This window comes from Cornus florida, unplaced genomic scaffold, assembly GCF_030987335.1.
Source record: "Cornus florida cultivar Cherokee Brave unplaced genomic scaffold, ASM3098733v1 CherokeeBrave_3.0.0_Hap2_Chr04, whole genome shotgun sequence".
Classification (NCBI taxonomy): domain Eukaryota; kingdom Viridiplantae; phylum Streptophyta; class Magnoliopsida; order Cornales; family Cornaceae; genus Cornus; species Cornus florida.
Genome location: NW_026775574.1, coordinates 16,022,682 through 16,094,770, shown reverse-complemented (window position 1 = coordinate 16,094,770; position 72,089 = coordinate 16,022,682). Strand labels below are relative to the sequence as shown.

Sequence of the window (72,089 nt, the reverse complement as noted above, 5' to 3'; positions counted from 1 at the left end):
AAAACTAATATTCTGGAATTTAACACAATTTTTGAAATAACAGTACTATTTTCCATAATTTTCTAATGTAAAACTAATTAAATAATAATAATAATAGTTAAATGCATTATTTCAATTCAATACAACAGCACACTGTTCCACACCCACTGTCGCCGAGAATGGTTGAATCATAAAAGACACCAAAGTGGGTCTTCCTGCCCACAATCATATCTGTATCATTTTTCTCAACTATCTAGTCTGTTTTAGTTGATTCCCAACATTCACTATATATTATAGTGTCATAGGACTTTGTTTTGAAATATTACAGTGAATCTAAAACTTAAACTATACATTAATTTATGTATAAAATATATATATTCTAACAGCCTCTAATTCTCATTCAAAAAAGAAATATAATCACACCAAATCAGATTCTTATATATTCATTTATATATATATACATACATATACACATATATATATATATATATATATATATAATATATTATACAATATATACTCATATAAGAAATCAGTTTCACCAACTAGTGTATATAAGAAATCAGTTTCACCAACTAGTGTATATAAGAAATCAGTTTCACCAACTAGTGTATTCAATTACACCTTGTATATATATATATATATATATATATATCCGTACATATGCATTATTTCCACCAAGATGATTTCACATTCAATCATACACAAATAACTAATAGGTAACAATAACTTTAATATTATAAATGTTTAATTCCATACAATTTATTATTCATAATGCTGCCATCCTAAACTAACATGACCTTGATATACTGTAACCCATTAACACATGCTATAATGATTTATAAGTAATACACATAGATCAAGTCACAAATATATATAAGTGTACAAAGCAAGATTAACTTGCCTCAAATATCGTTTCACCTTCCTTTTCAGACTCGACTATTGAAATATAATTTCTCCTTCTTCTCTAGGAAATTTCTCAGTCACCGTCTACCTTCTGGCTACCACAGACGTCAACTTTAAATATCACTCTCAATATCTCACGCTTCTCTCTTCTTTTCTTTCTTTTTTTTTTTTTTTTTTTTTTTTGTTTTACAAATAATATCTCTATAGAACTGATACGGCATGAGTTATAAAAGATAATTATAACTGTGGTTGAGATAGTTTAGAATTCTTTTTTTTTTTTTTTTTAAATTTAAATTTTAAAAACTCTAATATCTTTAATTTAACATTCAAATAATAAATAATAAATAATAAAATATAATATACAAAATTTAAGGGTTTTACATTCTACCCACCTAAAAAGAAATTTCATCCTCGAAATTTGCATACCTTATTCGAAGAGTTGTGGGTACTTTTCCTTCATTTCTGACTCTAGCTCCCAAGTAGCCTCTCTCTCGTCCTGATGATTCCACTGCACCTTCACCAAAGGTATCTCTGCCCGCCTCAACTGTTTCACCATACTGTCAACAATGCGAATAGGCATCTCAACATAGGTTGCATTAAGACGAATCTGGACCTCTGTGCAGTCAATGGCCTGAGTTTCATCCCTCAAGCACCTCCTCAACATGGAGACATGGAAAACATCATGAACAGTAGATAGTCTGGGTGGTAAAGCTAATCTATACGCCACCTCCCCAATCCTCTCTGTGATCTCAAAAGGTCCAATGAATCGAGGAGCTAACTTCCCTTTCTTCCTGCTAAATCTCGTAACCCCCTTCATTGGTGATACTTTCAAGAACACCAAGTCACCCATACTAAACTCCAAAGCACGACGGCGTCGATCTGCATAGCTCTTCTGTCGACTCTGAGTTGTGCGAAGTCGATCTCGAATGATGGCAACCTTCTCCGTAGTCTCTTGCACCAACTCTGGCCCCAAAAAACTACCATCACCAACCTCAACCCAACATACAGGTGAACGACAAGGTCTACCATAAAGTGCCTCATATGGTGCCATGCCGATACTAGCCTGATAGCTATTATTATAAGCGAACTCAACCAATGGAATGTGATCCTCCCAACTGCCCCGAAAATCTAGCACACAAGCACGAAGCATATCCTCCAACACCTGAATGACCCTCTCGGACTGGCCATCGGTCTGAGGATGAAAAGCAGTACTCAAACTCAAAGGAGTACCAAAAGCTGCTTGGAAACTACTCCAAAATCGAGATGAAAAACGAGGATCACAATCTGAGACAATAGACACCGGCACTCCATGAAGCTTAACTATGTCTCTAATGTAGATCTTACACAATTCCTTTACAGTATCAGTAGCTCGAATGGGTAGAAAATGAGCTGATTTAGTCAATCGGTCTACTATCACCCACACTGTATCATGGTTATGTATCGACCTCGGTAACCCCACAACAAAATCCATCGTCATATGTTCCCATTTCCACTCCGGCATAGGCAAAGGCTATAATAGTCCTGTTGGCCTCTGGTGCTCAGCTTTCACTCGCTGACAAGTGAGACATCTAGATACAAACTCTGCCACATCACGTTTCATGCCTTCCCACCAGAACTGCCTCTTAAGATCATGATACATCTTAGTGCCACCTGGGTGCACTGTGTACCTAGAGTGACGTGCCTCCTCTAAAATCTCTCCCTTGAGATCTGCTAAGTCTGGAACACATAGCCTACCTCGAAATCTCATACCACCATCAGCTCCATACGCCCAGTCAACATTACCTTCAGCATTAACAGACTCAACTGCTTTGGTCTGTAACCTGTCATCCTGAGTCTGAAAATGAATGATCCGGCTGATCAAAGTAGGTTGTACAGTCAAACTACAAAGAATAGCCTCTGTACTCTGAGAACTCGGCATGATAGAAAACTCTGCCAATGCCTCTAACATCATCCACTCCTGAATCATCATAAAGGCAACTAATCCTCTCGGTTTCCGACTCAAGGCATCTGCTACCACATTCGCCTTTCCAGGATGATATTGAAGAGTCATATCAAAATCCTTCATCTTCTCCATCCACCTCCGTTGCCTCATATTCAACTCCTTCTGAGTGTAGAGGTATTTGAGGCTCTTGTGATCAGAGAATAACTCAAATTCCTCGCCATACAAATAATGCCTCCACACCTTCAATGCAAGAATCACTGCTGCCAACTCCAAATCATGTGTAGGGTAATTCTGCTCATGTGGCTTAAGCTGCCTAGAGGCATACGCTACTACCTTATCATCTTGCATCAAAACACAGCCAAGACCCTGAATTGATACATCTGTGTAGATCACAAATCTCTCACCATTAACAAGAATGGTAAGAACTGGTGCCGAAGTCAATCTCGTCTTCAGCTCCTCAAATGCCTGCTCACAGCGGTGATCCCAAACAAATTTCACATCCTTTCGAGTCAAACGGGTCAAAGGTGCAGCAATCTTGGAGAAACCCTCAATGAAGCGCCTGTAGTATCCTGCCAGTCCCAAGAAGTTACGAATCTCAGTGACAGTAGTAGGCCGTTTCCAACTCATCACAGCCTCCACCTTGGCAGAATCTACTGAAACTCCATCCTTAGAGATCACATGCCCCAAAAACTGAATTTGCTCCTGCCAAAAGTCACACTTCTCAAACTTAGCATAAAGCTGATGCTCACGCAAAGTCTGAAGTGTAATGCTCAAGTGTCTCTCATGCTCCTCTTTAGTCTTGGAATATATCAGGATGTCATCAACAAATATCACAACAAACTGATCCAAGTAAGGTCGAAACACTCTGTTCATCAAATCCATAAAAGCTGCCGGAGCGTTAGTCAACCCAAAAGGCATGACTAAGAACTCATAGAGGCCATAACGAGTCCTGAAGGCAGTCTTATGAATATCATCCTCCCTAATCCTCAGCTGATGGTACCCAGTCCTCAAGTCAATCTTAGAAAACAACTGCGCCCCTCTGAGTTGATCAAACAAATCATTAATGCGTGGCAATGGATACTTATTCTTAATAGTGACCTTATTCAGCGCACGATAGTCAACACATAAGCGGAGTGACCCATCCTTCTTCTTGACAAATAAAACAGGTACTCCCCAAGGTGATGTGCTAGGTCGAATAAACCCCCGATCTTGCAACTCTTGAGTTTGTTTCTTCAACTCACTCAATTCAACTGGCGCCATTCTGTAGGGTGCCCTAGAGATAGTTGAAATACCAGGAGTGAGGTCGATGCAGAAATCCACTGCCCTCCTAGGAGGCAAACCCGGAATATCCCGAAACACATCTGCATACTCTGACACTGTAGGCAACTGCTCTATAGTCACGCATTGCTCAACCACCTCGATGTGGGCCAGAAATCCCATGGTCATGGTGCCCTCAAACTCCCCACACTTATATCGAGAAGGTAACTGTCCCAGAACTGAGAATACAATAATCCTCTCATGGCAGTCCAACTGAGCATGATATCTAGCCAACCAATCCATACCCAGTATAGCATCAAATTCTCTCATACGTAATACTATTAAATCAATAGGATACTCCAACTCCCCAATTGTAACAGGGCAAGCACGACATATTCTATTAAGTGTCGTCGCGCTCCCGAGTGGAGTTGTAATAGATAAGGTATTACTTATATGTCCAGGTTCTAATCCCAGTGTATCCACAAATGATAGTGCAATAAAAGAATATGAAGAACCTGAATCAAATAGTACTCTAGCTATACTGCCATAAATAGTAAGTGTACTTTCCACTGTTGGTGATGCACGATCCTGTCTCCCATCTGGAACAACTGCATAAACCCTTGCACCTCCTTGTTGCTGTGGTGCCTGACCTTTCTGCTGGTTATTCTTGTGAGGCTTGGGACAATTACGAGCCAAATGTCCTTGCTCACGACAATTGTAGCAATGCCCGCTGAACTGATATGGCTGTGCATCATGAGGTGTGGCTGGTACTAAAGCGGTGGATTGCTCACCTTCACCAACTCTCTGCCGTTTCCCTGCTCGCCAATCTTGTCTACCTCTCTGCCAAGACTGACCCTGCCAGTTTCTCTGAGTCTGCTGCTGCTGGCCCCTCTGATTCTGTTGAGAGCTACTCTGATTCTGTTGAGTGCTGCTAGCCCCCTTACCTTTCTGTTCTGCCCTACGCTCCTTCTGTTTCTGAAAGGCAATGTTATTATTCTCCTCTATTGCCATAGCACATTCCACCACTCTAGCATAAGTGTCAAAACGATGACCCACCGCAAACTTCTTCACATAAGAGACCAATCCTCGCTCAAACTTTCTAACCTTGTGTAACTCATTCGCAACAATGTGAGGAGCGAATCGGGATAGCTCTGTAAACTTCCTCTCGTACTCACTAACTGACATCTCATTATTCTGTTCCAACTGCGTGAACTCTGCTGCCTTCTTCTCCTTCACTGATTGTGGAAAGTATTTGTCATTGAACCGAGTTTTAAAATCATCCCAGGTCATAGTTGTAATGTCTACAACCATCCTGGTCTCTGACTGCCACCACTGGCGCGCCTCACCAGATAAAAGAAATGCACCAATCTTCCTTTTCTGCACCTCAGTGCAGTCCATCATCTCAAAATACTTTTCCATATCTTCAATCCACTTCTCAGCATCAAGTGGATCGGTAGCTCTAGCAAATTCAACAGCCCCCAATTTGCGGATATCTCTGATAAATCCAATCATAGGATTCGGCACATGAGGTGCATCCTCCAACTGAACATCGTCATGGTTAACACCACCACGACCAACACCTCCCTGACCTCTGCCTCTAGCAGGTCGTCCTCTGCCTCTTCCAGCTCCTGACATCCTATTTTCAGTAAAGAATGTCAATGATAAGTCTCACAAGTAATTTATACTTAAACTGGAGCATGGTAAGAGAGCAATAATTTGTATAAGTATATGCTCCTATTCTTACTGTCACTTTTCTTAGCCAGGTAATTCTTAACCTAGGCTCTGATACCAAATTGTCATGCCCCAAAAAAAAAATCTTAAATACATGAACTCCTGTCTTGTATTAAAGTCTGGCATGACTTTCATTACAGAACCACAACATTACAAAAAATAAAATAAAATAAAAAATAATCAAATAAAGAGGTAGATTCAAACCACCCTCTAATTATTAAATTGATACAACCATAGTATCAAACAACCTTGTCAAAAATAATCCACGATAACTGGACCAAAATGAACTAACTCAAAAGAAAAATATCGCCATTCTTATTACAATGCGAAAATTAACTAAACCAAAAAAATACATAAAGCTGGCCAAAATCCATCACCATCATGTGATCCCATCACGTTCCTACTCAACGTGTACCTGAAGTGTGATAATAGGGTGAGCTCACAAGCTCAGCAATAAATGCTAAACACAATCATCGTTCAGCAAATTAATCTCACCTTGTATTCTTATATATATAAGCAGCTCAAATAAGTGCTTTAATCATATATGTAAATCCCACTTAATTATAAACTCAATAAATATCTATTATTTATTCATTAATAAATCCACATCTCTCGCATGAGCCCCTGGCTCCCGTCCAATAAAGTGGTGTGAATCGTATAGTCCCTGACTACCAAAAACACACGTGTGGCTGGATTGTACGTCTACTCTCCAGATGATCCCTGATCACGTCCACACAATAAGGGCTCATTAGACCCATGGCCATAACAAAAGGGTAGTGCACTCCTAAATAGGTAGGTCCCTGACCATACCCAAAAGTCATCATAGGATAAGTCCCTGACTACCCCTCCGACTAATCCAAACTCATCCATTAATTAATAATTTTAGTGAATTATGAAAGGTATTATTAATTAATAATTCAGATTAATAATTAATACACCCAAATACCATTTCAAATAAAAAAAACAGAACCTTAAAGACCCAACTAGTGAGAGTACAAAATTCCTAGACATAGCCTAACATTAGATATAATAAACCGCAAAAATTTAGAATCTAACTCTTAATAATTTTTCTGTACTCTCCCTTTTGGTGCTGAAAAATAATACTTTTTCATGTTTAAATTTCGTAAAACTAACAAATAGTCAATTAAAAATCTAGATTTCAGCACAAATAAGATCATTATACCTAAAACTAATATTCTGGAATTTAACACAATTTTTGAAATAACAGTACTATTTTCCATAATTTTCTAATGTAAAACTAATTAAATAATAATAATAATAGTTAAATGCATTATTTCAATTCAATACAACAGCACACTGTTCCACACCCACTGTCGCCGAGAATGGTTGAATCATAAAAGACACCAAAGTGGGTCTTCCTGCCCACAATCATATCTGTATCATTTTTCTCAACTATCTAGTCTGTTTTAGTTGATTCCCAACATTCACTATATATTATAGTGTCATAGGACTTTGTTTTGAAATATTACAGTGAATCTAAAACTTAAACTATACATTAATTTATGTATAAAATATATATATTCTAACAGCCTCTAATTCTCATTCAAAAAAGAAATATAATCACACCAAATCAGATTCTTATATATTCATTTATATATATATACATACATATACATATATATATATATATATATATATAATATATTATACAATATATACTCATATAAGAAATCAGTTTCACCAACTAGTGTATATAAGAAATCAGTTTCACCAACTAGTGTATTCAATTACACCTTGTATATATATATATATATATATATATCCGTACATATGCATTATTTCCACCAAGATGATTTCACATTCAATCATACACAAATAACTAATAGGTAACAATAACTTTAATATTATAAATGTTTAATTCCATACAATTTATTATTCATAATGCTGCCATCCTAAACTAACATGACCTTGATATACTGTAACCCATTAACACATGCTATAATGATTTATAAGTAATACACATAGATCAAGTCACAAATATATATAAGTGTACAAAGCAAGATTAACTTGCCTCAAATATCGTTTCACCTTCCTTTTCAGACTCGACTATTGAAATATAATTTCTCCTTCTTCTCTAGGAAATTTCTCAGTCACCGTCTACCTTCTGGCTACCACAGACGTCAACTTTAAATATCACTCTCAATATCTCACGCTTCTCTCTTCTTTTCTTTCTTTTTTTTTTTTTTTTTTTTTTTTTGTTTTACAAATAATATCTCTATAGAACTGATACGGCATGAGTTATAAAAGATAATTATAACTGTGGTTGAGATAGTTTAGAATTCTTTTTTTTTTTTTTTTTAAATTTAAATTTTAAAAACTCTAATATCTTTAATTTAACATTCAAATAATAAATAATAAATAATAAAATATAATATACAAAATTTAAGGGTTTTACACTAATTTTGGGGATCTTACTGATTTAAACAGTAGGTCATTAATGTTATTTATTTATTATTATTCTTACGAAATTTGTTTGCTCTAATAAAAAATGGTTTAGGCTTTCTGGTTCTAAGGAGGAAAGACTTTTTGGTTCTAAGGAGGGTAGAGGTCTGTGTTAGGGATTCTTGTTTGCAAGTGTCAAAGATTATTGTGAAACTTTTTGGTTCTAAGGAGGGAAAAGGTTTGTGTTAGAGATTCTTATTTGCGAGTGTCAAAGATTATTGTGAAATATTAGTGGGAGGCTAAGAATGTGGTGGTTAAGTTGTTTCTTTGTTTCAAAAAAGGCTTATATTAGGGACTTATCAGAAAAAAAAAAAAAAGGCTTATATTAGGGATAGAATGATTTTTGGCCCAGTGCTAATACAAGTGGAAATTTGGGTTTCCTTTGTGAACGAGAGAGAGGAAAATCATGTTAGAAAAAAGGGAAATTTATTGAAAAAGGCCTGTAAGCCATGGTACTTGATGAGGTTGCTTTCTTAACATGGATGGTTGGAGTAGATAAATGTTCCTTCTATGTTGGATGGATTTGGAGCTGTAGCTCCCTCAGCGGCTCTCTTTCGTTGGAAGTTGTTGCCTTGAATAAGGTTTGAGTTGCTTTCAGGACTGTGGATTAATGCTGGAAATAAGAATGATCGTGGTATTTTTTTTTCCTAATGATCAAGGTATTTGAAGGGGAAGTTGGGTTGCTAGTTGGTACTTAGAGAGAGAAACATGATGGTATTTTAATTTGTTGAACTCCCTGTGTTATGTATTTATCGAGGTATTACAAACATATTAGAATTCCACTTTTTGTCGATATTAGCATGTATTCTTTGACATAATGAGTATTGCATTTTTTCAGGGGTTGTGGTCGGGTCAAGCTGCCACACTTCTTCTGTTGCAGTGGGGATAGAGGAAACACAGGAGGACAGAATGCTTCAACGAGGTGATCCAGTTCATTGCTAAATGGCTGGCCGATATATTTCCAACATCGCACAAAAGATGCAGGTTTCATGACCTCTTTTGTAGAATTCAAATGGCAGTGTTGGTGGGAAATGTAGATTTTAAAAAAAAAAAAATTTGGGCGTGGAAGCTCATTTTTATTATTAAGTTCTCTGCTTAAGTGGTTTTCAATTGTGACGCTGAGTGCTGAAACAGAAGGATTTTAACTTTAAACAGGTTATGGATATAGTTTGGGAATGAAGCTCCAACCTATACTTTAGGAGCTAAATGCAGCCCTCCCCTTCTTTCTTTTTTCTTTTCTCTGGTGAGAAAAATGTCCGAACTTTCTTAGTACCAATCAGACTTGTCCATCTGTCACACAAATGTTGGAAAAAAAAAAAGACAACACGATTGCTGCCTAAAGCTATTGCCAAAAATGGCAAACTTTTTGGCCAGCCGTTGAGGGCTTGTTCTCACCCTTAATTGTCTAGATTGGAGTTCATATTCTTCCCACTATCATAATGGGGGAAAATATAACATATTTTTGAAAAAAAAAAATGAAAAAAGAAGAAGAAAAGAAGCAGCTATATCCTATGCCCAGATAAGGACAACAATGCTAGTCCAATATGTTTTTTCTAGGCCCAAATTGACCTTCATTTATGCACATCTATTCTCTTTGGGCCTCAAAACTCCCACAAAAGGGCCATCACAGCCCCACCAAAATATACAAAATGTGTGAATTGCAACGACAATGGAAAACACCCTGAAGATGGAAATTAATGCTATGTTTGGTTCGAGGGATGGATGAGAGGGAATAAAAGAAGTTTTTTTTTGTTCGGTTGAAGGGAAGGGAAAAGAGAGAGGAAGCAAGGAACTAATGCTATGTTTGGTTCGATGGATGGATTGAGGGGATGGATGAGAGAGGGAATAAAAGAAGTTTTTTATGTTCGGTTGAAGGGAAAGGAAAAGAGAGAGGAAGCTGGGAGGGATGTTCCTTCCTTTGTACTTTTTAATCCGCCCAAAGTTCTAGGGAAGTGGAGAGAGAAAATAAGATAATAACAAACAAGTTTTTAATTTCCATTTTTCACCTTCTTGTTGCATAATCTGGAATGGATATATATATATATATATATATTTTTTTATTTTTATTTTTTTGTAATTTTATATAATGAGGGTATATTAGTAAAAACAATATAAAAACTATTTTTTCCTTCCTTTCAACTAAACAAAAAAAATGTGTCACTACATCCATCCGTTTTACTATTCATTCCAACCAACCAAACAAAAAATGAAATAGACACCTTTCCTTCTCTACGGATGCTTCATTCATCATTTTCCTACGGATGCCTCATCCATCCCTTCCACTCTTTAACCAAATGAAACATAAAAAGTACTGTTAATGGAGAAAGTTCTTACTGGAAAAATGGGGAGAAAAGTAAGTAAAAAGAGGAGGGAAGTTAGGGCCTTGTTTTATGCGGACAAAGATCTTCTATGGACAAACCTTTTGTTGGAGCTTTCATCAGACAATAATACACGCTAAATCGTTTGAGGATATGACATTTTTATACTACCTCCGTCCCATAATAGAGTGGAGTTTTTAAGAGGATATGTAATTAATGCATTGTCCCCTTTTAAAATTACTAAATTTTTCTTTCTAATTTAAATATATATAATTATATAGTAATTTTTTAAAAAGATAAAGGACAATGATGGAAATATAAATGAAAGATGCTTTGATTTTTCAAAGAGTACAACTAATTTGGGATATGTAAAAATGAAATAATGAACTACTAATATGGAATGGAGAGAGCACTAAATTATTTGATGATGTGAGTTAGATAAACGGAGGATATATATATAAGGGTAAAAGAGCATTTTGGAAAGGAAGGCTAGAGAAAAAGATTTTTGTACTTTTCTATTTTCATAAAAAAAATTTAGTAATTATTTACCTAAAAAAAACTTTTAATAATTGGGTTATCAAGGAACTTTAATAAAAAATAAAAAAAATCAGTAAATTACTTTAGTCTAAATTTTGGTACGGCTAGCTTTAACGAAAGACATAGAATTGATTGAATTAGAGTTGATATAACGGAATTGAGTGGTTTAATTGGTGATAGGACAAGGTGAGGATAAAAACTTGTGCAACACATTACACAGGAAAAAAAATTATTATACCAGGATGTAGTTGTTGTATAAGTAATATGAATTATTGATGTGATGATTCAAGACATGACTCAAGATGTTGTGAGTCGGGCTGTCATTTGATTGGAATGTTTAACAAATGAAAATACACCACATAATGAAATTTGTCTTGCCATCTAATAAAAATTATACTGTAACAGTTAATTTGTTACTAATATACTTTTATTGGCCGAGTAATAATATCCTATATAACTCACCTTATATTAAAAAATTATTATATAATTCTGACTAAAAATTTCCGTACTCGTATAAATGATATTCAATACGCTGAATGCATCATGCACGGAACACATCATGATATGCACAATTTGTGCTGTAGATATTAATGATTGTTATGACCGGGACACGGGACGCATCGAATATCTTCACATTCGAGAATTAGGAAGAGCAACTATTTGTTTATGAGTGATATAAAACGTTAGTGGGCGTTACGTGTAAATATATAGATTGTATATTGCATGATGAAAGAATATGTATGGTGCCCTCGGGACTATCACATTATCATCACACATTAAATGAAACGACACGTGTTAATCAGAAGTGAACTCCACCGTCTCTTCGATGCATCTGAAAGAAAGATGTCATTGATTGGATAAAGCTGCACTTCTTCGGTGGTCTCGTGAGCACCCGATTCTGAACCTCACTAACTGAATTCCAGTATACAGAGGAGAGATTTCTGGACTACAAATTAAAACCTCACTACTCGTTACTCCCTATTTCACAACCAATTTTAGCTCAATTACTCTCTCTCTTTCTCTCTCTACACTCCTCGCCGAACTAGGTATTTCTTCTCTCTCTATATATATACATAAATACACGTATATGTATATCTGTATATATAAATATATATGTATATCTGTGTGTATGTTCAGTGTCTGTATATGTATTTGTTTCAGTAATGGAGTTCTTGTGATACATTCCTAAATTGTGTGTTTACATTTTAGGTTTTTTTTTTTTTTTTTTTTCATTGTTGTGTTCGGTTGAGTATGTATATGATATAATGTCTGTTACATATTTCTAGAGTTATCGCCACACAAAATTGCAATGTTTTACGTTGATGATGGATATTCAGTTGAATAGCTTTGATTCTCATTCTTATTTGTATACCGAGGGTTTAGTTTTAAAAAAGTAATTTTATTTAATTTTTAATTTTAATATATATATATATATATATATATATATATATATATATATATATATATATATATATATATATATATATAACATGGCGTTTGGGAAAATGTAGAGTAGAACTTGATTATAACTTTCCTTAATTTGAAGGCCCCTGTTAGACTATGCATTTTCACTTCAATTGCCATACCGGAGTCCGGACACTGGAATTTAAGGGGACAACCAAATGTAGCTTAGGATGCATTAATTTGGACATGCCCTTGAATTTGAATGTCTGCATTGCACTTTCTGTTAGACTGAAATTGTTTCAAAGTGGTTGACAGTCAATCGCATTGGTATTATTTGTAAAGGCTTGTCAAATAGGAGAAAGTATGCACTACCTGACTCTATGTTGTTTAATGTTTCAAAATTCTTCACTGACTTGCACATTTCGGTGAATATTAAATAACAGTGGATAGTGAAGTTCTAGGTTCCTGTACTTGCTGTTGTTCTAGCGATTTGTGACTTCAATAAAAAGATTATATGTGAACCTGCTTGCATAATTTTGTTAGAATAAGAAAATTTCCCCCTTTTTGTTACCAGAAAGTAACAAAAGGAATTAAGACTATGTTAACTTATAATTTGGTGCCAACAATTTGATTATAGCGATAAAGCAGTCATTTCATACTGAACGATTTATTTTATTTTTAATCATCTTTCTTAGCTTAAACTTCTCCTGTTTTCTTAGGAGAGACATACAAAGTCATTGTAAAGGAGAATTTAAGTAGAATGAAGTTTGGGAAAGAATTTAAAAAACAAATGGTGCCTGAGTGGACAGAAGCCTATATGGACTACAACGGACTCAAAAGAATACTACGTGAGATCTGGCACTTCAAACAGAGCAATCAACCCCCGACACCTTTGAGAACGTCACAGCAGAGATTAACAATGTACAGGGCTTTCAGTGGTCTAAATCTACCATCTATCAATCTTCAGACCGAGGGAGATATTGAGGACCAGGTGATTGCTGTTAACATGATGCAACAAGAGGATTCTAGAAAGGTTTACAACACTGAGATCCTCATGTCACCTGAAGAAGGAGCTGAGAACGAGATTATGTTCTTTAAAAAACTTGATGGTGAGCTCAACAAGGTCAATAGATTTTACAGGGATAAGGTGGAAGAAGTGATGAGTGAAGCAGCCTTGCTGAATAAGCAAATGGATGCTTTGATTGCACTGCGTATCAAGGTGGAGAAGCCTGATTTTGATGGCTCTAGTTCTCTGAGACGACTTTCTATGGATATTGCTAATACGGCACCCATAAGGATTACTTCGCCAAGCAGAGCTAGGACTCCAGGTAAGTGCATAACCACCTACCTTCTACATTGCTCATTACATAATTATAAATGATAGAGTTGAAGGTCTGTAAAGATTATATAAGATGTGAGCGTCCATAAAAGGGAAAATTAAATGGTGAAGAGATAGGAACAAGAAGTAAAAAATTTCCCCAAAAGTATCTTTTTCTGCTTAAAAAGGACTTTCAGTACTGGAATTGATCCATACATTTAGAATCTTGATTTGATGATCATTCTTGTTAGCATGTCTTTCTTTAGAGCATTAATGAGGATTAACCATGCAAAATCGATATAAATGGAATTATAATTTTTCAATAACCAACTGTTTAATGATTTTTGTTCTGGGTGTAGAATAAGAAATGAATTGCTTGTCGGGGTGAAGAAGTTGTACTACACTAGAAGACCATTATGAGGAGCATAGTAAAATAGCCTAAAAAACTTCTTGATCGTTTTCCACCAGGTCTCACCAAACTTGGTGATGATGTTCTGATCTGGACTCCGGAGTCATGATAGCCCATTCATGTAAAGATACTATCTTTATATTCTAGAATTCCATGCCATATGCAGGAATGGAGCATATGGATTTGAGTCTCGAAGTTGAGATGAACCATAAATGTTAGCTAGAATTGTACTTACCCTCCAAGTGGTGGTGCAGCTCTGATTCGTAATCATAATAATACAATTCTTCCACTTAGAAAGATTATTTTGGTTTCAAATTTCACTATTTCGTGCCATATGTGCAGGAAGAGAGCATATAAATTTGGAGCATCAAGTAGACATAAGTGGTAGTTGTCAACTAGAAGAGTGTGAAGGACAGATTGTAAATATCAGTCAATATAAACCAGCTCCCCTGGAAATCCTCGATCACGTGAAGATTAAAAATACACTTGAAAGTCCAATATCAACTATAAAGGGTGTTCTGAAGGATTCCAAGGAAAGAGATTTGAGTTTTAAAAAAGAGGAGCTAAGGCAAGTTGAAGAAAGGCTGAAACTTGTGTTTATTGAATTCTATCAGAAGATCCAACTTCTAAAGCACTACAGGTAGTAACCAGAAAATAATGCATCACTTCTATTCCAGAAATATATTCTTGGGTCTTTTCATACTTTATTTTCTTTTGCCCTTGACTTATCGATTATTCCATGTTTATTGTTTTGCAAATGAATGAACCAGTTTTATGAACCTCTCAGCATTTTCCAAGATCATGAAAAAGTATGAAAAGGTCAGACATTCTTTTAATGATCCAAATTCTTCTTTAGCTTCTTTAGTTTCACTTACATTGAATTGATTAGACAAGGAAAATCTTGAGTCTGAAAGTTGTCTTGGAACTTGTTACAGTTAATAGCTATAGACTTATGAAAAATGCTCCATCTAAAATTATATATTTGCATTTATGCAGATAACGTCAAGAAGTGCATCAAGATCATACATTAAAATAGTGGACAACTCTTACCTTGGCAGCTCGGAAGAGGTTCGTTTACACATTTCATTCACAAGTAGAAGGATAACATGGGTATGCCATATTTCTCCAATCTTAAATGAATATCATAAGAAAATACAGAAGAGGATATATTTATTCTCCAATCTTAAATGAATATCATAAGTAAATACAGAAGAGGATATATTTATTCTCCACTCTTAAATGAATATCATAAGAAAATACAGAAGAGGATATATTTACACTAAGGCAATGAAAAGCCAGAATTTTCCCTTCTTGTTTTCCTCTTAATATTTATAATAATATATACTTATGTTGTTTTATTGACATTCGAAATTAGGTTGTTGCCAATTTGTTGCGTATGTTGATGTAAGACAGACTACCATTTTTTCCATATCCTCCTTTTGCTTTGAGCAGAGGCGTAGCCAAGAATTCAGTCTAGAGGGGGCGACCTTAAATAATAATAGGATAAAGAACAATCAGCAAAATGAAAAATACAGAGACTTAGGGCCTGTTTGGCAACCGTTTTTGTTTCGTGTTGTGTTGCGGGTGTGTGCTATAGCAAAGCAGAACACCGCAACGCGTTTGGTAACTTTTGTTGCGATTTGAATAGTACCGCGTTTGTTGCCGAAAAGAGACCCAAATCGGGGAAAAAAAAATTGTTGTTTTTCTAATTTTTTGCACTGTAGCAAAACACTGTAGTGGTGAACAGTACCTTAAAAAAAACAAAAATAAAAAAAAAAAAAAAAAAACTGTAGGTGGCCTTTTTTAACTAGCCATTTCTTTCTCTATCTTGCAACACTTTTTTACCAAACATGTTTCATGTTTTTGCTTCTAAATTATTTTGCAACAAATTTTACTGTACCAAACATGCTTCAAATCACTATTAAACACACACCACAACAAAAATGTTGTCTCTGTTTCGGATGGAAACAGAAACGCAAAACAAAAAACGGTTGCCAAACAGGCTCTTAAATATTGATTGAAATATTCTCATCTAACAGTGTTACGGTAGTTAAATGAACGATATCAAAGAGTAGCAAATTACAGCATATGTAACTGCAGACAAAGGTTGATGTCTCCCCACGGCAGTATAGAGGGAAACAAGGAAGTATGAAAAATTACTTTTTAAATAAAATGTGTCTTGACCTTGGAAGACTGGGATGATGGAAGAACTTTTTGGTTTCGCAGACCCTTGTAGTTGAACAAGTTACTTGAAATGATGACTTTAAAAGAATCTTGAAACCAAAGATCATCTTCCCTCTGGGAGATAGGCACTTCTTGGGTTGCTGCCCATATTGTAGACTATAATTTGCCCCTCCTACCCAATTTATTAATTTATATCTCGTCAGCACCCAGAAAGCTATATGTTATTTGACCTGCAAAGATGTCTCCATAAATCTCAGTTGAACGATATATATAGCAATAGCTCATATGTTTCCTGGGTCCATGGATGTGTGAAGAAACTTACACAAAAGACCACATTCATTTAGAAAAGAAAATTATATTATTCAACATAACATATCTTATCGTGATATAATTTGTTTACCGCCATCTTAGGTTACTGGTCTCTTGGAGAGGGTGGAAGCTACCTTTATTAAGCACTTCTCAAACTCTAACCGCAGAGAAGGCATGAAGTTACTGAGGCCAAAACAAAAAAGAGAAAAGCACAGCATAACATTCTTTTCGGGTAAGTAATGTCAGTAATGACATATAACTCATAGTAATTAATTATAACATAATTCAGGAAAAATAATAATTGTAATATATCTTTTAATTTTAAATGTATTTTTGGGTTTGAATATCTGTATCTTTGCATATCTGTATCTTTGTCACTTTTTTAAGAACTGGGACTCCAAAAATAAATAAGTAAATAAATAGAAGGAAAAAGACGACTTTTTCTCATGGTTCAGAAGCATCCTTTAATTAACTTCTGTTCCCTTTATTTATTTTGTTATTTTGGGTAAGTAATTAACTTCTACTCCATTCTTAATATTTTTCAGGTTTCTTTTCTGGTTGCTCAATTGCTCTAGTAGTTGCTGTTGTGCTTCTAATAGAAGCTAGAAATATAATGGACATGGAGGAGGGCACTGTGTACATGGAAAACATTTTCCCCCTTTACAGGTAATAAGGACTTCTATAAACCTTCTCTTGTTTGAACACAAAGTACTTGAAAGAATATCTCTTCCATTTCATTTATTTGGCCTGTGCATTTTGCTGAAGAGATAGTTCATACTTTCTTACAGTTTATATGCATATATCGTCCTACATATGCTCTTGTACGCTGCAAACATATACTTCTGGAGGCGCTATCGAATCAACTATCCATTTATATTTGGTTTCAAGCAGGGAACTGAGTTAGGTTACCGGGAAGTCTTTCTCCTGAGCACTGGTCTTGCAGTACTTGCACTTGCCACATTCTTAACACACTTGCACATGAAAATGGACTCGAGAATTCATAATTATGCGACATATATTGAGCTGGTGCCTTTGGGCTTAGTTACTGTAAGATTTTAAACCTAGTTGAATTCTTCCCTTCTATTGCCTTGTATGGTCATTAAAATAGATCGCTGATATTTAAGACTCCATCCTTTCCTCATATATTTTCTATATGCAGGTTGTTCTTGTCATAACCATCTGGCCTTTTAACATTTTATACCGCTCGAGTCGCTACTTCTTAATCCAAAGTATTTTTCACTGTATATGTGCTCCTCTCTACAAGGTAATTAAATGAGAAGGGTTGCAACCTAAACAATGAGATGATTGTGTTTTGTTAAATAGTTATATTTCTTGATGTTCTTTCATTGCAGGTTACACTTCCAGACTTTTTCTTGGCAGACCAGCTTACTAGCCAGGTTTTACATTGGCCGAATGCAGTTGGTGGATTGTAAAGTACTAATAATCTATAGTTTTGGGTTTTGATAATGAGTGTTTCCTGCTGTTTAAATTAGGTCCAAGCCATAAGGAGTTTCGAGTTTTACATTTGCTACTATGGTTTAGGAGAATTCTCTCGGAGACGAAACAAGTGCCACAGTCATGATGCTTACAATGTTTTCTATTTCATAGTAGCTGTTATACCATACTGGATTCGATTCCTCCAGGTTTTGCCACATCTCTTCTTTTCCCTTCTTGCTAAGGCTGTCTTCTCTTGTCAATATATAATAGCACTGTACAAGGAGAACAATAAGGCTTATAATTATGCTCCTGACAGAATGGACCATCAAAGGAAAAATACATCACTAGCAATATTTATTGTAACTTTCTATTCATAACAATATGTATCAGTTGCAAGTTTATCATATTGTTGGAGTATAATGGAGTATAGCACTATGCTAACGTCTCTCTATGACTTGTACCACTGAAAACAGACCACAAAATCCATATTATTTGTTCCTAGTTGCTATTATAGACCATGCACTCAAGATGAGCGGCTTTCTTGTTTTGCCTTTATCATGGGTTTATGTTCACCAGCGATGACCTCTAACCTTAATCTTACTGTAAAACTCAATCTATTTACCAAAAAAGAAAAACTTATTAACTCAATATGTTGGACATGCATCCTTTTCGCTTTCTCTTCATAGCTTGCGTATTTTGATAATAATTTTGCACTCAATCCTCAATTTTCAATGTTGACCGACTTAAAAAAAAAAAAAAGGCACCTCATGTTAAGATTTATACTTGTGTTGAGTGTGGATCACTGTGGAGCATCTCAATCTGCCCATATTTTACTGCCCTGTGCCCATGCGACCACTTGCATACACAATGAAAGCATACCCAATGAACCTCCCTTGTATGTGCCCCAGCAAAAGCTAAGGGCAATGTGGCACTGCCATTCTTACCAAAAAGAAGTATGTAGCATTGCTGTGCACTCAAGTCTCTCTGTTTTATAGTTTTAGGATTATATCAAGGGAACTTTTTTTCAACAAAGCAAAGGATCCTTTCCACTTCTAGAATTTATTTGCATATTATAAAAGTTTCTGAAAGATTGTATATGTTTGTGTTGAAGTGCCTCCGCCGATTGTTTGAAGACAAAGATATGATGCATGGATACAATGGTTTGAGATACTTCTTGACAATCGTTGCCGTTATCATCAGAACGGCTTTCGAACAAAGAAAAGGGTTGACTTGGATGGTGTTAGCTTTGGTCAGTTCAGCTGTTGCAACAATAATGAATACTTATTGGGATATCATAGTTGACTGGGGGCTGCTACAACGGCAATCGAGAAACTTTCTCCTGAGAGATAAACTCTTAGTTTCGCAAAGAACTGTATACTTTGCAGCTATGGTATGTCAAGTGACTAACATCTGAGCATAATATGATTTCCAGCTGCCAATGCTGTCTATTTAATATATTCTGGGATCTTCTTACAGGTTTTGGATATTATACTGAGATTTGCTTGGCTGCAATTGATGGTGAAATTTAATGTGCGTTCCTTGCATGGAAAGGCGGTGTCAAGCATATTTTCCTTTCTAGAAATCCTCCGTCGTGGCATGTGGAACTTCTTCAGGTATTTTACCAAATTTACATAATGCATTCGTATTGCAGAGCCATTTTTGTTTCTTCAACACCTTCCCGACTGCAGCTATCCAATGAGCTTCTATGATTTGACAAGAAAGGAACAAAATAGTTTTACCTTTTTGAGTTTTGCTATTTTCTGATTATTCCCATTGCTAACCTATCCTTAGACAGTGTGCCCCACAAAATGGCAGTGGATGATACGGTTGTCGTTTCACCTTTGGAAGAAAATGGCAATTCCATGATCTACCTATTTTATTTTTTATGAAATGGCTATAAGGTTTGGTTGTATCATCAGATATAGCAGCTAATGATGGGTGACTTATCAACAATTGCAAATGTTATAGGGAGCTACACCAATGTACTTGTTTAGTTTTGTGTAACGAAATATATAGTGTTTGATCAGGTTGGAGAATGAGCACTTGAATAACGTTGGAAAGTACCGAGCATTCAAGTCAGTGCCATTTCCTTTCAATTACTATGATGAGGAGATCGACAAAGATGATTAGGGGTTGGTGCTCTCTTCTTCCAATCATACGGTAAAGCTATGAGAAAACTCCGGCCGCTTCAAGAATGATCTGCACTCTCAACGGTCATTATGAATTTCTGGTATCTGGTCTTTATACAAATTGCCATCTGCAGAGCCAAGAAGTTCTAAAAGTCTGGTGTCAAGGCATTCGACTGAGCATCTCTGGAATGGAGTGATAACGAAGCACGCGAAGTGACTGACTAACAGACAGAAAAGCCGATTTGATCTGAACTTTTAAGCCATCCAATTGTAGCACAAATTCTGATAAAGCTCAGATTTTTATTGCTTCATTCTTTTTTGATATAGAGAATCTGTAAAACAAAAACAAAAAACAAAAAAGGATAATGGAAAAAAATAGTTTTGATTTGGTTTTCTCAAGGATTGATTTGATTTGTTTTAGCCCACTCGTAAGTAAAAACTTGCACTCATGCTATGCTTAAACTTGGCCAAAAGTGACAAGGCACCAAACCCACCCAAGATCTTTTGAGCTTCAGAGGTTTAAGTAGCTGTTCATTTGATACTCAAAACTATTTTTTTTTCAATTTTTGTTGATTTTGATCCTTCCCATTTCCTTTCATTTCCCTCAATCTCAATTCGAGATAATGACCAATTTGGTAGAGGAATGGAAAGTGAATGGAATTGGAAAGGAAAGGAGAAAAAATGGGAGGATAATTTGCAGAGGTGGGTAGGGATGGCAACGGGGCGGGTTTGGAGCGGGTTTTTCTAAATCCTGCCCCGCCCCTTTTAATTTTTGTCAAGTCTATGCCCGCCCTGAGACCCGCGATGGGTTGGATTTTCATGTCCAACCCCGCCCCGTTGGGGAATATTGTGCCCCCGTGCCCGCCCCGCTAACAAATTTTTTTCTCCCATTTTTTGGAACTTAAGCTCCTGCTATTTAAATGTGGAAAGCCTGGGAATGACACAACATAAATGAAATTATGTATCCCAACAAAAATAAAAAAATAACATGCACATAACATAATTTAGAGAACATAATAAACAAAAATAAAAGTTTAATACAACCAAATCACAAGAAGTTCTAAGTTACAACTTCCACCATAACCAAAACAAAAGCAAATTTAATACCAAATTTACATCCCAAATTAGGATTCTAAGAGAGGAGTAACTGGGTAAGTCGCTAAAATAAGTTATTAATATTATATATATATATATATATAGTTATATGCTTAGCAGAGCGGGGCGGGGCCCCTAAGATATGTATACTGAACCCTTACCTGCCCTGTGATCCGCAACGGGTACAAAATTTGTATCTATACCCGCCTCAACGGTATAAAAAGTATTCTCATATTCTTTATTAAAGGGGCGGGAAGGGGCGGGGCGGTAAAAATTGACATCCCTAGAGGTGGGGATATCTTGTATTTATTACTCTTTCCATTTTGACAAGAGTGTCCTGCTTTGGAAATTGATTGTGAGTCACAGTTTCAGGAAGCTCTTGTTGGGACTTATTTTTGGAATAGAGGTGTATTTATTTAGTTGAGTGGAAGAAAAGAAATGTGTGACCCTACAATCTACTAGTAGATTTTGAATTTATTACTACACCACTCATTGTATAAATTAATTTATTTAGATTAAATATAATGTGCTACAAAAAATTTTAAACAAATAAAGATAATAAGTTTATCCCCTTAGTCACACATTGTTGTGCGAGAGTAAGAGCGACAAAATTTAAAATTTGATTACAGCAGTAGTGCTCCGACTCTTTTTGTCCGTATGACTCTTTAAGAGTGATTGTATCCTTATATGCTATTATTTGTCCGTATGTTAAAGACCATTCCATACATTGTATAATAATAAAAAAAGGAATTTTATAAGTACTAGAAAATGTTTCTTCTCATGTTTGGAATTGCATGATATTAGTAATAATTAAACTACAAAATTTATACTATATTTTTATTTTTAAATAAACGGGATAAATCTGTATATTTATTTTAGATTTGAAAGAGAGATTAAATTTTCGTCCATGACACGATTACTGATGGTACAGGAAATGAACCGGGCCACGTTCCTGCCGGTCCGCCAGGCCCAGAGCTTAGTTGGGCCATTGGTCCACATGCAGATCGACCAACCAGGCCCAGATCTCTATTGGACCATCTCAAGGCCTAATCTCGTCAGCATTATGAGAGGGTCTTCCATCCATTACGGCCCCAAGGGAAGACCCATCTAAGAGAGGCCCAGGCTTGAGAGTTGAGAGATAGATTTTAGGGCAAATGTACACTTCTATAAATATAAATTAAAGAGAAAAAGACGCATATTGTTTGGAGTGTAAAAAGAGACTTTCCCTAATAAAAAGAAAGGTTTCTTGCATCTTCAATTACTTTAAAGAATTATAAAATAATAAACTTCTTAGTTAAATAAAGTAAAATTAAAAAAGTATTTATATAATTAGTATGTAAATATTTATGTATACACGCACATTTAAATTTTTTTTAGTCATAAGTAATGAAACAAAAGTAATCAATATAAAATAGACATGACAAAGATTTATTGTTCTTCTTTAATATTGTGGGTTTATTCTTGGTTTGTATATTTTTAATTGTTTTTCTACTATATTAGTCTTATTCGTACATTTTGATAATTACCAATCATTAAGTTCGATGATTTACAAATTATTTAAGAATTAACGAACGAATTTATGCGCGAAGCCTAAGAGTGATAAGTGACAACGATAAATTTGTGACACTAATTCTTTATAAACTCATGTTTCTTTCTTCAAACAAATCATTCTTTATTAGAAAAGTGTTTATTTATTTATTTATTTTTAAAAAAGCATATATATATATATATATATTTTTTTTAAAAGCATATATTTTATTTTTGGTAAAATAGGTGTCTTATCTTCCAAGTTTTTTTTTTTTGTTTTTGGAAAGCAAGCCTCATATATATATATTCCAAGTTGCTTCAAAGAAATTTGTCAAAACTTGAAACATTAAAAAAGCGGAAGAATAGTCAGAGTCTCGCAGAGGGTTTAAGGAGGGGTTTAAGAGAGTCGGCCATGGGAGACCTTTTGTCCAAGCCTTCAACAAACCCTAGCGATTCAAATCTGAGCATCGACATGTCTGCCTCCCAGCCTTCGCAAACCCAAAAATCAAAACCAGATGAAGGAAACCCTAAACCCAAATCCCCAGAAACCCAAACCCCAATTCACGCTTCAGATCAACCAGCAGTGCAAGAAAAGGAAACCCTAGAATCCCAAACCCCCATTCATGCTTCAGATCAACCAGCAGTGCAAGAAAAGGAAACCCTAGAAGAAAGTCAAGGACAAAACGATTCAAAAAAGGATCAGGAAGGTGAATACGAAGAAGAAGGAGAGTGTGGGTTCTGCTTGTTCATGAAAGAAGGTGGATGCAGAGAAAGCTTCACTACTTGGGAAAACTGCGTCCAAGATGCCGAGAAGAAGAAAGAAGACATTATCGAGAAGTGTTCCGAGATGACTAGGATGTTGCATCAGTGTATGGAGGCTCATCAGGACTACTACGGGCCGCTTCTGGCGGCGGAGAAGGCGGCTGTTAAGGAATTGGAGAGAGAGAAAGGGAAAGAGGCGGATAAGAATGCGGAGGAGGAGGCTGTTAAGGAATTGGAGAGAGAGAAAGGGAAAGTGGCCTCTGCATCGTCGTCAGGTCAGCCGGAGCAGAATTCAGCTGACAAGGGTTCGGGATAGCAAATTTTTGAGGGGTCTTAATTTTGGGTTATGGGAAAAAATTGTTGTTTTGCTTTTCATGGTGATTCAAAGGTGGGGATGGAGGAAATTACTGAGCTTTTCTTAGGAAGACAGACTAACACAATTAGAATTGAATACGAAATACTTGCAATAACTATTCAATGACACATTGATCTTTTGACTAATTGAATGATTATCTCATTATATGTTTATTTGATTTGGCTTGGGAAATTTGGGTATCTATATGATGATGTGTGAATTGTGATGAATGTGAAAGGATTTTATGCTTTTGCAAGTTGAATTATGATGCATGATGCGAATCCTTTTTGAACCTAAATGGTGCATACAATGCGTGATTAGTTTTTTTTCTTAGGGAATATGGGAATGATTTCATTTTATGATTGTTATGGCAATATTGCTGGTTCTAGAAGCAGATTTAATAGTTAAATGGGGATTTGGTCTTTCATATGGGATTGTAAATTACGTATTGGACAATCTCTATTGTGTGCTCCATGACCGGAGATCACAGGGGTTCAATCAATTGGGAGCTTGGGTACATGTTAAAATAGATTGATTCGGCTATAAAAAATGCTGATTTTTATTATTATCCACTTTTGGTTGGTTAACAATTTCATTGGGCTGTTTGATCACCATTCTGTTTTCTATTTCCCTTGTCTGATAGCCTTTACCCTTCTTTAACCCGTAGGCACTGATACCCTCAATGAAAAAAGTAGTATGATCTTCGGAGCAAGAGGAAGCTTATCTTTTTAGTAATATTGTGTTAGTTTTCAATTTTTTCCCTGCTGGTTAAAGAGACTTTAGTTTGTTAAAATATAGTTAAGTATTGTTCCTTCATGACCGGATCAATTCAATCAGGCACTTACCATCTATGTTCATTGTTCAACTCCTTGACAACATATATTCTCGTTGTTCAACTCCTTGGCAACAAGAAATAATCATCTTTCAACGCTTTGACTACATGAAAGACCCCAAAGCTCTACCCTCCCTCTCCAAGGGATGGAAAGGCAAAGGCCTTTGGGATTAATTCATCTCTAAGTATATCAGGTTGATAAATGAAATGGTCTTATCCTTATTTTCTTGAAACACTGGTCCAAGGTCAGAAGCCCGTTTCTTGGTAAACCTCTTAAGGATCTTAGAAAAACCCATTTCTGAAGTGTTTCCGTGTGATTTAAAAAGGGCAATTGAAGAGGTGGAAACACATACTGTTGCCTTTTTTTTTTTAAAGGTATCATGCCCATTTCTCTTTCTCAAATAGTAACTGGGGTTTTATCTATCTTGCTTGTTAAGGGTTTCGGTTACTATTTGGTGCCGGGATTGAATTGCCTTAATAGAAAGGGCAATTGAAGAGGTGGAAGGGGGGTGGAAATAGAACTAGCAAAGGTGGAACTGTAACGACCCTAACTGATGCCAAGAATTTTTTTTTTTTTAAAAAAAATTCGGCATAATCTCCCCTAAAAATGGACCTACCGCAACCTGTTTAAATGCATATTTAATCTGTCATGCAACTAATTTCCGAATTCACGGCTACAAAAGATAATGATACAACCTACTAATCTAGACAATGCTTCAAGCTAGGATTATCCTTCCATTCATCAACAAGTTACATATCATCAAGTTCGCATCCCATATGTCATCAAGTATCATAAGTGTATTACATGATCATGGTTCTTCAAAAGAAATTTACATCATTACACCTTTGGAATTTTACAAAAATGAGGGATGAACAAAGGAGTGATCTATTACAAAATAACAAGGAAAATGCTCCTCTAGCAACTTTCAAAGTTGGGGTGGATTGTCGTCCACCGGTTCTTTTCCAAGATCTGAAAAAAAATATATAGATATAGGGGTGAGCATATAGCTCAGCAGAGACACTTAAGACACAATTCTTGTGTCCTAGTGAATCCAATCAAAGCATAGGCCAATGGGAGATAGGGGTCATACAACATAGGGGATCAAATACAACATACAAGTCAATTCCAAGTATAAACAATGCAATGCAATGAAATGAAATGCAATGCATGTCAATGACACTCCCCATTCTCATTCTCAAAATCATCACTTTCAAACGTTAATACAGCCCGCCCTTTGGTAACCCCGCCGCGACACGAGAGGAGGATTGGCTAGTGTCCCTGACCCTTGGTAACCCCGCGACGTCATTATGGGGCCCAGCTAGCTCAACCACGCTAGGGCGACTCCTTAGTCCCCTCTAGGCTATATTAACCTCCGACCCGTTGGTAACCCCGCAGCGACCGGGTTTATCAAAACCAATTTTTCCAAACACATCACCCAAAATTCCCATTTTTCTTTTCAAACACCAACATCCCTTCCTATGCAACCCAATAAAATGTATGTATCTTACATGATGTCAATACAATGATAAATGGGAATTTAACACTCTACAACAAGTACCATTTCATATAACATTATAGTATGCTTGTAAAATAATAATCATGATAGAAACTCACTATATGAACATGCTATCCATTCAATCAAGTAACACATATTCACATAACATGGCATATTCTCAAATATCTCAGTTTAAACAAGAATCAAAGCAATCAAACATGCTGTAACACAATTAGAAGAGCATGATTCAATATGGAACAAGATTTCATGGCTTAAGATGTCCCTACCTCAAGATTGCACCAAAACCCTAGAAAATGGGTCCTCAAATTCGAGCTCCCAAAGAGGACCAAAAGCTGAAATTTCTGATATTGGCATGTAGGGCTCGTCGTGCTCGTCGTTTTGCCTCAAACGGCACCTAAATCCGGCAAGGATTGAGAGAGTAATCAAGGGTTAAAGCTTGAAGTGAAAAAAAAGAAAAAAGAAAAAAGAGAAGGAGCCGAGAGACAAATAGAGAGATGGACGTGAGAGAGAGAAGATGAGGTTACAGTGAAAAAAAAAAAAAACATGGTCTTAACATTTGTGGGTTCCACTTTTTTTTTTTAACTTTTCTTAATACACACCGCACACACAGACATATATATATATAAAGGCACAAACATTACACTCTCCCCAACTTTAAAAGATTTCGTTCCCGAAATCAAGACATACTTGAGGAAGAAAACAATTCTGGATACTTGGAGCGAACCTCCTGTTCAAGCTCCCAAGTAGCTTCCTCGACTCCGTGGTGTCTCCAAAGGACTTTCACCATTGGTATCGTCTTGTTCCTCAACACCTTCTGTTGTGTGTCAAGAATCTGAACTGGTCCTTCCTCGTAGGAAACATCCTCATCAATGTCCACATCTACCCAACTCAAAATGTGAGATGGATCCGGTTCGTACTTTCGTAACATCGATACATGAAAAATATTGTGGACCTTATCCAACTGTGGTGGCAAAGCAAGCCTGTAGGTAACCTCTCCTACTCGGTCCAAAATCTCAAACGGTCCAATAAATCGTGGCGACAACTTGCCACTTTTCCCGAATCTCATCAATCCTTTCCGTGGAGAAACCTGTAGAAAAACATGGTCTCCCACCTCAAAGGATAACGGCCGTCTCCGCTTATCCGCATAACTCTTCTATCGGCTCTGAGCTGTAAGTAACCTCTGTCTTATCAACTTAATCTTCTCAGTAGTCTCGAGTACAATGTCGGGTCCTAAGGCGGCTGTCTCACCTACCTCAGTCCAACAAACAGGAGACCTATAAGGTCTACCATACAACGCCTCAAATGGAGCCATCTGGATGCTCGCCTGATAACTGTTGTTGTAGGCAAACTCAATAAGTGGAAGGTGATCCTCCCAACTACCTCCCAAATCAAGTACACATGCTCGAAGCATATCCTCCAAAATCTGGATAGCACGCTCTGACTGACCATCTGTTTGTAGATGGAATGCGGTACTAAGATGCAACGCTGAACCAAACACTGCTTGAAGTCCTTCCCAGAACTTCGAAGTGAACTTGGCATCCCTATCTGAAACAATGGTTACTGGAACTCCATGCAACCTTACAATCTCTTTCACATAAAGTACACCAAGCTTCTCTGCATCGTCTGTTGCCTTAATAGGCAAAAAGTGAGCCGTCTTGGTCAATCTGTCAATGATGACCCATACGGCCTCATTGCCCCTCCGTGACCTTAGAAAACCTGTCACAAAATCCATAGCAATATGCTCCCATTTCCATTGCGCTACAGGTAATGGTGCAACAAACCTGCTGGCCTCTGATGCTCGGCCTTCACCTGTTGACAGGTAAGGCATCTAGCCATAAACTGTGCAACATCATTCTTCATCCCGCTCCACCAATACTGACATCTCAAATTGTGATACATTTTAGTACCACCTGGATGAACTGCAAAACGGGAAGTGTGAAACTCCCGTAGGACATCCTCACGACAAACTGTGGGAACCACCAACAAACCCCTGAACCGTAGACCCCCATCTGCATACAAGGCCCAATCTTTCATTGTCTCACCACTGGAGATCAAAGCGTGAATGGCATCTAAATCCGGGTCCTGTCTCTGTGACTTAATCACTTGTACAACAAGAGTAGGCTGAGCCACAAAACTAAATAAAAATGCCGACTCACTGCAACCATCATCATCAAAACACTGTAATCCCATCTCTGCCAGGTCTTCAAGCATCTTCCACTTCCGAATAGCTAAACTGGCCAAAGTTCCACGAGATTTCCGGCTTAAGGCATCCGCTACCACATTCGCCTTGCCCGGATGATACTGTAAGTCAAAATTGTAGTCCTCCAAGAATTCGACCCATCGCCTCTATCTGTTGTTCAAGTCCTTTTGGGAGAAAAGGTACTTGAGACTTTTGTGATCTGAAAATACCTCGAATCTCTCACCATACAAGTAATGTCTCCAATACTTCAAGGCAAATACAACTGCCGCTAACTCCAGGTCATGAGTAGGGTAGTTGTACTCGTGAGTCTTCAACTGTCGAGACCCATAAGGCACTACTCTACCATCCTGCATCAACACACATCCCAACCCGTCACGTGAAGCATCACAATAAATCACATAACCCAAGCCACGCTCAGGTATCACCAACACTGGAGCTGTAGTCAATCTCGTCTTCAACTCCTGAAAAGATGAATCACAGGCCTCATTCCAGACAAACTTGACCCCTTTCCGGGTCAAACGGGTCATAGGAGCTGCCAAACGGGAGAAATCCTTCACAAATCTCCGATAGTAACCCGCTAAACCAAGGAAACTGCGGATCTCAAACACATTCTTGGGTCGCTCCCAAGTCAAAACTACTTCAACCTTTGATGGATCAACTGATACTCCACCTTCTGAAACAACATGCCCCAAAAACTTCACCTCCTGTAGCCAAAACTCACATTTCTCGTATTTGGCATACAATCGGTGCTCCCGCAAAATCTGTAAAACAATACTCAAATGGACCTCGTGATCTTCCCGAGTCCGTGAGTACACAAGAATGTCATCCACGAAAACTACCACAAACTGGTCCAAGTAATCGTGAAAGACGCGGTTCATCAAGTCCATGAATGCCGCTGGCGCATTAGTCAAGCCAAAAGGCATAACAAGGAACTCATAGTGTCCATACCGTGTACGGAATGCTGTCTTCAGGATATCCTCATCCCTAACCCGCAACTGATAATAGCCAGACCTCAAGTCAATCTTCGAGAAACAACTGGCTCCTCTCAACTGATCAAATAAATCATCTATTCTTGGCAAATGATACTTGTTCTTGATGGTGGCATGATTCAACTTTCGATAATCAATGCACAACCTCAACGAACCATCTTTCTTTTTAGCAAACAAGACCGGTGCGCCCCACGGTGACACACTCGGTCGGATGAAACCTTTCATCCTCAAATCATCAAGCTACCTCTTCAATTCTTCCAATTCAACTGGTGCCATACGATACGGTGCCATAGAAATTGGCGCAGTACCATGCATCAAATCAATAGTGAACTCCACTTCTCGGTGTGGAGGCAACTCTGTCAAATCTTCTGGAAAAACATCCAAGAAGTCACAAACAATCGCCGGATAAACTTCTCCCACAACATCATCTTCTTTGGCTAGAAGACTAGCTAAGAAATAATCACCATGACTTCGTCCACGAACTCCATAAAACGATGAAATGTGGGAATCACTCCGATCTCCCACGAAAAAGAAACAGTCTCCCTCGGAAGTGCAAACTGTAACCCTTCCTCTGTAACAGTCGATCGTGGCATGAAATGAAGCCAACCAATCCATCCCGAGAATGACATCAAAGCTAGTCATCTCCAGGAGGATAAGGTCAAACACGAAAGTCCGCCCGACTATCACAATGGGACACTCCCGCACAATTCGGCTCAAAGACACTGAAACCCCAACTGGCGTATCAACACATAACGCCCGATCCATGAAACTAACCTCTAACCCCGATGCAAGTGCAAATGATGATGAAATGAAAGAATGAGATACACCAGAGTCAAACAAAACACGGGCCCAACAACCAAACACTGGAAATATACCTCGAAGAACTGACGGTCCAGGAGATGCATCGGTCTGTGCCAGTGCAAAAACACGTCCTTGTGGTACCTGTGCCTGAGGACTGCCAACCTGAACACCTGACTGCTGCACTGACATAGTAGGAGTATCCCTCCTAACTGATCGTGAACCCTGTGAAGACATAGAAGGCTGTAGTGGTGGTGGTCTGAAACTTGACTGAACTGTAGCCGACTGTGACGGCCTCTGCTGTGACCCTTTGCCACTAATGGTGCCTGCTCTCTGACTCGGACAATCACGAATCAAGTGACCCTGCTGGCCACACCCATAACAAGCCTTCGGAGCTGACGAAACTGAAGACGATCTCATCGGACAACTGGACTTGTAATGTCCGGGCTGCTGACACTGATAACAAACAACTGCACTCCTGTCAGATCCAGCTGGCATAGGAGTGGTAGGAGCAGATCTTGTAGACTGTTGCCCCTGAAACTGAGATGGATTGCCTCTGTTCCTTTTCCAAGAAGATCCCTCTGAGGATGGCCCTGCACCCCTCTTTTGCTTCAATTGCTCTCTTCTTGCATCATTCTCTCTATTGTCAGCCTCCAGCATCAAAGCCCTTTCCACTGCTTCAGAGTAAACCTTAATAAACTGTGCCGTGATCAACGGCCTCATTCGATCATTAAGACCCGAGACAAACTTCCGAGTCTTGTTAGCTTCATCTCTCACCACTTCTGGAGCAAAACGGGAGAGTGAGGTGAACTTGTTCTCATACTTCGCCACTGACATGTTCCCTTGAATAAGATTATGAAACTGCTCTTGTAACTCCCATCTTTTGGAAAGCGGAAAGTACTTCTCATAAAACAGTTCCTTGAACCTGTCCCAACTCATCTCTTCAATCTTGTACTGGTTAGTGATCGACTTCCACCAAACCTTGGCATCCATAGCAAACTTGTAAGTTGCTAGGATGATCTTCAAGTGATCCTCTGTCACATCCATTGAGGTCAACTGAGTTTCGACTTGATCCATGTAGTTGTCGGCTACCATTGGATCCGCACTGCCCTCAAACATTACTGGCATCAACTGAGAAAACCCCTTAATGATCTTGAGACGCTTCTGAGCTGGAGTCTCCTCAACTCAAACTGTAGGTTGTGGTACCAACTACGGATTAGCAACAATCGTTGCCCTCACGACATTTTGCAACAAACGATTAAACTCCAGTGCCATAGAACCTTCACCCACTTCTACGGGTACGGGTGTTTCAACATTCTCTCTTCTTGGGGGAACAGCTCTTGGGAGAATCAAGTCCCGAAGAAGCATGTTCTCATCAACTGGCTCCGCCGGATTGGAGCTAGAGCTCTCACCAACATCGCCCCTTGTTGGCCTAGGGCCAACTTCTCTAGGTTCCTCACGCCGTGACATCGTGCTATAAAACGAGAAAACGATTCAGAAACATGACACTAAGGTCCACTGTGGACGACTCAACAAGAATTAATACCGTACAACACTTAGCATGCAAGACTATGCAAGAAACATTTTAACATAAACAAGTAAGCAAGTAAGCACATAGGCAGTTAAGCATGCTCATTTAAATAAGATACCACGTAGCAAGTAGTCAAGTAAGCAACACAAACAACATTCCATGCGACTCTATGTAGGCCTCTACCCGTCATCCTAAAGGTTTTCGAACCTTGGCTCTGATACCAAATTTGTAACGACCCTAACTGATGCCAAGAATTTTTTTTTTTTTTTAAAAAAAAATTCGGCATAACCTCCCCTAAAAATGGACCTACCGCAACCTGTTTAAATGCATATTTAACCTGTCATGCAACTAATTTCCGAATTCACGGCTACAAAAGATAATGATACAACCTACTAATCTAGACAATGCTTCAAGCTAGGATTATCCTTCCATTCATCAACAAGTTACATATCATCAAGTTCGCATCCCATATGTCATCAAGTATCATAAGTGTATTACATGATCATGGTTCTTCAAAAGAAATTTACATCATTACACCTTTGGAATTTTACAAAAATGAGGGATGAACAAAGGAGTGATCTATTACAAAATAACAAGGAAAATGCTCCTCTAGCAACTTTCAAAGTTAGGGTGGATTGTCGTCCACCGGTTCTTTTCCAAGACCTGAAAAAAAATATATAGATATAGGGGTGAGCATATAGCTCAGCAGAGACACTTAAGACACAATTCTTGTGTCCTAGTGAATCCAATCAAAGCATAGGCCAATGGGAGATAGGGATCATACAACATAGGGGATCAAATACAACATACAAGTCAATTCCAAGTATAAACAATGCAATGCAATGAAATGAAATGCAATGCATGTCAATGACACTCCCCATTCTCATTCTCAAAATCATCACTTTCAAACGTTAATACAGCCCGCCCTTTGGTAACCCCGCCGCGACACGAGAGGAGGATTGGCTAGTGTCCCTGACCCTTGGTAACCCCGCGGCGTCATTATGGGGCCCAGCTAGCTCAACCATGCTAGGGCGACTCCGTAGTCCCCTCTAGGCTATATTAACCTCCGGCCCGTTAGTAACCCCGCAGCGACCGGGTTTATCAAAACCAATTTTTCCAAACACATCACCCAAAATTCCCATTTTTCTTTTCAAACACCAACATCCCTTCCTATGCAACCCAATAAAATGTATGTATCTTACATGATGTCAATACAATGATAAATGGGAATTTAACACTCTACAACAAGTACCATTTCATATAACATTATAGCATGCTTGTAGAATAATAATCATGATAGAAACTCACTATATGAACATGCTATCCATTCAATCAAGTAACACATATTCACATAACATGGCATATTCTCAAATATCTCAGTTTAAACAAGAATCAAAGCAATCAAACATGCTGTAACACAATTAGAAGAGCATGATTCAATATGGAACAAGATTTCATGGCTTAAGATGTCCCTACCTCAAGATTGCACCAAAACCCTAGAAAATGGGTCCTCAAATTCGAGCTCCCAAAGAGGACCAAAAGCTAGAATTTCTGATACTGGCACATAGGGCTCGTCGTGCTCGTCGTTTTACCTCAAACGGCACCTAAATCCGGCAAGGATTGAGAGAGTAATCAAGGGTTAAAGCTTGAAGTGAAAAAAAAGAAAAAAGAAAAAAGAGAAGGAGCCGAGAGACAAACAGAGAGATGGACGCGAGAGAGAGAAGATGAGGTTACAGTGAAAAAAAAAAAAAAAACAAGGTCTTAACATTTGTGGGTTCCACTTTTTTTTTTTAACATTTCTTTTCTCTTTTTCTTTTTTTTCTTAATACACACCACACACACAGACATATATATATATATAAAGGCACAAACATTACAGGAACTTTGTCTCTGAGATGTCGATATGATCTCTAATTTATATAGCATACCACAAGGGAATAAGATGAGTAGTTCAGGGTAGAAACTGGTACTCTTTGGCTTAGGGTTGGCAGAATCTATGCTGAGCCTGTGGACCTCCTTGGTCTAACTTGGTATGCAGTACATCCCAAAGCCAAGTGTGTCTGTGCGACTCAAGGTTATAATCATAAAGCTAAATCAGTGGGGTAGGCTTAAAATATATATTAAGACAGCTTTGGGAACTTGTCGTTGCTGACGAGTGCAATAGTTACCAGTTTAATTATGACATAGCTGAACTTGGCATCCAATGCTAGTTTCTTGATGATAAATTCTCCTGCATTTATGTAGAGATCTTGACAGGAGAAACTAAAGAGTTAATGTTTTTCACTCTTTCCAGTGGGACAAGATGAAGTAATGTGCTAGTCTTCCTACACAGCTTTTAGTCAAGTCACCCAACCCACCCTTCTTGTCGACCATAAACAGCTCATTTTCATGTGTACATATATGTATGCATTCCCGCATGGCCCCTTTCTGGTTTCAACCCTTCCATCTCCCTTTTGGCCACCACGATGTTTGATACGCTCTGATTCACATCATATAAAGAACGTGTTATAGCAAAATTCTAAATTGATGGTAAACAAGTGGTAAAACCAAAAAAACAAAAAAAAAAAAAAAATTGGGTGAGCCTATACAACCCAAACACACGCATACACACACACACGCACTCACACAAGGAATAATGGGGAATTGAATTCACTTCTTCTCACTATCAGGTTCTAAATTTGAAAGAATCCACTCAAACAATTGGAAAAAGAATGGCTACATTCACAGACATGCTTATTTAGCATTGCTTGACTTTCTTCTTCATCTTTTCTTTGTACACTCCTCTATTTGGTGGGTTCTTTGACACTACTCTGAAACTCTACTCATCTTTGTTCTCATCTTCATCATAGTTGAAAGGTAGCAGTACTGACTTGAATGCGCGATACTTGCCAACATTATTTAGATGTTCATATTCCAATCTGATTGATCAACCAAATGAAACAATCATCAATAAAAAGAGAATCAATTAGGGCTAGGCACTCTGCATCAAGTCCTGTTAGACTGTCAGTCTCTGGTTCATTGGAAAAAAAATTGGGAAGTCTTATAAACCAAAATAATCAAAATCATGGTTTTAGCATTAAATTACCTGAAGAAGTTCCACATGCCACGACGAAAGATCTCAAGGACAGCAACAAGTGCGAGTAAGGTTTCTCTATGCAGAAAAGGAACTCTGAAATTTAACACCGTTTGCAGCCAGGCAAATCTCAACAGTACATTCAAGACCTGCATATTTCAACAACTATGTTAGAATTTTCATTTTTCACTGAACTTGGTTCTTTCGTTGACACACCAAACAGTGAATCTCATTGTTAATTCTTCTGCTCACCATGGCTCCGAAATACACACTTTTATGGGGGATAAGGAGCTTGTCTCTCAACCAACGGTTCTCAGAATTCGGTTGTAAAAGCCCCCAATCCTTAACGAGGTCCCAATATGTACCGAAGATTGCTGCAGTGGCTGAGAAAATCCAGGCTGCTATCTTCCAACTCATGCCTTTGTCAAGAGTGTATGCTGTTCTTGTACTTACGGCTAGAATTGTTGAGAAATATTTTAACCCATTGAGTCCTTGCATAGCATCTTTCTCTTCATAAAAGCGCCTGAGGCACTGAAAAGAAAACAAACTGTTTCAGGCACCTTTGATAGCATGTAGACTACAATAGACAACTTCCTAGTTACAATGCTTAGTAGTTCGTACTTGAAATTGTATAACAAACTTGCAGTTAATTTGGCAAGAACAGATCAAGTTTGATTGTTTCTAGTCATCTTCAGAAGTAACCCGCATACACACCTTCAGGTTGGAATGAAATAAGTAATGGGGGACGTACCTGAAGTAGACGCGACCAATATGGAATGGCAGCAACTATGAAATAGAAAGCTTTGAAAACATCATTTGTTTTGCAACTGTTTTCTCTGAGTTTGTAGTCTCCCCAACCATAGTAGCAAACATAGAACTCCAGACTTCTGAATGCTTGCACCTGCAGTGACACAAGAATTGACACTTGGAACTATTTCAAACAAGAGGTCGCGTGCAATTGAAGCTTAGCAGAACATAGGCCATTTACACACCTGACTAGTTAGTTGATCCGCCAAGAAAAAATCAGGAAGTGACACCTGCAGAGGAAAGGAAATCACTGCTTAGAAATTGGCTCGGAATCTTGAACCTTTTGCTGAAAAGACTGCCACCATCTTTTTACCTTGTAGAGAGGGGCACAGATGCAGTGAAACACACATGTTAGTAAGAAGAAGCGACTTGATCGGTATATGATATTGAAGGGGCAAAGCAATATGATGATTACGAGCTGCAGGAAATGAGAAAAGTTCAGTTTAGCACAGTTTTTAAGTGGGACAATGTGAAAAGTCGAGTGAATTTAGTTAATTACTTAGTACTTACCATCACTAATCCCAGAGGGACGAGTTCTGTGATTGCTTTGTAATCGAGTGTTTGTGGATCCATTTCCATATCAAGGTTTGCGAGCACACTGGCAAGTGCTAGTACTGAAAAACCGGAACTCAGGAGGAGAACTTCTCGATAGCCCAAGTCAGTTCCTTCCTTGAAACCAAATATGAATGAATAATTGACTCGGTAACGCCTCCAGAAGTATATGTTTGCAGCATACATAACCATGTGAAGTATAATGAATCCAAACAAGCTGCAAAAGTAGTTGAGGATTGTATTATTAGTGTTGGTAATGGAGAAGTGGCTAATAAGAACACAGGAAAAAAGGTCAATAATTACCTGTAAAGGGGAAACATAGTTTCCATGTATTGGGTTCTTCCTTCCTTGTCAAGAATATCGCGTGCACGTATAATCAGAGCAAGCGCCAGTATGAGGGCTACTGTGCAGCCAGCAAAGAAGCCTGAAAATTTTCCGACGTACAAAGATTCAAGGGAAGGTAGATAACAGAGAGAATTTTCCTATACAAACCATATAAGAATTGTGGATCCTTTTAGAGTAGAAATCTTACCCAAGGAAAATGTTACTCCATGTCTTTCTTTCTTTGCTCTTGGTCTTAAGATACTCATTCCTTCAGTGCGATTTGAGTTGGTGAAATGTTTGATGAATGCAGTTTCAGCCCTCTCCATAAGCATAGCGACCTATAATGGCACAAAACAGATCATGAAAGTTAGTCATTTGAACTGCGAGGCACTGGACTAATTGATTCTTATGTAACACACACACACACACAGAGTAACCTATAGTGGAGTACTATAGCTTGAAGACTAGTCTTCGTTTATATTGATGGAATTGGAAGGAAAAGAAACAGAGGAATAACTATTGTTATATAGCCTGAACTAATGAATGATTAAACTTTCTTTTCTTTTCTTTCCTTTCTTTTCTTTTCTATCCTACTTATCCAAACGAAAGTTTGAACCTCTTTGGTGTAGAGGCCTATCCTTTACTTAATAAATAATTTACCTCGTCAGAGCTTCCGAGGTAGGAGTTGTCCACCATCTTCAAGTATTGCTTTGATGCATTTCTTGAACTTATCTGCAATAGAGAATACATAGGATCATTTCAACAAAACTTGCTATAACTAGAGCAAATGTAAGGATTGTTGAGATGGAATGAAACATCTGAGTTTTCGATCAGCAATGTATACCTTATCATATTTCTTCGTGATCTTCGAACATGCCAACATATTCAAGAAGCTGTTTATTGATTAGCAGAAGAATCAAATATATAATTAGTCCAGAGAGGGTGGCAAAAAAAAACTAATTAACCGAACTTTATGATTGAAAAATCTGTTACCTGAAGCTCTTAAGAAGCCGAAGCTTTTGATAGAATTCGATGAAAGCCTGCTTAAGTTGTTCTTCCGCTTTCTTTAGATTTTCCCTATTGAAATTCAGTTTTGTCTGATGAGGAACATTGAGGAAAGCTTTGAGGGTGGAACGCGGAGTCTCAAGAGTGTTGTTAATTTTCACATTGTTAAGTATTTCTAATGGAGCTAGTCTATTGACCCTGTTGATGTTTGGCTTCTGTTCTTCAACATTTTGGTCGACTCTTTTCACCTCTACTTCTTTATCGTCACCGGATTCGTCTGATTGCCCTTGCCTGCTCAACTTATCTTCTTCTAATATATCCATGAAAGTTCTTCCTGCACATTAAGTATATCCATGAATTTTTGAAAGGCTAATATTTTGGTTAATTCTAGATCACCTTTTTGTGTAAAGCAAGCACTTGGTCAAGAAAGAGAAAATTATTAGCAACAAGAAAGGAGAAGGTCTGCATTTGAGCAGAGCAGAGCCAAAAGATCGGGCTATTCGAGCTCAGCTCAAGGGAGAATGGATCCCCAGCTCATTCTCGAGCTAAAAAAGGGCTAGTCCAGAGGATTCCGCCATGTGAAATTTGAAAAAGGTTTGACGTGCATAGTCTTATCTTTGCATGCGGAAAGGCTTTTTCTTGATTAGCACCCGTGACATCCAGCCAGCTCGTTTTGGAGCTGGAATACAAATTCTAGCTTTATTGATTAGAAAATAAATGGTTAACTACAAGTCCAAACAAGATATGAGTTCTAACTAGTAAATTCTGGCACAAACATGTTCGCGAGTGTAACAAGTCAAGTCAAGCATTATTCGAACATAAGTTACACAATTATTCTCAATGGATGCCGCTCTCATGCTCAGAGCATGCTCCCGCTCTCATGCCCTGCGGCCAAGCACAGACCCAACATAGGACCAACTCCCACTGGATTTTTTCTATTTTTATTTTGTAACTCAATTTTTTTGAAATTTATTAAGATGCCTCCACTAAAATTATAATTTGCCCCCACTGGAAATTTATTTTATTTTCATTTTTTTTTTTCATTTTATACTTCAATTTTTTTAGAATTTTTGAAGATGCCCCAACTAAAATTACAATTCACCCTCACTGAATTTTTTTTTTTTTCATTTTATACTTTAAATTTTTAAAAATTTATGAAAAAACTCATTGAAATTACAAAAATAAACCCACTATATAAATTTGCCCCCCACAAATTAAAAGATCGCCTTTCTCACAAATTTTTTTGGGTCCGTCATTGTCCACGGCGCTCTCGCTCTCATTCTCTGTGTGACTTATATTTTGTGACTTTGGCTTTCTCGCTCTTGAATTCGCTTTCTCTCCCACTCCATGTTACTTAGATTCAGACTAGACTTGTTTATTTAACAAATAAATGCGAACCTGTGTTTTCAGGTTAATAAGTTTAAATTATGAAATTAAATCTGCATTATATTGACAAGAAACACTTACTGCTTGTTCTAACCGCATGTGGTGATAGTGCAGCAGTTGAAGCAGCAACATCCGAAGCAAGACGAGCCATCTCCGCGGAGCTATCGAACCATCTCTGAGGTCTGTCCACTTTGATCCGGAAAGCTATCAGACTATCCATCTGCTTGTTCAACATCTCAGCCTCCTTCACTATCTCTTCCACCTTACACTTGTAGAACTTCAAAACCTTATCGAACTCATCGTCGAGCCTTCTGAAGAACACCAGCTCGAATTCGCCTCCTTTTTCTGCGGCCCGGAGGAACACCGTCTCGTGTCTTCCGGCCACCGAACTGACCTGAATGGCTTGGTGTTCGATGTCTGGTTGTGCTGTTGGGCTTGTGGGAGCACTACTGTTGTTTGGTCTTGGTGTTAGGCCACTGAAAGCTCTGTAAAGTGTGAGCCTTCGCTTTAGGCCTTTGGGTTTCGATGGTGCTCTGTTTCTTTGGTTGCAAAGTTGGATTTGTTTCAAAATGGTCTTTAGTTTGTCATAATCCATGTATGCTTCTTGCCATTCTGGCACCATTTGTGACACAAATTCCTTGCCAAACTTCATCTTTGGCTTTTGGGTTGAACTATGAATGAAAATGTGTGTGTATATATATATATATATATATATATATATATAATATATGTCTATATATGGAATGGTACAGGATTGGTTAGTGTCTTTGCAGATGATTAAGCAAGAAGAGTTATGGGGACTGAATTGAAAGCCACATATCAAGGATGACAAGACCCCGCCATCAGTTTTCGACCAATCAAAACAACCGAAGGCCTATCACTAGCACTCCTCTGGTCCTCTTCACTCTTTTTCAATCTTTTGCTATCGTACGACACTATAATCACTAGCGTCTAACAAACACTTTTACATGTCAAAGTGATTAACACACATGTAAAATATATATTTTTAAAAAATATATATATTTTTAAGTAAAATATTTTTTTGACAAAAATTTACATTGAGATTGAGGTCGAGTTCAGCGGACGAGACATGTAAAATAACTTGTCGAAAATTGATGAATATATTATTTTTGTTAAATTTTAATATTTTTTTTCTTCATAAATATTTTACTGATAACTAAACAACAAAAAATAAAAAAAAATACTTTTTAAAAAATATTTTACATTCAAACAAACGGAGCCTAAATCACACATTCACAATGAATACTTCGGTTTTTTGTTATTTTTATATGATTTAATAAAAAAGCAATATAAAATTAAATGAATTAACTAAACCTCATACCCACTACATTTCTTACTTACTTAAATAAATACAGTAAGTGTTTGAGACTTATGTGGTTCATTGGGTCATGACAATTTTAAAGTTGGCATGTTTTGGTCATTTTCATATTATATTTTCTTTAATTTTATATGCACAACTAATTCAATGGTCTATTTCCACTAAAATACTAGAAGAATAGACAAGTCAAAAAAATTTATTAATACTTGCAAAAATAAAAAAAAGTAAAGTTTCAAAATGAATAGATCAGAGCAGTTGAGCATGCGCATTTCAATCATTCTCACTGGCTAGTGGCCACTCGTGACTATTTTGTTTGGATTTGTGTGGATCTCACCTACTATTCATTTGGGTCGGTTTGATTTAACCATTAGTGTCGGTGAAACCGACTGTCTGGGATCTAGCATGACTCTTATATATATATATATATATATATTACTTCAGACTCATTTTAAAAGATTAACAAAAATTGACTGCCTTTTGTCGAATGGGCTTCCATTCGATTACAAATTAAATAGAAACACAATTTTGTTAGTGAAAAATATCATTTTAAAAAATAAAAAGAAAGAAAGAAAGAAATAGTTCAATGTATTAACGAACTTCTTTACTCATACCATTAAATGATATATTTAAAGGTAAAGTGAAAGAAACTTCCTTATACTTTCAGCAAAAAACACAAAACTCTCTTGAACTAAGTAATGGCCCCTAAACTCAAAATTTGTAATTTAAGAACAAATTTTAAAATCATCGGTACGGTAGCTCACCGGAAATATTAAATTACCAAATTGGCCTTAAATGAACCGACACCGTTTGGAATGTTTATTGTAGTTTGTCAAATAGCAATCTTAAAAACCAATGATATGGCGACAACGCAGCACCTTATCAACAAGCTTCACCTTCCCTTCAACGTTTTAGCACCAAACAACTTCCATGCAGACTCCAATCTTAGAAGTTGACTCTGAAACTCAATTTGGAAACCATATCTCATTCCATACAGATTTACACTACTCACTTTAGCAGCCAAACACCAGCACTTGCACCAGACCCACCTATATACAAGCCACACACGCATGTATATATATATATATATAGAAGGAGTGAGAAAGGGATATGCACGGATCCACCTTGTCAATCCCTTCACCGAATTCAAATACGGTCGACTTTCATCTGCACCTTCGATCGCAATATTGAGAATTTCTTTCCTGATTTTTCAAAATTGCCAATTTGTTTCCTCAATTGTCTCCAAAATTTCTCTCTTTGGCAATCTCAACCGCCGCCGCCGCCGCAATATCGCCTCCCCTCGCCACCAGTCAACGGAGGAAACTTTTCATAGCCCGCCGTCGCAATATATATATATATATATATATATATATATATAGTTGAACAGAGGCCATGGATCTTGTATACTGTTGATTTGTTAGTTCCAATAAAACAATGTTAAGCCAGAACCCAAATAAAAAGGATTTTACAAATTTAATTGTGTATAAGGAGTAGTTCAGATTGGGGTTTGTTTGTTTGTTGCGCGAATGGTACAAGTGCGGTGATTGATTTATCAAACAACTTAAGACACCAGTGGTGAAGAAGATGAACGTGACCGGCGTGACTTGTCTTGCTGTGGTAATTGAAAGATGGAGTACATGTAGTTGGAGTTGGAGGGTCTCTTTCTTCCATTGGAGTTTTGCCGGCACCTGAGCTAACGCCGGCGAGCTTGAGCACGCACTTGACTGGTTGTTGTTGATGGCAATGGCGAAAATTAGGATTAAACAAAGACGTTTTAATTTGGAATTTTTATTTATTTATTTTTTAAATAGTAATAAGGGTAACTCAGTCATTTTAAAATTATATATTAGGTCAGGTAATGAATAGGAGCCGAAGTAGTATCCCATGGTGTTTTTTTTTTTTGTAGGAAAGGAAATAGTTTAGGGGGTTTATTATAAAAATAAAAATTTGAAAAATTTTTTAGGAGAGAGAGTAAAGTTATGGGGGTTTATTGTCCTTTATCCTATATTTAATTTATCTCAGGTGTAGGGTCACTGAGTTTGGTGAGTCTTGGTTCATTTGGAATGCATGTCAAGCTTGAACCAAATAAAAAATCAATGTTAATTTTTGGCCAAGGTAATTTACACCGATCTTCTATAATTTGTCATAAGTCGTGATACTTGGCAGAAACCTCTGACCTATTTGCTAGGTAGAAAGTAGAAACGATGTAGTGGTCTAGCTGGCAAAAATTAATTATATTTTGGCTTAGTGCGTGGACATCATCACAAAAACGATGTGGTGATCTTAACTGTTATCATCGGAAGAGGGCTTCGACGACCACCGGTCTTCTTCAATCATCTCGCCGTCATCCTCTTTAATCTTTATCAACAGCTGCTGGCCGAGGCGGCCCAATCATCTCGCCGCCATGCGCCCGACAATCATTCCTGCTTCAGCCGAAAATTTCAAATGATCGCCGTGAGTCTTTTCATCCAGCCACCCGCTGGAACTCTTCGTCGGAACTGGAACATTCATCCCACCGGCCAAATGGTCATCATCGGCATGCATACAAACTCATCGTCGAACAGAACAACTGTCACTGGTCCACGCCTTGCGAGAACAGCGTTCTTTGCCATCGGCAAAAGCATTCGTGCTCACTATGGCTAAGCATTTCGTCCTAGCCGTTTAGACCTTGTTATTTGGAATCATCTTCGCTTCTCGCCGGATCTCCGTGAACAAACTCAACGCCGGTGACATCATCCACCCTTCGTCACCATTGTCGGCGACCTGTTATTCTTCTCTGCCGGTTCTCTGTTGAATCCTTGCTTGCCATTAGGTCTAGTCTATGCTCACCACAGGACGGCCGGCGAAAAAAAAAAATTTGCTTTGCATCAGCAACAGTATCTTCGTCGACCCATTGTTTTAAACTTTTGAACGAACCCATAGGCCAACAACATCGCCTCTTGTTCATCTCGAGCTTGAACTTTACTGGTCTGCAAAACAAACTAACGTCGTATAACTTGCACCTCACGAGCCAACGCTCTTGCGAGTATATCTAACTCGCGCAGAACGCACCCACGCGCTCCTTCTTCAGCAATGTATTTTCGGTGCTGTTAATCCCTTCGCAGATCATCACCGCTGCTCCGCTGCAGCGACGCCATACCTTGTTGGTCGTTGCACATCGTCAGCCTTTGTTGGATCAGACCAACGCTATGGTGAAACTGGCTCTTGAGAGAGAGAAGAGATGGGAAGATGGATTGCAGGCATTTTTTTTTTTTTTACGGAGGAATTTTTTTAATTTTATTTGCCAGCTAGACTCCACCTATGATTCTGCCCAGCAAATCGGCCAAATCCATCGGTGTAAATCTCATTTTCCTTTGTCATGGGCATCTTCTATATATGGTTTGAAAAATTATTAGAATTTTTCCTAAAAATGAAATAAACTTACACGGCCCTCCCTTCTATTACGGTTAACGAATTCACAACAAATTTGGTTAATGTCATATACTGAATAAATTAAAATTTCCATATTAGCCTCTGTCCATCTCCTCTCTCACACACATACATATTGGTAGAGATTTTCTCATCTAATCAAGGGCTGTTTATCGATCTGTAGGTTTGTTTGCTATTTCAGAGATAAGAAAGAATGGAGAAGTTGAATTAATTGAATGTTATGGACAAATTGAATTCACTTCTTCTCACTATCAGGATCTAAAATCCAAAGAATTTCTCAAAAAAAATTGGACAAAGAATGGCTGCATTCACAGACATGCCTATCTAGTATTTACTTGACTTTCTTCTCCTCTTTTTGGTGGCTTCATTTTCAGTGTTGTGAAAACTCTACTCTTCTTTGTTCTCATCGTCGTCATAGTTGAAAGGTAGTGGTACTGACTTGAATGCGCGATACTTGCCAACATTATTCAGATGTTCGTTTTCCAACTTGATTCATCAACCAAATGAAACAATCATCACTAAAAAGAGAATTAAAAGTTTGAAGGATTATAAACCGAAATAATCGAAAATGTGGTATTAGCACCAATTTACCTGAAGAAGTTCCACATGCCACGACGAAAGATCTCAAGGACAGCAACAAGTGCTATCATGGTTTCTATATGCAGAAAAGGAACTCTCAAATTTAACACTGTTTGCAGCCAGACAAATTTCAACAGTACATTCAAGACCTGCATATTTCAACAACTTTGTTAGAATTTGTTAGAATTTTCATTGAATGTGCGTTGACACAACAAACAGTAAATCTACCAAAGGGCATCTGGTCCAATGGTATGATATCTCTGTCCCAAAGGGGGAGGTTGAGAGTAAGGCTCTTACTAGGGACGTATTGTGAATAATGGTGTGTGTGTGTGTTTGTTTTAAAAAAAAGAAGAGTAAATCTCATTGTTAATTATTCTACTTTGTAACGATCCGGTCATTTGCCTCCCTTTCCTTTTTCCTGAAATTTTACGAATGAAATTTTTTCGTTTAATTTTCCTTTCTGAGCTTTGTTTCGTATCGCTTAGTGTCATCTTGAGTGCTCGAAATTGGTTTCTGAGACTCTTTCATGTGAATTGACAACTTCCTTTGAGGACCGAGTCATTTTCGCATTTTTCGTTTTTGGACACTATGCGCTATTTCGTCTTTTCCCTATTATGTCATTTTCCTTATTTCGTCTCATCTCCGTTTGTCAGTTTTTGGCACAACCTCACTTCTCATGCTCGGAGTTGGTTATTGAATTCACGTGCCTTCATCTTGAGTGATTTTCTCGAAATACGTATCTTTACTTTTGCAAGAAAATATTCTGGTTACTCCCGGTGTCCATAGGGGCATGGATGCAAAGTTCTTTGAAATTATTTTCTTTTCTTGGGATGCTTTTCGTAAATATCTTTTGAAGATATTTTATTTCAGGGGTTTTTAAGAAAATATTTTTGGAAAATATTTTCATTCTGGGCCATAAGTGCAGTTTTCACTTTTTGGAGGGGCCATTGTGCAATTAATGAAAGTTATTGCAAAATGTCTTGTTTTGAGCCTGGATCCTCGTACAAGATTCATTTTCACATTTCGTCGAGTTGTGTACTCTTGGAATTTCCTCCTGGACGATATTTTCCAGTTTCAGGGTTTCTGGCCCCGGTTAGCGCCAAACTTGTTTCGGGCATAACTTTATGCTCGGGACTCGGTTTTTGACGCCGTTTCTTCCGTTGTTCATATTTTATCATTTTGAATCTTTTTCATTCACAAAGTTTTGCCATTTGAGCGCGTCTGCTCAAATTTTACTTTTTCGGACCTGGCGGGGCCCGTTCGGGGCACTTTTTGAGATTTCTATAAAAGGGGGGTGAGATATTTCATTTTTCATCTTCTCCCCTCTTCATGCACGACCTGGAGCTTCCATGGCAGCCCAAGGGGTGCTGCCATCTTCTCTCTCCTCTTTTGGTTCACTTTTTCTTGTTGGAAAGTCTTCGGCCTTAACGTTTGTTGTTCCCCTCACCGTGCTCTACCTTTCCCCCTTATTAGAATTCAGTTTTGACCATTTCTTGAGTTTGGTTTTGAGGTCAAGTTATGATTTTGATGGGGCTTTGATGGGGGTTATGGTCACGGTGTTGTCCCCGACAAAACCTAGTAGTTTCGTCGGATTCGGAGCCGTTCCATTTTGATGGCTTTTGAGATTTTCACCTCAAATTGAGGTAGGGGATGTTCTAGGTTTAAATTCTTGTTATATAGCATGCTTGTGATGCTTATACTACTTGTTTGCATGATTAAATATAAAATCTAGAGATTTTATTATTTATTTTTCTTGTACAGAATCTAATTTTTCCGGTTGCTCATGACTTGGTTTAAACATGTAGCATGATTTTATATTGCCCCTTGATATGCTCATTGTCGTGTATTAAAATTGGAACATTTGAATAAGTATTAAAGATTTTATTTAATATTTATCTTAGGTGAAAGATCAATTCACATGGCCTTAACTAATTTGAAATTAATATGTGTTAGCATATTATATTAGGCCTTAGCATGCTCTTCAACATAGTTGAATTTGAAAGTAATTGGAGGTGTTTTAAAAATTAGTAATTATTAATTAATTTGATTAATTAATTTGCCCCGAGTGCACTATTCACTCCATTTGAATTCCGACTTGATATTCTTGATCTATATACCATATAGCTTCACATATATTTGATTTAGAATATTCGGTTAGGTTTTGAAACCTTTCATTTAATTAATTTCCTTGTTTAAGATTTAATCCTCATGGTGATATACAACTTGGAAATTGAATTGTGGCATGCTAGAAAATTAAGCTTAGGTATAGTTGTTCACATATATTAAATTGGGATTAATTGCATGAGAATTGCAACTTTTAATTTATATTTAACTTTAGTGAAAGTTTAATTTACATGGTCTTAAATTGAATGAAATAAACTTGTAATGTGATATTACAGTAGTTTTTGGCATGCTTTCCAACATAGGTTAATTTGAGAGCATTTGGTTAAGTTTGAAAATCTAGAGATTTTAATTAAAAGAATTAATTAAAATCTATTTTGTGGTCCCATTAGCTTAAGGTTTTAACTTGATGTTTGTATTGGCCATGACTTGTTTACTAGTATTTATTAATTGTGGACCATTTGAAGTTGCTTTAGAACCTTGGTAATTAAATTAACATGATTTAATTAGAGTTCTACTTTGTTGTTCCAATAACCTAATTGAGTTTTAGAATGGATATAGGTGATGACCATGCCATGTTCTTTAATATGTATTAATTTGAGGTTATTTGGAATTGAATTAGAATATAGGGAATTTAATTATTTTTATATAATTAAATTCTATCGAATTGAGTCATGGATTTAATTGTGTTTGAAAGTTGTTTCTATATCAAAATCCTGGACATGGACTTGTTGTATATTCATTTGGTTATGTTTTGAGTATTGGATAACATAGTTGCTATGTTTATACTCATGAGAATATGTTTTCCTTATTGAATATACTGTTGCCTTGTGTAATGATTTGCACATTTTGTATTTAACATCATTCATGCATAGCGTGTAACGAATCGCACACTGAAGATTCGACATTCATCACATCATATTAGTTGTGGACTTAGAGCATGTACTGTATAGGTTTCCAAATTTGGTTGTGCTTGGTAGATAGTTGATTATCTTACATATTACTGTTGATATATGCGTTGTTGCATAACTTGTTGATTTTGGAAACTTGGGGATGTCATTGTTTGACTATGGCTAGGACGTGGTTCTAGTACGGGGGATAGTCCCTCTATATGGTATAGTGCGCACATAGGGAGGTTACCCATGGGCTAGTAACCCTAAAGTAACTATATTGTCGGTCTGATCCGGCGTGACGTCCGAGTATCCACTTTGTTTGATTTCGCATTTCATTTTCAAGTTGATAACTAGATGATGTTAAAACATGTTGTTTCTTATTTGTCGTTCCATTTTAAGTTACAGGATGTTAACTTTGCGAAATTGTGCTTTATGCTTTGTATTGGAAGTTCCAATGTTGGTTAAATTGTATCGATATTGAAAATCGTGTTTTGACGTTCTAATAAAGCTTAGGATTGATCCTATTGATTCATTTATAACATAGACGTTAGGTGGCATGAACCACTACTGTTATTTTGTGCTTTAGATTCTAAGTTGATGGCTTTGAGAACTTAAACCTTGTTGCATTGTATAACATGCTCTATTATTGTTGAACTACATGGATAATGTGATTCTTGTTAACTTGTATTCAAATATGCTTTTGTCATGTTGTATGGATTACTCTAGACCTAGTTCAATTGTATTGAAAATACAATTCATGTTAATCTATGCTCAAGCATTCTTCTTGTCGTGTTCTTTGGATTATCCCAACCATAATTCGTTTCATACACGTATGTATATCATGATTCTTGTTGCTTAGACTCTAAGGTAGCTTAGGATGCTCCCCGAGTCTCACTTGGACATAGACGTTAGGTGGCATGAGCCCCTTTAACATGTTTCACCTTAAGGTGCTAAATTTGTAAAATGCTAGGTCGATGCATGCTCATCTCCTACGAGTAGCTTTATGTTACTCACCCCTACGATACTGGGGCATATTTCAGGTACGAAGACTTGGTTCGTGAAGCCTAGCATTCCTTGGATGTCGTGTAGCTTTCAAGTTTCCATTTCATGCAAATGTTAGCATGAAATGTCATTTTGTAGACTTATAGGTCAAAATATGTATATTTGATTCTATGTATGTAATGTGTACTTAAGTACACTCCTTTAAATGTATTTGATAATTATGAGATGAGGCCGGAGGCCAATGACCATCATATTGTGTTCTATGTACTTTTTAACTTCATGAAATATTGTGAAAATCTTGAAAAATCACAAGTCATTGCTTCACCATAGTTGCATCGGGTGTGGGAATTCCATTCTCATTCTTTCATAGGGTCTTATTAATCTTGTACGAAGTGTGGCCAAGGGCCAAACGATCATTTGACCCCGTTTTGTATTTTTGGATTTCGAGTTTTCATTCCAAGTTTCATTTTGGCCTTTTTGCCCGTTGGGGGGTCGGATTTTGTATCGGTGGTATATTTAAGTCATGGACCATTGTAGCACATCCAAATAGGTAAGTTACGTTTGTGTGCATGGTCGTTTCTGGGCAAAACCTTATCGTTTGTGTTTTGAGCCTCTTGTGAATTCATTTCGCATTTTTTTTGCATATTCTGATCTAGGGGCATTATGGACCTTTCACGGTAGTTTTATTTTCTTCTTTCAACACGGTTGAATAGAAAACATGATTTTAGGGGGGGGTTTATTTTCCGTGTTTTTCCAGAAAATGTCATCTTGGCATCGGAAATTGCATCCGAAGTTCAGCTCTCAGTTTTTAAATTTAGTAGCTTTTTGGACCCTCTGGACCAGTTTTCTTGGGAGGGCATTTTGGGTATTTCATAGTGAGTTTTTTTCGATTTTCCTTGTGTGTCACGTAGAAAGCTCGATTTTGAGGGGGGTTTCTTCTTTGTGTTTTTGCAAAAAAATTCATCTAGTCCTCCAAATTCAGCTTCTGATCTGGATTTTTCTGGAAAATAACCCCATAGCAGCTTTTGGGCTGTTGCTGCCAGCCATGGTGCACTCAGCGCGCGTGCGGCGTGCATGGGCGTGAGCATGGGCGTGCGCATGGGGCTGTCATGGCCCCTCGTCGGGCCGCCACGACGTCAATTCTTCTTTTGGGCTTTTCTCCTTCGTCCGGACTCCAATTCAAGTGAATTTTTTTTTTAAACTTGACTAATTTTTAGCTGTCTTTCCAACGGTGTGCTCGGTTGCACACGGTTCTTCCTGAATAATTACCAGTTAACCCTTTTTGCCTTAAGTGCTCGTTTTTCTTCGTCATGCCGTTTCTCCTTCGTCCGGACTCCGAATCATGCGATTCTTGAGTCCATCTTCATTAGTTTTTCGTTGTCCTTCCAGCGGGGTGCTCGGTGGCACCCAAATCTACAATTTTCAAAAATGACTATTTTGCCCCTGGGGGCTTATTTGTCATATTTTCGATCTTTTGCTTCTGCATCAGTGCTTGTTGAGTTCCACGACCTCATGGAAGGTCAATTTGACTTCTTAGAGTCTTGTTTTCTGTTTTCGCTTCCGCATTCGGATCCGTTATCGGGTCAATCTTCGGTTCATCACAGGACACGCTGGCCTAAAAACCAGGGTCGTCACAAGTGGTATCAAAGCGTCCGGGTTTAAATACCTTGGACGACGGGTTTTGGGTGCATATCATGCTCATATTGTTTTACTTTGATTTGTCATTTGTATCTTGATAACATGTCTTGTATGATAATATGTTCACTTGTTCAGGTGTTTTGAGAAATCTATCATTGGTTGAGCATGCTTTTGTGTATATATGCTTCCTGATAACATGTTCTGTGTCACTATCATGTTCTGGTGTGATAATATGTCTGCGTGCTTCTTGATAACATGTTTGATTTGATAACATGCCTATTTGCTTATGTGACAACTTGTTTACTACTTGTGTGAATAGATAGTTATGCTATGTTGCATGCTACTTGTTTACTTTATGTCAGGTTTTTGTATTGTCTCTTAGGATCTGTCGTATCCCTTGGATGCATTCTTGTTTCATGAGTTTCTTCCTTGGATAGGAGAAATTCGTTCTGTGAGGACCCATGTAGGGAACCTTCTTGTCTGTTCTGTTGGTTGATGCGAGTGAGGCTCATGTGAGCAATTCATTTCCTTTTCCTTGTCTGGTGGAGTGAGACGTGGGCCAGGGAGGCAGCGTTTCATTTCCTTTTCCATCGTGGCTTTTAGATCTAAGGCCTTAAGCGTAATGGTGCCAGTGTCATTGTTGTCAGAGTTTTGGGATTAGCTACGCCAACTCTCGCAGATGCCTGGTTTCCGTAGTGCCTTTGGTAATGAACATTTTCGACATTGATGTCATTGGTATCGAAAAGTTCCCTTCTGGGGCATGTTACGAACTAGTGCCTTATACTGTCATGCTACCTTGCTGACGAGTAAGTGTGGGTGGTTCTGGTCACTATTCGTACTGCCTTGTCACTCTCTTCTTCTATCATGTTTCAACGTTTCGTTGTCTTGGGATTCTCTCGGTAGTTGACGTTGAGTTAACGTGCCGATTCGTATGAAGTGTTGCCTCAGTTCTTGGTTTCGCATTCCTTCAATTGATCTGTAGACTTCGGGATTTGTCCTTCAGTGCGTTGTGAGCTGTCCTTTGATTTGACCTTTTGTTCGGTCATTATTCTATTCTCTCTGGTATGTTCCTAATTTCGGGGACGAAATTCCTTTAAGGAGGGTAGGTTGTAACGACTCGGTCATTTGCCTCCTTTCTTTTTTCCTGAAATTTTACGAATGAATTTTTTTCGTTTGATTTTCCTTTCTGAGCTCTGTTTCGTGTCGCTTAGTGTCATCTCGAGTGCTCGAAATTGGTTTCTGAGACTCTTTCATGTGAATTGACAACTTCCTTTGAGGACCGAGTCATTTTCGCATTTTTCGTTTTTAGACACTATGCGCTATTTCGTCTTTTCCCTATTATGTCATTTTCCCTATTTCGTCTTATCTCCGTTTGTCAGTTTTTGGCACAACCTCACTTCTCATGCTCGGAGTTGGTTTTTGAATTCACGTGCCTTCATCTTGGGTGGTTTCCTCGAAATACGTATATTTACTTTTGCAAGAAAGTACTCTGGTTGCTCCCGGTGTCCATATAGGCATGGATACAAAGTTCTTTGAAATTATTTTATTTTCTTGGGGTGTTTTTCGTAAATATCTTTTGAAGATATTTTATTTCAGGGGTTTTTAAGAAAATATTTTTGGAAGATATTTTCATTCTGGGCCATAAGTGCAGTTTTCACTTTTTGGAGGGGCCATTGTGCAATTAATGAAAGTTATTGCAAAATGTCTTGTTTTGAGCCTGGATCCTCGCACAAGATTCATTTTCACATTTTGTCGAGTTGTGTACTCTTGGAATTTCCTCCTGGACGATGTTTTCCAGTTTCAGGGTTTCTGGCCCGAGTTAGCGCCAAACTTGTTTTGGGCATAACTTTCTGCTCGGGACTCGGTTTTTGATGCCGTTTCTTCCGTTATTCATATTTTATCATTTTGAATCTTTTTTGTTCACAAAGTTTTGCCATTTGAGTGTGTCTGCTCAAATTTTACTTTTTCAGACCCGGCGGGGCCCGTTCGGGGCACTTTTTGAGATTTCTATAAAAGGGGGGTGAGATATTTCATTTTTCATCTTCTCCCCTCTTCATGCATGACCTGGAGCTCCCATGGCAGCCCAAGGGGTGCTGCCATCTTCTCTCTCCACTTTTGGTTCACTTTTCCTTGATGGAAAGTCTTCGGCCTTAACGTTTGTTGTTCCCCTCGCCGTGCTCTACCTTTCCTCCTTATTAGAATTCAGTTTTGACCATTTCTTGAGTTTGGCTTTGAGGTCAAGTTATGATTTCGATGGGGCTTTGATGGGGGTTATGTTCACGGTGTTGTCCCCGACAAAACCTAGTAGTTTCGTCGGATTCAGAGCCGTTCCATTTTGATGGCTTTTGAGATTTTCACCTCAAATTGAGGTAGGGGATGTTCTAGGTTTAAATTCTTGTTATATAGCATGCTTGTGATGCTTATACTACTTGTTTGCATGATTAAATATAAAATCTAGAGATTTTATTATTTATTTTTCTTGTACGGGATCTAATTTTTCCGGTTGCTCATGACTTGGTTTAAACATGTAGCATGATTTTATATTGCCCCTTGATATGCTCATTGTCGTGTATTAAAATTGGAACATTTGAATAAGTATTAAAGATTTTATTTAATATTTGTCTTAGGTGAAAGATTAACTCACATGGCCTTAACTAGCTTGAAATTAATATGTGTTACCATATTATATTAGGCCTTAGCATGCTCTTCAACATAGTTGAATTTGAAAGTAATTGGAGGTGTTTTAAAAATTAGTAATTATTAATTAATTTGATTAATTAATTTGCCCTGAGTGCACTATTCACTCCATTTGAATTCTGACTTGATATTCTTAATCTATATGCCATATACCTTCACATATATTTGATTTAGAATATTCGGTGAGGTTTTGAAACCTTTCATTTAATTAATTTCCTTGTTTAAGATTTAATCCTCATGGTGATATACAACTTGGAATTGAATTGTGGCATGCTAGAAAATTAAGCTTAGGTATAGTTATTCACATATATTAAATTGGGATTAATTGCATGAGAATTGCAATTTTTAATTTATATTTAACTTTAGTGAAAGTTTAATTCACATGGTCTTAAATTGAATGAAATAAACTTGTAATGTGATATTACATTAGTTTTTGGCATTCTTTCCAACATAGGTTAATTTGAGAGCATTTTGTTAAGTTTGAAAATTTAGAGATTTTAATTAAAAGAATTAATTAAAATCTATTTTGTTGTCCCATTAGCTTAAGGTTTTAACTTGATGTTTCTATTGGCCATGACTTGTTTACTAGTATTTATTAGTTGTGGACCATTTGAAGTTGCTTTAGAACTTTGGTAATTAAATTAGCATGATTTAATTAGAGTTCTACTTTGTTGTTCCAATAACCTAATTAAGTTTTAGAGTGGATATAAGTGATGACCATGCCATGTTCTTTAATATGTATTAATTTGAGGTTATTTGGAATTGAATTAGAATATAGGGAATTTAATTATTTTTATTTAATTAAATTCTATCGAATTGAGTCATGGATTTAATTGTGTTTGAAATTCGTTTCTATATCAAAATCCTGGACATGGACTTGTTGTATATTCATTTGGTTATGTTTTGAGCATTGGATAACATAGTTGCTATGTTTATACTCATGAGAATATGTTTTCCTTATTGAATATATTGTTGCCTTGTGTAATGATTTGCACATTTTGTATTTAACATCATTCATGCATAGCGTGTAATGAATCGCACACTGAAGATTCGACATTCATCAGATCATATTAGTTGTGGACTTAGAGCATGTACTGTATAGGTTTCCAAATTTGGTTGTGCTTGGTAGATAGTTGATTATCTTACATATTCCTGTTGATATATGCGTTGTTGCACAACTTGTTGATTTTGGAAACTTGGGGATGTCGTTATTTGACTATGGCTAGGATGTGGTTCTAGTACGGGGGATAGTCTCTCTATATGGTCTAGTGCGCACATAGGGAGGTTACCCATGGGCTAGTAACCCTAAAGTAACTATGTTGTCGGTCTGATCTGGCGTGACGTCTGAGTATCAACTTTGTTTGATTTCGCATTTCATTTTCAAGTTGATAGCTAGATGATGTTGTAATATGTTGTTTCTTATTTGTCATTCCATTTTAAGTTATAGGATGTTAACTTTGCGAAATTGTGCTTTATGTTTTGTATTGGAAGTTCCAATGTTGGTTAAATTGCATCGATATTGAAAATCGTGTTTTGACGTTCTAATAAAGCTTAGGATTGATCCTATTGATTCATTTATAACATAGACGTTAGGTGGCATGAACCACTACTGTTATTTTGTGCTTTAGATTCTAAGTTGATGGCTTTGAGAACTTAAACATTGTTGCATTGTATAATATGCTCTATTGTTGTTGAATTGCATGGATAATGTGATTCTTTTTAACTTGTATTCAAATGTGCTTTTGTCATGTTGTATGGATTACTCTAGACCTAGTTCAATTGTATTGAAAATGCAATTCATGTTAATTTATGCTCAAGCATTCTTCTTGTCGTGTTCTTTGGATTATCCCAACCATAATTCGTTTCATACACGTATGTATATCATGATTCTTGTTGCTTAGACTTTAAGGTAGCTTAGGATGCTCCCCGAGTCTCACTTGGACATAGACGTTAGGTGGCATGAGCCCCTTTAACATGTTTCACCTTAAGGTGCTAAATTTGTAAAATGCTAGGTCGATGCATGCTTATCTCCTACGAGTAGCTTTATGTTACTCACCCCTACGATACTGGGGCATATTTCAGGTACGAAGACTTGGTTCGTGAAGCCTAGCATTCTTTGGATGTCGTGTAGCTTTCAAGTTTCCATTTCATGCAAATGTTAGCATGAAATGTCATTTTGTAGACTTATATGTCAAAATATGTATATTTGATTCCATGTATGTAATATGTACTTAAGTACACTCCTTTCAATGTATTTGATATTTATGAGATGAGGCCGGAGGCTAATGACCATCATATTGTGTTCTATGTACTTTTTAACTTCATGAAATATTGTGAAAATCTTGAAAAATCACAAGTTATTGCTTTACCATAGTTGCATCGGGTGTGGGAATTCCATTCTCATTCTGTCATAGGGTCTTATTAATCTTTTATGAAGTGTGGCCAAGGGCCAAACGGTCATTTGACCCCGTTTTGTATTTTTGGATTCTGAGTTTTCATTCCAAGTTTCATTTTGGCCTTTTTGCCTGTTGGGGGGTCAGATTTTGTATCGGTGGTATATTTAAGTCATGGACTATTGTAACACGTCCAAATAGGTAAGTTACGTTTGCGTGCATGGTCGTTTCCGGGCAAAACCTTATCGTTTGTGTTTTAAGCCTCTTGTGAATTCATTTCGCATTTTTTTTGCATATTCTGATCTAGGGGCATTATGGACCTTTCGCGGTGGTTTTATTTTCTTCTTTCAATATAGCTGAATAGAAAACATGATTTTAAGGGGGGTTTATTTTCCGTGTTTTTCCAGAAAATGTCATCTTGGCATCGGAAATCGCATCCGAAGTTCAGCTCTCAGTTTTTAAATTTAGCAGCTTTTTGGACTCTCTGGACCAGTTTTCTTGGGAGGGCATTTTGGGCATTTCACAGTGAGTTTTTTTCGATTTTCCTCGTGAGTTATGTAGAAAGCTCGATTTTGAAGGGGTTTCTTCTTTGTGTTTTTGCAAAAAAATTCATCTAGGCCTCCAAATTCAGCCTCTGATCTGGATTTTTCTGGAAAATAACCCCATAACAGCTTTTGGGCTGCTGCTGCCAGCCATGGTGCACTCAGCGCGCGCACGGTGTGCATGGGCGCGCGCATGGGGCTGTCATGGCCCCTCGTCGGGCCGCCACGACGTTAATTCTTCTTTTGGGCTTTTCTCCTTCGTCCGGATTCCGATTCAAGTGAATTTTTTTTTTAAACTTGACTAATTTTTCGCTGTCTTTCCAACGGTGTGCTCGGTTATACCTGGTTCTTCCTGGATAATTGCCAATTTACCCTTTTTTCCTTAAGTGCTCATTTTTCTTCGTCATGCCGTTTCTCCTTCGTCCGGACTCCGAATCATGCGATTCTTGAGTCCATCTTCATTAGTTTTTTGTTGTCCTTCTAGCGGGGTGCTCGGTGGCACCCGAATCTATAATTTTTAGAAATGACTATTTTGCCCCTGGGGGTTTATTTGTCATATTTTTGATCTTTTGCTTCCGTATCAGTTCTTGTTGAGTTCCACGACCTCATGGAAGGTCACTTTGACTTCTTAGAGTCTTGTTTTCTGTTTTCGCTTCCGTATTCGGATCCATTATCGGGTCAGTCTTCGGTTCATCACAGGACACGCTGGCCTAAAAACCAGGGTCGTCACATGCTCACCATGGCTCCAAAATATACACTTTTTATGGGGGATAAGGAGTTTGTCTCTCAACCAACGGTTATTAGAATTCCATTGTAGAAGCCCCCAGTCTTAACGAGATCCCAATATGTACTGAAGATTGCTGCAGTGATTGATAAAATCCAGGCTGCTATCTTCCAACTCATGCCTTTGTTGAGTGTGTATGCTGTTCTTGCACTTATGGCTAAAATTGTCGACAAGTATTTCAACCCATTGAGTCCTTGCGTAACATCTCTCTTCTATTAAGCGCCTGAGACACTAAAAAGAACACGAACTGTTTTAGGCACCTTTGATAGCATTTAGAATACAGTGTTTTCTCGGACAACTTTTCCTAGTTACAATAGTTAGTAGTTTGTACTTGGAACTTTGTTGAAGGATTTAAACATTAAAGTCACTCTGTGAGGGGTGTGTTGAAGGTCCTGTGCTTAAACCTCACAGTTACTCGATCTAATAATTAATATTGAAACATGTGTTGAAAACATCATTTGCTTTCCAAGTAATGGAGTACATACCTGAAGGAGGCGCGACCAATATGCTATCGCAGCAACTATGAAATTGAAAATGTTGAAAACATCATTTGTTTTGCAACTGTTTTCTCTGAGCTTGTAGTCTCCCCAACCATAGTAGCAAACATAGAACTCCAGACTTCTAAATGCTTGCACCTGCACTGACACAACAATTGACACTTCAAAACTAATTTTCAAGCAATAGGTTGAATGTGATTGAAGCTTAGTATAACATAGGCCATATACACACCTGACTAGTTAGCTGATCCGCCAAGAAAAAATCAGGAAGCGACACCTGTAGAGGAAAGGATATCACTGCTTAGAAAAAATGAATTTATTTTATTTTATTTATTTATTTTTTTTTCTGGGTACTCACACACACATGCCTCCACGGAGGCTCGAACCTTGACCTCTCTTTGAGAAGTAGGGGCTTGGTACCGCTAGGCCACTGGCTAATTGGTAGAAAAAATGATTCGAAATCTTGAATGTCTTGTGAAAGGTCTGCCACCATCTTTTTACCTTGTAGAGAGGGGCACAGATGCACTAAAACACACATGTGAGAAAGAAGAAGCGACTTGATCGGTATATGATGTTGAAGGGGCAAAGCAATATGACGATTACAAGCTGCAGAAGACGAGAAAAGTTCGATTTAAGCTCACTTTGGAAGTAGGACACTGAAAAAAGTCGGCGCAAATTTAGTTAACTATTTAGTACATACCACCACTAATCCCAGAGGGACAAGTTCAGTGATTGCTTTGTAATCAGGTGTTTCTGGATCCATTTCCATATCAAGGTTCGCAAGCACGCTGGCAAGTGCTAGTACTGCAAAAGCAGAGCTCAGGAGGAGAACTTCTTGATAACTCAACTTGATCAGTTCCTTCCTTGAAACCAAATATGAATGAATAATTGACTCGGTAACGCCTCCAGAAGTATATGTTTGCAGCATACATAAGTATGTGAACTATAATGAATCCAAACAAGCTGCAAAGGTACAAGATCTTATTAGTGTTGAGTTGAGTGCAAAGCTCTGCTAAGCTCTACTGCATTTAATAAGAAGAATCATTTGAGGCAGTTCTTAATTAATTACCTGTAAAGGGGAAACATTGTTTCCATGTATTGTGTTCGTCCTTTCTTGTCAAGAATATTGCGTGCATGTATAATCAGAGCAAGTGCCAGTATGAGAGCTACTGTGAAGCCAGCAAAGAAGCCTGAAAATTTTCCGATGTACGAAAATTCAAGAGAAGGTAATAACACAGAGGGATTCAGAGGCAAAAGCAATCCTACAATACAAATTTATATAAGAATTGTGGAACTTTTTATTGTAGAAATCTTACCCAAGGAAAATGTTACTCAATGTCTTTCTTTCTTTGCTTTTGGTCTTAAGATTCTCATTCCTTTAGTGCGATTTGAGTTGGCGAAATGTTTGATGAATGTAGCTTCAACCCTCTCCATAAGCCTTGTAACCTATAATGGCACAAAATAGATCATGATCGAATTGATTCTTATAATATATCTATATAGTGTATTCTGGTTTGACTTGATGAAGGAATAGCTATTTTCATGTTTGGTTTAGAAACATTAAAATTGTAAAGTTGCAATGCAAAAGGTTATAATAGTACATTTAATAAGATAGTTTCATTTCTTTTCTATTCTTTATCTTTTCCAAGACAAAAGTATGAGTTACTATTATCATTTCTTTTGTTTCCATCATCATTTCTTTCGTTTCCATCATGATTTATTCAAACGCTAATCAATGATTAAGTTATTATTTCATTTATTTTCTTTCGTAATTAATGTTATCGTTTCCTTTCTTTTCTTTTCCATCCTACTTATCCAAATGAAATTTTGAACGTCTTGATGCTGTTTTGCTTCTGTTCTCGGACATTTTGGTTGGTACTTCTCACCTCATTTATTTCTTTATCATCACCGGATTCATCAGATTGTCCCTGTGATCTGCTCAACCTTTCTTCTTCTATTGTTTCCATGAAAGTTCTTCCTGCACATCAAGGATAATTATGAATTTTTGAAAGGCTAGAAGGTGTTTCGTTAATTATAAACCTCCTCCTTTTTTTCTTTTCTTTTGTGTGCGTGTAATAGAAGCACTTGGTTAAGAATCATTTGATAATTGAAAGCACAGAAAATGATTAGCAACAAGAGGGGTGAAGGTTTAAATCAAATATTTTAATAATTTAAGGGGGTAATAGTAATATTTTATGAGTATATAGAAAAAACAAAAATTAGAAGGGTGTATTACTAAAAAAAAATTCACGGAGGCAACCCCATATACATGTAGGTCATAGCTCATTTAATGAATCCGGATTCATTCTTGAACTCGAGCTTTATTGACTAGAAAGGATCGGAAATGGTCAACTACAAGTATTACAAACAAGACACGATTCTAACCAACCATTACGCTTAACACAATTAAATTTATTTTCAACATATTAAATCTAACTAAATCACGTTGAAGATAGAATTAATTAAATTGAAAAATTACAGCATGCTACAACACATGATCCAGATGCCCAAAGAGCTACTTCTGGCACAAACATGTTCCTGAATGCAGCCAGTCAAGAGAAGCTTAATTCAAACTTTGCTTGTTTATTTAATGAATAAATATGAAGGTGTGTTTTCGTGTTAATAACTATCCAAAATGTGAAAAAGTGTTGTAAGCATTTTTTTCAAACAATGACACATCAAAATAACATTATTATCACAAGAAACTCAGTACTTACTGGTTCCTCTAACTGAATGTGGTGTGGAGGCCGATAATGCAGCTGTAGAAGCAGCAACATCCGAAGCAAGACGAGCCATCTCCACCGCGCTATCGAACCATCTGTGAAGTTTGTCCACCTTGATCCGAAAAGCAATCAGAACATCCATTTGCATGTTCAACGCCTCAGCTTCCTTCACCACCTCTTCCACATTAGACTTATAAAACTTCAACACCTTATTGAACTCATTGTTAGAAATTAAACTTTATTTTATTTTAAAATGTCTTTGGAGGTTGTGGGTGTTTCTTTTTTTATTTGGTGTTTTATATTTATGTGAGTTTTTTATTGGAGTTAGTGGGGGCCATGAGAGTTACAACTAGTAAATGATTATGTTAGTGGGTTAGTGGGAGTTTTGTCTACTAAATGGTCATGTTAGTGGGGTGTTAATTTTCATTTACATTTATTTTTTGAAGCCTATATAAACCCATGCATTGTACTCATTTTTAATCAAGTGAAATAAAAAGTGATTTCCTCCATTTTTATTCTCTTCCAAATAGTATAGTGTTGTGTGTGTAACTAGGCCACTATTTCCAACAAAGTGGTATCAGAGCTAGTTTGTGTGAGAGAGAAGAAATGGCAAACAATTCGGTTCCATTTTAAATGCCTCGATTCACCAAAGATAACTATGAAAATTGGTGTATCCGTATGAAGGCAATTTTGGGAGCATAAGATGTGTGGGAAGTTGTTTCCAAAGGTTATGATGAGCCAGAAGATGAGGCAACTTTGTCTTAAGCCGAAAAAGATGTTTTACAAGCCATGAGAAAGAAGGACCAAAAGGCGGTGATGACCATACATCAATGTTTAGATGATGGAATGCTACAAAGAGTTGCTAGTGCTGAAAATGTAAAGCAACTATGGGAGATTCTTCAAAATTCCTTCCAAGGAGTTGATAAAGTGAAGAAGGTTCGCCTCCAAATGTTATGGGGCGAATTTGAAGCATTGCATATGAAGGAATCTGAATCAATTTCAGATTATTTTTCGAGGGTCCTGGCTATTGTAAATCAACTAAGAAGATATGGCGAAACCACCATGACTGATACAAGGGCGTTGAAAAGATCCTTTGGTCGTTAGATTCCAAATTCAACTACATTGTTGTAGCCATTGAAAAGTCAAATGATTTGGATTCCATGACTGTTGATCAACTCATGGGTTCGTTGCAAGCTCATGAAGAAAAGGTGGTGAAGAAACAAGAAGCTTTGGAGCAAGTGCTACAAACAAAGTTTTCGTTGAACAAAAGAGACGAAAAATATGAAGGAAATCAAAGGGGTCGAGGACGTGGAAATGCACGTGGCCGAGGAAGAGGAAGAGGCCGTGGAAGAAGAGAAAGAAACGGTCAACACACAACCAACAATGAAGAAAAAATCTATGGCTCACAACAAATAAGAGGTCGTGGTAGAGGAAATTACTCAAGGTCATATGGAAGGAGGTATGATAAGTTTCAAATTCAATGTTATAATTGTCAAAAGTATGGTCATTATGCTTCGGAATGTAAAAATGTTGCTAACGATGTTGAATAAAAGGCTAATTATGTTGATGAAGAAGTGGAGCCTACTTTGTTGTTGGCATACAAAGGTGAAAGGAGTGATCAAGAAGATGTGTGGTATCTTGACACCGGTTCTAGCAACCATATGTGTGGTAGCAAAGAGAAGTTCGTTGATATTAATGAATCAATAAATGGCAAGGTGACATTTGGAGACTTATCACAAATTCCAGTAGGAGGAAAAGGTAAAATATTGATTTGTTTGAGGAATGGGCATTATCAATTTATCTCTAATGTTTATTATGTGCCTAATATGAAGAACAATATTTTGAGTTTGGGACAACTCTTAGAAAAAGGCTACAATATTTCTATGAAGGATTGTAGTCTTTCGATAAGAGACCCATTGGATAATTTGATTGCCAAGGTTCCAATGACAAAGAACCGGATGTTTTTGCTAAATATTCAAGCCGACGAGGCTAAATGTTTGAAGCTAGACTTGTGTTAATGATTTAACTTGGCTTTGGCACTTGAGACCTGGGCACTTGAATTTTGGAGGATTAGAGTTGTTGGCCAAACAGAAGATGGTGATGGGATTGCCTTTCATTAGCAATCCAAATCAATTATGTGAAGGATGTCTCGTTGGAAAGCAATCAAGGAAAAGTTTTCCTAAAGAAGCTACCAAAAGAGCTGTGGCGCCACTACAACTTATCCATTCGGATGTTTGTGGTCCAATTTCTCCATCATCATTTGGTAAGAATAATTATTTTTTATTATTCATTGATGATTTTAGCCGAAAAACATGGGTGTATTTTCTTAAACAAAAATTGGAGGTGTATGAAATTTTTAAGAAATTTAAAGCACTTGTTGAAAAACAAAGTGGCTATGATGTAAAGGCTCTTCGATCCGATAGAGGTGGTGAATTCACATCAAATAATTTTAAAAAATTTTGTAAAGAAAATGAAATTCACTATCCTTTAACGGTTCTAAGATCGCCCCAACAAAATGGAGTTGCAGAAAGGAAGAACTGAACCATTCTCAATATGGCTCGAAGCATGTTGAAAAGCAAGGAAATGCCTAAAGAATTTTGGGCTGAAGCGGTTGATTGTGCGGTGTACTTGTCCAACTGGTGTCCTACTAGAAGTGTGCAAAACAAAACACCACAAGAAACATGGAGCGGAAAAAGCCAAGTGTCTCTCATTTGCGGGTTTTTGGGAGCATTGCCCATGTGCACGTGCCGGATGAAAGGAGGACCAAGTTAACAACAAAAGTGAAAAAATTGTGTTCATTGGCTATGATGCAAGTTCCAAAGGCTACAAGTTGTACAATCCAAGTAATGAGAAGATTGTCATTAGTAGAGATGTTGAATTCGAAGAGGGAGCCACATGGGATTGGAACACTCCAAATGAAGATTATAATATTTTTCCAATTTCTGACGAGGAAGAAGAAAATGAAGGCATGGAGCAGCCCATTTCTCCATCAACATCACCTCTACCACCATCAATTCAAGATCAATCAACTCCATCATCATCAAGTTCAAGTGACACACCACCACTTCGCATGAGGAGTCTTCATGACATATATGACGAAACAGATGAGGTAAAGGAAAGGTTAGGTGATCTAACACTTTTTTGTCTCTTTGCGGATTGTGAACCCGTAGGATTTGAAGAGGCGGCACAAGACAAAATATGGAGAAATGCTATGGATGAAGAAATTAAATCCATAGAGAAGAATGACACATGGGAGCTTGCTACACTTCCAAAAGAGCAAAAGGCAATTGGTGTCAAATGGGTGTATAAAGCAAAGAAGAATGCAAATGGTGAAGTTGAAAAATATAAAGCAAGATTGGTCGCCAAGGGGTACAACCAAAAGCCCGGGATTGACTATGATGAGGCAGTTGCACCCGTAGCTCGTTTGGAAACAATTAGATTGTTAATTTCTTTGATAGCCCAGAACAATTGGAGAATCCACCAAATGGATGTGAAATCGTCTTTCTTGAATGGGTTTCTTAAAGAAGGGGTGTATGTTCAACAACCCATGGGCTATGTTGTAAAGGGGCAAGAAAATAGAGTCTTGAAATTGAAGAAGGCTTTATATGGCTTGAAGCAAGCACTAAGGGCGTGGAATAAGCGAATTAACAAATATTTTCAAGACAATAATTTTTCAAAGTGCCCATATGAACATGCTCTTTACTCCAAAGTAAGTGAGAATGGAGATGTATTTTTTGTTTGCTTGTATGTGGATGATTTAATCTTGACAGGTAGCAATCCAAAAATGTTTGAAGATTTCAAGAAGGTTATGGCTTGAGAGTTCGAGATGACAGATATTGGCATTATGGCTTATTATCTTGGCATTGAAGTCAAGCAAATGAAGGATGGAATTTTCATTCACCAAGAAGGCTATGCTAAGGAAATTCTCAAGAAATTCAAGATGGAAGATTGTAAATTGGTGAACATGCCCATGGAAGTTGGAATTAAATTGTTAAGAGATGAAGATGGAAAGACGGTGGATCCAACATTTTTCAAAAGTCTTGTTAGAAGCTTGAGATACTTAACATGCACAAGGCCAGAGATATTATTTGCGGTTGGGCTTGTTAGTCGGTTTATGGAAAGACCCACCATAACTCATTTCAAGGCGGCTAAGAGGATTCTTCGTTACATCAAAGGTACCATTGATTTTGGGTTATTCTATTCATTTACTAATGATTTCAAGCTTGTGGGTTATTCTGATAGTGATTGGGCCAGAGATTTGGATGATAGAAAAAGTACTTCTGGCTATTGTTTTTTCATGGGAAATGTTGCTTTTACATGGTGCTCAAAGAAGCAACCCATTGTCACCCTCTCAACTTGTGAAGCAGAATATGTTGCAGCCACTTCATGTGTTTGTCAAGCAATTTGGTTGAGGAATTTGTTGAAGGAATTACATATGCTACAAGAAGAGTCAACGGAGGTTTTTGTGGACAACAAATCAGCAATTCTTTGGCCAAGAATCCGGTGTTTCATGAACGAAACAAACATATTGATACAAGATTTCATTTCATTAGAGAATGCATAACCAAGAAGGAGGTGGAACTCAAGTTCATCAAGTCACAAGATCAAGTTGCGGATATTTTCACCAAGCCCCTCAAGTTTGCAGATTTTCACAAGTTAAGGAGTTTGCTTGGAGTTGAAAAAAAATCAAGTTTAAGGGGGGGGGGGGGGGGGGGGAGGGGGTGTTAGAAATTAAACTTGATATTATTTTAAAATGTCTTTGAAGGTCATGGGTGTTTTTATTTCTTATTTATTTTTATTTGGTGTTTTATATTTATGTGAGTTTTTTTATTGGAGTTAGTGGGGGACATGAGAGTTACAACTAGTAAACGGTCATGTTAGTGGGTTAGTAGGAGTTTTGCCTACTAAATGGTCATGTTAGTGGGGTGTTAATTTTCATTTACATTTATGTTTTGAAGCCTATATAAACCCATGCATTGTACTTATTTTTAATCAAGTGAAATAAAAAGTGTTTTCTTCCTTTTTTATTCTCTTCCAAATAGTATAGTGTTGTGTGTGTAACTAGGTCGCTATTTCCAACACTCATCATCCAGCCTTCTGAAGTACACCATCTCGTACTTGCCACCTTCCTCCGCCGCCCTGAGGAGCATAGTCTTGTGTTTCCTAGCCACCAAGCCTCCTTCCTTGACGGAATTGACCAGAATGACTTGGTTTTCAATGTCTGGTTGTACTGTTGGGCTTTTGGGACTGTTGTTGGATCTTCTTGTTAGGCCACTGAAAGCTTTGTAAAGTGAGAGCTTTCTCTTTAGACCTTTGGGTGTTGATGGTGCTCTGCTTCGCTTGAAATCTTAGATTTCTTTCAAATGGGTTTTTAGGTAGTCATAATCCATGTATGCTTGTTGCCATTCTGGCACCATTTGTGACACAAATTCTTTGCCAAACTTTATTTTTTGCTTTTATATATCTATATCTATATCTATATATGGAATGGTATGGATCAAGTAATGGATTGGTGAAGTGTCTATGGAGATGATTAATTAATTGAGCAAGAATTAAAGAAGGGTTATGGGGTGAAATTTGGAAGCAATGTACATTAATGGTGAGAGACTGGAGAGACAGCTTTATTAGGTAGCTAGCCCTATATAAATGAAAGAGAAAAGACCATTTCAGTGTTCAGCTACTATTATTAGCAGTACAATCTCGAAGACCATTTAGGGACGCGCAAGGTGATGGCTTGGTCTAAAGCTTTGGGGGGGGGGTGATTTTAGTGTTCAGTTACTGTTATTAACGGTACAATCTCTGTAACGATCCAAAAGAAACCCAAAATAATAATAATAAAATAATAATAAAAAAATTCGGCATGACCTCCGTAGAAAATGTTCCTCAACAACCTGTTGAAATACATAAAAAGATGCAGTAGCCTCACTGGGCCTTAAAAATAACCTATCATGTCCCAACGCACAATACATGTATTACATCACATTCCCAAAATAATTATATACATATCAAAAGTTCCCTGTTACAGACCATAAATGTAGCTAAAGTTTTAAAGTCCAAAACTTACAACATTTTACTGATTAAACTAAAGTTTCTCAAAACAGTTAAGATTACATTTACAAAATACTAGAGTTTAATACAAAAGATAACAAAATAAAATAAGTCTTCAAACTCGTCTAAACCTGTGGTGGATCGTCTTCCTCCACCCCTTTTCCGTGTCCTGAAAAATGTTTAAAAATAATGGGGTGAGCATAAGCTTAGTAGAAGTGTTTAAGACACACTTCTTATATCCTCTTGAATTTCACACAAAGAATGGGCAAAAAGGAACGGGGTCATACCATGAGGAAAACATAATCTCAACCACAACAACAAGAACCTAGCAAATGTCAACAAATTACAAATTTTCCCACAATGTCATGAAATGCAATGTTATGCAAATGTCACTCCCCGTTTCCGAAACAATTTCGTTTCAATAATCAAACCGTTAGTGTGGGTTTATTGGGTAGTTAGCTCTATATAAATGAAAGAGAAAAGACCATTTCAGTGTTCAGCTACTATTATTAGCGGTACAATCTCTGTAATGACCCAAAAGACACCAAAATAATAATAATAAAAAAATTCGGCACGACCTCCGCTAAAAATGTTCCTCAACAACCTGTTGAAATACATAAAAAGATCCAATAGCCTCACTGGGCCTTAAAAATAACTTATCATGTCCCAACGCACAATACAAGTATTATATCATATTCCCAAAATAATTATATACATACAAAAAATTCCCTTCCTTCATCTCATCCAAACAAGGAACAGTCCTGTTACAACAAGTTACAGACCATAAATGTAGCTAAAGTTTTAAAGTTCATAACTTACAACATTATACTGATTAAACTAAAGTTTCTCAAAACAGTTAAGATTACATTTACAAAATACTAGAGTCTAATACAAAAGATAACAAAATAAAACAAGTCTTCAAACTCGTCTAAACTTGTGGTGGATCGTCGTCCTCCACCCCTTTTCCGTGTCCTGAAAAATGTTTAAAAATAATGGGGTGAGCATAAACTCAGTAGGAAGTGTCTAAGATACACTTCTTATATCCTCGTGAATTTCACACAAAGAATAGGCAAAAAGTAACGGGGTCATACCATGAGGAAAACATAATCTCAACCACAGCAACAAGAACCTAATAAATGTCAACAAATTACAAATTTTCCCACAATGTCATAAAGTGCAATGTTATGCAAATGTCGCTCCCCGTTTCTGAAATAATTCCGTTTCAACAATCAAACCGTTAGTGTAATCCGACCTAAGGCACCTCCAAGGCATCACGAATGGAGAGTTGACTAACAATTCACGAACACAAGACACCTCCAAGGCGTCGCATCCGACCTAGTTAGCTCAACCATACTCCCTTCTATACTACACTAACATCACGAACCACTAGGTGCCTCCTAGGCGTCCAGTTTTCGCAAACTCCTTTAAAAAAATATATTTTTCCCAAGAATAAATTCATTTATTTTAAAACATTTTTCCTCCTATTTCTTTCCCTATGGATGCATAAATGTTTCATGCTACATTTCATCAATTCAACCATAAAGTTTCCACATACTTTTTCAAATAAATTAATAAGTTACTAAAAATGGACAACGCATATTCTCATTCCATATTTTACTAGTAATTTAAATCAACAATTCACAAATTTATTTCCATACTTATAACATAAATTTTCATAGCAATTGAAATCATGAAAACAAACCAACACTAAGCATGCTTCTTTACAAGTTAAAAATCATTATACTAATAAACTCAATTAACACATAACACACATTTATCACCAACAATATAAATAACCTTAACAAACATAATCACAAAAAATTAAAATTAAGCATGCTTAAAGTCAAATTAAAGGGAAAAATTCACAAGAAATGCAATAATTAGTGGATTAGAGCACCCCTACCTCAAATTTGAGAAAAAGCCCCAAAATGGGTCTCAAATTTGAAATCCCTAGAGAGCACTAAAGCTGAAATTGTTGGTACTCACATGTAGACCTCGCCATGCTCTTCGATTTGCCGTAAACGGCACCCAAAAATTCCAAGAATGGAAGGAGCAATCAAAGGTTGAAATTGTAAAAGAGAAAAAAAAAAAAAAAAAGAAAAGAAAAGAAAAGAAAAGAAAAGCTTCTGGACATAGATATGCAAAAAGAGAAAAATGGAACTGGTTAATGGCTATTAGGCCTTATGTGGTGTTTAAAATGTCAATGGGGCCCACTACCTTTTTATTTTTTTATTTTTTAAAAAAAAAAAACTAAATAACTTTAACATATATATATATCCGTAAAACATTACATTCTCCCTAACTTTAAAAGATTTCATCTCCGAAATCAAGCCATACCTGAGGGAGAAAACAACTCTGGATACTTGGAGCGAACCTCCTGTTCGAGCTCCCAAGTAGCCTCCTCAACTTTGTGATGCCTCCAAAGAACCTTTACCAACGGTGTCGTCTTTTTTCTCAACACCTTTTGTTGTGTGTCAATGATCTGAACTTGTAATGACCCGGTCTTTTTCCTCCTTTTCCATTTTCGGCAATTTTCTTTTTTCGTCTTTTTCCTATTTTGTCTTTTCCTTATTTCGTCTTTTAGTCATTTTTCATTTTTCCGTGCATAACCTCACTTGTTGTGCTCGGATTTGATTCCGATTTTGCATGTATTCATGATATTTGATTTTTATGACATTGGTATTTTTACTTTTCTTGAAAAATGTGCTAGATTAGTACTTTTCTTGTAAAGGGCATGAATGCATACTTTAGTGTAATTATTTATAACTTTTGGGGTTTTAGTGTAATTATGTAAAATAATTATTTTTCATTTTGGGGACCTGTTTACAATTTATTTTGGAGGATATTTTGAAAAAGGACCATTTTGCAATTTTTGGAAAGTGTGACAAGTGTCACACTCTCATGGAGCCATTTGTTGGCATTTAGGTGAAAGATTTGGCACCATGACTTCTTGACATTTGGTGGGTGGAGATTCATCCATGTGTTGGCCTTAAATTGGTGCACATATAACCATTGATTATTGACTAGTGTAAGCTTGAGATTAAGCATAAGGATAGAGCCTTTGATTTGTGACAAGTGTAGGATCAAGATTTAGTCTTGCAAGTGTATGTGTGAGAGGTAGTGTAAGAGCACATAGTGAGTGGAGGATCTCAAACCCTTCCACTTACCATTTTTTTCACTTATCCTCTTCATTTTCCTTAGTTCTTCAAAGTTCTAACCAAGCCACCATTGGAGAAAAGCTTGGTTAATAGCTTTCTTCTTCAATTTTGGTGCCCTTCCATTTATCTTAGACTAAGAACCTTAACTAGTAAAAGTTTCCTCTCATTCTCCTCTTCATTAACCCTAAGCTTGTTTTCCATTTAGTGCTTGGTTGCTTGGATTATAGAGATTCAATTCTCTATTGAGGTAGGGGTGGTAGTATGTTTATATTTTAAGTGTTTTATAATTCTTTGGGGTTTAATATATATTGTGTACATGCTTCTAACATGATAGTCTTGCATATTATAGGAAATCCTTATGATTGACTTAGGGTTTATTTGATCTAAGCATGTATATTGTGTATGTATCTTGTGTAGGATTATTGAAGTTGTATATAACTCTTATTGATTTGAATTACTATACTATTGTGATGATAATTCTACATTCAAGTTGATTACTATTGGTGATTGTAATTATTTTAGAAGCTTAATACTATAAATGTTGTAATATAGTATATAAAGCTTATTGTTGAGACATGGTTTAAATTGATGAGTTTGTGATATTATATTGCACATTATATCATGTTAAGAACTTGTCATTTATTATGCCATTTTAGATTTGGAACCCTAAGACATGGTTTGTGTGGTTTCAAAGATACTTGTGCATTGAAGGTGGTTTATATGCCTTAAATTGTAATATATAAGTTTTGAACTTGATATATTTTAGATTTTCTTGGGACATTGTGTTACAAGTGACATGGCTAAAGTTTGGCTTTAGTGCGGGAGGTATGAGTTCTCCCCAATTGAGATAGTGCGCACTAGGGTGGTCTTCCCAGCGGGTTAATGCCCGGAATAACCATATTGATCTTGGTTTAGTCCAAGACGAGATGTCCAAGTTTTCCATTATGTGATTTCGCATTAAATTTCAAGTTGACAACCAATGTTTAATTGTAACTTGTAATTTTTGGTTGATTGCGAATTGATGTTGTTAAGTACATTGACATTGTTATGTGTTGTTTAAAAATCATTTAAGTTAGCTTAAGATGATCCCTTAGCACACCTTGAACATAGACGTTAAGTGGAATGCTTCCTTGTATTCGTTTATATTGATCTCGCAATGATATTGAAACTTTAGGGTATACGCATATGTTTCTCCTACGAGTAACTTGATTTCTCACCCTAGTGGTTTGGGTTGTTTTTCAGGTAAAGAGACCATGTTCATGGATGCTCATCATCCTTAGAAGCTTTTGAGCTAGTTGAAACATTTTTGTATATTAGCATGCACTTGTTTAGCATGTTTTATCTTTTGGATGTAATACTTTTGTATACCATGGATGTATGGTATTTTAGAAGCTAAGATGGCTTCCTTCATGTAATGTGTATATGTTACAAGTGAAACTTGTCCCACATCAGATTTGGATGGGGGTTGAAGTGTGTATAAATGGGTGGGTATGCAGCACTACCTAATAGTTTGAGCTTTTAGGTGAATGGGTAAGTGCCCACCCGTTACAGTTGGTATCAGAGCCAGACCCAGTCCTTAATCCGGTGTCACGCCAAGCGCCCGGCCCGGAAGACGTCCGGGTCTGCCTCCGGGTAGGCAGGGTTGTCCGACCGCAATGAGGGCGTTGCGCGGGTTTGGGTGGGGGAGAATGTTACAAGTGAAACTTATCCTATATCGGATTTGGATATGGGTTGAAGTGTGTATAAATGGGTGGGTATGCAGCACTACCCAATAGTTCGAGCTTTTGGGTAAATGGGCAAGCGCCCACCCGTTACAGTATCTAAGTACTTTTTTTGATGCTTGTTTTGTATATGTAGCATGAGGCCAAGAGCCATTAACATGAAAGATTACAAGTATGTTCTCTTTAAAACTCAAGTATTGCCATTGTAGCTTATTTGTGAGAAATGTAGGCTTTGTATGCTAAACTTGTTAATGGAATGTAAATAGGATTTATGCCATGTTGGTACATCTTTTTTATCATATTGCATGCACTTGCATACTAACTTTGGCAAACAATACCTTCCTTGATGAAACAAAAACCTAAAGTTGCATATTTTTGAGTTTTGACCCTATTCTGTTACAGGGGCATTTTGGGTATTGCAAAATGAGTTTTTTTTCATTTTTGTGTTTTTTCAGAAAACATCATCTTGGCCCTCAAAAATCCATATTTTTCTAGAACATCCTTGCTGCCAGGTTTTTTGCAAATTTTTAGTACAAATGTAGTTGGTACTATTCATCAACTTTTTTTTGAAAATCGTCACGACCAATCCGAAACTTCCGAAGGTGTTGTGGGTGTATTTTAAGATTGAATTTTCAATTTAGGCAATTTAAAAACCTCCCGAAGCCTTATTTCCAAAACTTGGGCAGTAGCTCGGATTCGTTTTTTTCCTCTTGACTTGATTTTCTTGGGGGCATTCTGGGCATTTTACAATGCATTTTTTTTGTTTCCGTTTGCGAGCGGGGTAGGAAATTTGATTTTAGGGGGGGTTTCTTCTTTAAGTTTTTCCAAAAAAAGTCCGTTTAGATGCCCGTTTTTACTCTCAGTTGCAGCAGTGGTGGGTTGTCCTCGTCGGGCCACCACGACATCATTTTTGTTTTTGACCTTTCTCCCCCGTCCGGACTCCAAATTGAGTAAACTTTTTTTTGAACTTGACTAATTTGTCATTGTCTTTCCAGTGGTGTGCTCGATAGCACCTGAATCCACTTTTTGCAAAATAACCATTTTGCCCCTAGGTTCTTTTTGTCCGTTTTTGAAATGACACTTCTGCATTTGTTTCCTTTGGGTTCCGTGACCTCATTGAGGGTCACATTGGTGTCTTAGAGATGCATTGTATCTCTAGAGACCGTTGTTTCACCTTTCGATTACGCATTTCGGATCCATTATCGGGTCATCTTTTGGTCATCACTGACGCACCGGGTTTACAAAAACTTAGGCCGTCACAAGTGGTATCAGAGCTCCTAGGTTTGAACACCTTAGGACGATGGGTTTTGGGTGCATATCATGCTTTTGTTGATCTACTTTGACATATTCACATGCTTTTGATAACATGTTTTGTCTTTTTAATATGTTTAAGTGTTTCTTGATTGCACGTTTGGTAGTATGACATGCCTTTGTGCTTATATGCCTATGTGG

General features: G+C 37.2%; 5 protein-coding genes across 6 annotated transcripts in view; 4 read left to right on the top strand and 1 right to left on the bottom strand.

The window, feature by feature from the left end:
- LOC132302853 (uncharacterized) overlaps nt 1-9,554 on the top strand; it is a 14,787-nt gene extending 5,233 nt beyond the window's left edge. The window contains exon 3 of the mRNA XM_059799840.1: nt 9,117-9,554. Coding sequence (XP_059655823.1) covers nt 9,117-9,204 — 88 coding nt within the window. The 3' untranslated portion in view covers nt 9,205-9,554. The remainder of the gene's footprint in view (nt 1-9,116) is intronic.
- A 3,705-nt stretch (nt 9,555-13,259) lies between these two features.
- On the top strand, nt 13,260-20,808 carry LOC132302852 (phosphate transporter PHO1 homolog 10-like). Its single transcript, XM_059799839.1, has 13 exons — nt 13,260-13,865; nt 14,607-14,904; nt 15,035-15,083; nt 15,261-15,332; nt 16,860-16,989; nt 17,303-17,423; nt 17,546-17,804; nt 17,917-18,021; nt 18,110-18,154; nt 18,251-18,400; nt 19,306-19,584; nt 19,671-19,807; nt 20,222-20,808. Exons 1-13 carry the CDS (start codon nt 13,298-13,300, stop codon nt 20,322-20,324), a joined length of 2,316 nt encoding a protein of 771 aa, XP_059655822.1. The 5' UTR covers nt 13,260-13,297; the 3' UTR covers nt 20,325-20,808.
- A 2,549-nt stretch (nt 20,809-23,357) lies between these two features.
- Nucleotides 23,358-24,196, top strand: LOC132304777 (uncharacterized). The gene has a single exon (XM_059802496.1). It carries the CDS (start codon nt 23,358-23,360, stop codon nt 24,021-24,023), a length of 666 nt encoding a protein of 221 aa, XP_059658479.1. The 3' UTR covers nt 24,024-24,196.
- An 8,126-nt stretch (nt 24,197-32,322) lies between these two features.
- LOC132302851 (phosphate transporter PHO1 homolog 3-like) lies at nt 32,323-39,830 on the bottom strand. Of its 2 annotated transcripts, XM_059799837.1 has the most exons (15): nt 39,158-39,830; nt 37,679-38,024; nt 37,530-37,578; nt 37,346-37,417; nt 36,894-37,023; nt 36,665-36,785; nt 36,320-36,578; nt 36,123-36,227; nt 35,995-36,039; nt 35,754-35,903; nt 35,255-35,533; nt 35,015-35,151; nt 34,555-34,847; nt 33,406-34,408; nt 32,323-32,592 (listed from the first exon to the last, which is right to left on the bottom strand). In XM_059799837.1, exons 1-13 carry the CDS (start codon nt 39,726-39,728, stop codon nt 34,748-34,750), a joined length of 2,364 nt encoding a protein of 787 aa, XP_059655820.1. In that variant the 5' UTR covers nt 39,729-39,830; the 3' UTR covers nt 32,323-32,592; nt 33,406-34,408; nt 34,555-34,747. The 2 variants fall into 2 exon arrangements, with proteins under 2 accessions (XP_059655820.1, XP_059655819.1); XM_059799836.1 differs by having other exon boundaries at nt 33,406-34,847.
- Nucleotides 39,831-63,536: 23,706 nt separating this feature from the next.
- Nucleotides 63,537-64,274, top strand: LOC132304776 (secreted RxLR effector protein 161-like). Its single transcript, XM_059802495.1, has one exon. It carries the CDS (start codon nt 63,537-63,539, stop codon nt 64,272-64,274), a length of 738 nt encoding a protein of 245 aa, XP_059658478.1.
- The last annotated feature ends 7,815 nt before the right edge of the window (nt 64,275-72,089 follow it).

Coding starts and splice junctions, on each gene's coding strand:
- LOC132302852 (XM_059799839.1), top strand. CDS start 13,298: ATGAAGTTTGGGAAAGAATTTAAAAAACAAATGGTGCCTGAGTGGACA. Junction 13,866..14,606: donor AAGCAGAGCTAGGACTCCAG/GTAAGTGCATAA, acceptor CCATATGTGCAG/GAAGAGAGCATATAAATTTG. Junction 17,805..17,916: donor TGCCTTTGGGCTTAGTTACT/GTAAGATTTTAA, acceptor TTCTATATGCAG/GTTGTTCTTGTCATAACCAT.
- LOC132304777 (XM_059802496.1), top strand. CDS start 23,358: ATGGGAGACCTTTTGTCCAAGCCTTCAACAAACCCTAGCGATTCAAAT.
- LOC132302851 (XM_059799836.1), bottom strand. CDS start 39,728: ATGAAGTTTGGCAAGGAATTTGTGTCACAAATGGTGCCAGAATGGCAA. Junction 36,786..36,893: donor TGGAGTAACATTTTCCTTGG/GTAAGATTTCTA, acceptor GAAAATTTTCAG/GCTTCTTTGCTGGCTGCACA. Junction 36,228..36,319: donor TCCCTCTGGGATTAGTGATG/GTAAGTACTAAG, acceptor CATTTCCTGCAG/CTCGTAATCATCATATTGCT.
- LOC132304776 (XM_059802495.1), top strand. CDS start 63,537: ATGACAGATATTGGCATTATGGCTTATTATCTTGGCATTGAAGTCAAG.